We start from the raw sequence: 72,089 nt of genomic DNA, 5'->3' as shown, positions 1-72,089 counted from the left end.
ACCGAATCCATGGATACTGACACACATCCTGTTTTCACCCAAATGTTTCTGCCCATTAAGCCATAACCGACTGTACTTACGTGAGATACTCCACACCATGGACATTTTGACAACTATGTGTGCATGACCATTCAGGCACGAGGAGAACTGATCACGCGCTGTCTGAGAGAACTAGGATCGCACGCAAGAAAGAGAGAGAGTGCTTCTGGTCTGTCATTCAGCGCAATTCTGCCTATCCCGCCTTCACTAATCGATAACGAATTGTGATTGAAAGCATGCAGTTCACAATGTGTGTGTTGTCATCATTAATTTTGACGTAATTCCACACCTCTGTGGCTGACATTGTTTCTGCTGTCTCTGTGCACGGAAAGTTACGTCACGTGACGTATAGGTCTTTGGTATCGGGGGTATTTTTTTACGAGTACGAGTACAAGTACATGAGCTTGGTATCGGGCCCGATACTGGTACTGATATCGGTGCATCCCTAATGTATAGTGCACAAGTTGCATTAACTAAATCACGAACACATAGCTAACTAACTAACAAACACAAACATACATACACACAAGTCACAAATAAACGGGTAAAATGATAAATGATAAAGTGAAAACGGAAGTGGGAACCAATAGGAGCTATGAAGAAACCAAAAACCAGGGGAATTATCATCAGTATTCCTCATAAAATCTCCCTTGTAACAAGGGAGGTTTACAAACTAGCAGCAATTAACTAACTAGCAGCAATTGAATATATCGTACGATACTTGCATTAGGCCTTTGCCTTTTTGAAGAGTGTCTGGATATATTGCTGCCATAGGAAGTCCTGAGAATTCAATCCGATGGTACTGAAGTTGAAATCGATGTCTTCTGCGTTGGATGAAGAAATATGAAACAACTTAAAGGTGCCCTAGAACCAGTTTTAACAAGATGTAATATAAGTCTAAGGTGTCCCCTGAACGTCTCTGTGAAGTTTCAGCTCAAAATACCCCATAGATTTTTTTTTTAATGAATTTTTTTAACTGCCTATTTTGAGCCATAATTATATATGCACGATTTAGTGTGCGGCCCCTTTAAATCTCGTGCTCCCCCGCCCCCGGGCTCTCAACTGCCTTAACCAGCATAAACAAAGTTCACACAGCTAATATAACCCTCAAAATGGATCTTTACAAAGTGTTCGTCATGCATGCTGCATGCATGCACCGGATCATGTGTATTTATTTGGATGTTTACATTTGATTCTGAATGAGTTTGATAGTATGCTCCGTGGCTAATGGGCTAATGCTACACTATTTGAGAGATTTATAAAGAATTAAGTTGTTTATGAATTATACAGACTGCATGTGTTTAAAATAGCGATGGCTCTCTTGTCTCCGTGAATACAGTAAGAAATGATGGTAATTTTAACCACATTTAACAGTACATTAGCAACATGCTAACGAAACATTTAGAAAGACAATTTAAAAATATCACTAAAAATATCATGATATCATTGATCATGTCAGTTATTATAGGTCCATCTGCCATTTTTCGCTATTGTTCTGCTTGCTTACCTAGTCTGATGATTCAGCTGTGCACAGATCCAGACATTAATACTGGCTGCCCTTGTATAATGCCTTGAACATGGGCTGGCATATGCAAATATTGGGGGTTTACATATTTTTCGGAGGTCTTTTAAACAAATGAGATTTGCATAAGAAGGAGGAAACAATGGTGTTTGAGACTCACTGTATGTCATTTCCATGTACTGAACTCTTGTTATTCAACTCTGCCGAGGTAAATTCAATTTTTCATTCGATGGCACCTTTAAACTGTTGATTTGACTCTTCGTGGGGAAAGAGTTCTTTCTCTCTCACATAGATGAGCACATGGCTGGCCTACAGGCCTTGGCCTGAAGAGGCCTGCAGCAAAAGTGGCCTCTTCAGTCGTCTAAAGAAGCAAGAGAGAAAGAGCGTTGTGCTCTGGCTTTTAACCTCTGGTCAAAGTCACACCTCTTGGGGTTGACCTGACCAATGAAAAGGTTGTATTTCCGGGCAACAACATTCCTCCTGTCAGGGCTTTTATGACTGAGCAAGATTAACTGGCTGAGTTGTTGAAGAAGAACTATTAAAGATTCTTGTAATGATGTTTTATTAACAAAATTCGTGAGGAGCAACGTTCAAATAATCTGACTAATCATCACGTCATCTTGGCCAGCTGTCAGCAATCAGTAATCAACATACCTACCCAATCAGCATGAGTGAAAGCACATATATAAGACACGGTCGACTCACCCATATTCCTCGACAGTTTGACAGCATTTGGTCTACCAAACTGCTGCAATGTCCGAAATCCAACTTTTCCCCTCCAACGATGACTCCTTCACTTCCCAGGAATCTCCACCTCATTCATCTCATGTCAGGAGTACCCGCGCACCACCGGTTGTTATCTCCGAATCTCCGGAGCCACTGCGTGGACGTCAGCCCATTCGGGCTACTTCCCGCTCTCCACGACGCCGAGGATTACCCTCGCCTCCGCCTACAAGACAACAACCAGCATCTCCAGCGTCTTCTTACGCCTCGGCCCATCCAACAATTCCTGCAATTGAAAAATGGACAGTAGTAAGTCTGAGACAAGCACTCATCAGCGCTGACATTCATTTTTCTAGGAGGATGACTAAAGCTCAGTTGTATGATCTGTATGTGTCACTTCAATCCACCTTTCCTTCTCCCAAATCCACTCCTCCCTCCAAAAGCGCTAAAGCGCACAAGGGTCGCAAAGCCCCGACATCGCGTCCACAGGAATCACCGTCTCCTTCGCACACAAGACCAGCGCTTCCTCGCGCTTCAGGCCGCGGCAAGCCTTCAGCAAGTTTGGGCTGCGCCCCAGACTCCGTGGCTGCTAGACCTGATCCTCGTTCTTCCGTTCTGCCCGCAGGCAGTTCTTTTAACGTGAGTATGACTCCGTTAGAAACACAGGCCCAGCCGTCGCAACCTTTTTCTCACACTGTCTCTAATCCTCTTCCCTGTCTGTGGCCCGCAGCCCCATCTTCAGACCCTAGCGCGAGGTTGCCTCCGCTAGCAGCGCAGGCCCAGACGCACAATTTTCCTTTACAGCCTACGTCTTTCCCTAACATCTTCGTTTCCCCACAGGCTCCAGGGACCAACCCGAGCGTGAGGCTGCCTCCGCTAACGGCGCCGGCCCCGACGCCTTATTTTCCTTCCCAGCTTCCTTTTCCCAACACTTTTGCTCCTCCCCAAGCCCCAGGGGCCGAACCGAGCGTGAGGCTGCCTCCGCTAACGGCTCCGGTCCCAGGTTCTCTTCCTCCTAATACTATCCCCCAAACAAAAACTCCATTCACCCTGTCCTCAGCAGTGCCGATGCCCATCCCACCAAATGCAACAGCTCTGGAACCTACTCCAGTTGCCAACAACATCAGGACACAGATACTCTCAGGTGTGGACGTTGATCTTTCTGCTCTACTATCTCTACTTCCTCCATCCATTTCTGACCGCCAAATAGAAGTGGGTGACTTTTCAGTTACCTTCAGTTACTTTCAGTTACCACTAAGAATTCTGCAGTCAATCCATCTCGTCTCCTTTCCTTCACCGAATTCTCTATTGCTTTTAATCGCTATAGCGAAATTATCTGCAGCGTTTTTCCCCACAGGAGACGCGAGCTGAGTGATTATCTCGTGATAATTGCTGAGCTTGCGTTATCTTACGGAGGTTCTCATTTCTACACATACCACAAGCTGTTTTCAGCTAAATGCGCCGTGCGCGTCTCTCAATGGAACCAGTGCCCTTACTGGGGCGCTCTGGACACAGAGCTCCACAACCGAGTTTTCTTGGGCTGCCGTAATATCACTTGTGCAGTCTGCAGATCACTCTCTCACTCAACCATATCATGTCCGCTGATTAATCCTTCAATTCCTCCCTGCCCAGTTCCTTCATCGGAAAGATCAACTAGCTACGTCCCACGATCAGCAAATTTTGACGCTTCTACAAAGGATTTTAAGAAAATTGCGTTCAACTCCCGAGAGCAAGTTTGCATTAACTTCAACTCGGGGGGATGCGCACGACAGCGGTGTCGCTTCCTGCACATCTGCAACTACTGCGGCGGCGCTCATTCCCGCATCATATGCCCTGTAAAAAGATCTCAAAATAAAAATTCAAAAAATTACTTGTCGACTCCTGTGAATATTTCTCGTCTGTCTGCCGAATTATCTAACCACCCTGACACTAACTTTACAGAGTATTTACTGACCGGTCTCGAGCACGGTTTCAAACCCGGAGTGGAAAAGCCTCCCCACTCAAAATATAATTTGCAACAATCTTCAGTCTGCACTCGCTGAACCTGACACAGTAAGCAACTTAATCAAAAAAGAAGTAGAATCAGGCTTCATGATCGGCCCTTTTTCCATGCCTCCTTTCGATCTTTTCCATATCAGCCCTATTGGAGTGGCTACCAGGAAATTTTCAGGCAAAAAACGCTTAATAATCGATCTCTCAGCCCCGCATAATTCGCTTTTTCCAAGCATAAACAGCCTCATCTCTCTCGAAGAATTTTCTCTTCATTACCACAACATCGACCAAGCAATAACATTGATTAAAAATGCCGGCTGCGGCGCCTGGCTGGCAAAAGTCGACATCACTTCTGCATTCAAAGTGATGCCCATCCACCCGGACTCATGGCACTTATTTGGCATACGTTGGCACGAAAAATTTTTATTTCGCCGTGCGCTTAACGTTTGGATGCAAAAGCAGCCCTAAGATTTTCGATATGCTATCTGAAGCTATTTGCTGGATCTTATCTAACAAATATTCTATTCCTTACGTGATCCACCTGCTCGACGATTTCCTAATTATCTCGCCTCCCGAAGCCATTCCAGCCGCTCATCTTTTCACGGTCCAAAAGGCTTTCGCTGAGCTCGGGATTCCAATCGCCCAAGATAAAACCTTGGGTCCAGCCACGTCCATCGAATTCCTGGGCATTAATTTGGACACAGTTAATTTCCAGGCCTCGCTGCCAAAGGAAAAAATTGACAGAATAGTTCTGATTGCATCCGCCCTTCTAGACAGTCCAAACTGTTCTAAACGCGAACTGTTGTCTTTGCTCGGACATTTAAATTTTGCGATGCGCATAATCCCGCAGGGCCGCCCTTTCATATCTCATCTCCTCTCCCTCGCGTCTTCAATTCACGCACTAGAAGATCAAATCTCATTAAATAGTTCGTGTTGCAACGAACTTAGTTTATGGATAACTTTCCTTAAACAGTGGAACGGTCTCTCCTTCTTCTACAATAACTTGCTCTCCCACCCCATCGATATTCAACTGTATACCGACGCAGCTCCCTCTATTGGCTTCGGGGGATTTTATCAAGGCCGCTGGTTCGCGTCTACATGGCCATCTCAGCTTTCGGATGTACAACCGTCAGCAAATTCCTCAGCACTGTTCGAACTATACCCTCTGGTCATAGCAGCCTTCCTGTGGGGGAAAGAGTGGTCTACCAACAGCATTGTAGTTCACTGCGACAATGAACCAACAGTACATTGCATCAATAAGGGACGTTCGCACTCCCCCGCGCTCATGCCTCTCCTAAGGCGCCTTATTTGGATTTCAGCATGCGATCAATTTATCATCACTGCCAAACACGTCCCTGGATCCAAAAATCAAATCGCTGACTCTCTCTCTCGCTTTGCTTTTCAGAAATTCAAGCTGTTGGCACCAGAGGCGGACCCTTTCCCAACCCCAGTACCTCATTATTCAGAGCTGATATTCCCATAAACCATCCACTGAAAACACTCCTCGACACCTCTCTCAATTACATTTTTCAAGCCGTTTCTCCCAGAACCCTACAATCTTACTTGACTGCTTGGAGATGCTTCAAGTCATTTCACCTCACCTACAGCCTAACTTTTCCTGATTTTTCTCTTCTCACAATTACTTCATTCATATCTTATCTAGACAGCATTAAGAACCTCCAAGTCGGCTCCATTAAGGGTTATCTTAGCGGAATCCAGTTCTTTCATAAACTTATATTTGGCTCACCATCTTCTGAAATAACCAATTCACAAACATCCCTTCTCATCAAAGGCATCTAAAGAACCCAACCCACACGCCAAGACACCAGGAAACCCATCACCCTAGACATCCTCACTAAATGCATCTCCACTCTCCGCCGAGGCTACTGCTCTACCAACACAGCCCGTACTCTTGATGCAATGTTCATACTGGCCTTTTTTGGTTTCCTCAGATGTTCAGAACTTACCATCACGTCCAGCTTCAACCCAAAAATCCACCCCACAATTTCAGACTTATCAGTGTCAGATGACGACACCATATCTTACTTCATCAAACAAAGTAAAACAGACAAATTGAAAAAAGGCCATTTTATCTACATCTTCAATCTCCCTGCACCAATCCAGCCGTACCAAACACTTTCAGCATATTTACACTTCAGAAATGCTTCGGCTAAACTCCCATCTGACCCACTTTTTGTTGACGATTCCAACCGCCCTGTCACACGTTTTTGGTTCCAAAAACACCTTAAAGTAATCCTGATTCAATCCGGCATCCAAGCAGACCACTTCTCCAGTCATTCGTTCCGCATAGGAGCAGCAACTACAGCTGCCCAAAAAGGCCTTTCCCAGCACCAAATCCAAACTTTGGGTCGCTGGTCATCAGAAGCTTTTAAGAATTACATCCGAATCAAATCTCATCCATATTAAAAAAGCTCAACGAACACTCATCAGCTAGACCTCAGCTCTAGCCCCGTTCATCATCACATCCAACTAAACCAATACCATCATTCCATCCCGGGATTTCTTTTCACTGCCGCAGCAGTTGTTGTCACCTCGGCTCCCGCAGGAGCTCAGTTCTTCAGGCCAACTTCTCCACTGCCGCAGCAGTGATGTCGCCTCGGCTCCCGCAGGAGCTCAGTTCTGGCTAATTCCTCCACTGCCGCAGCAGTGGTGTCACCTCGGCTCCCGCAGGAGCTCAGTTCTGTCAGGCCAATCTCTCCACTGCCACAGCAGTGATGTCGCCTCGGCTCCCGCAGGAGCTCAGTTCTGGCTAATTCCTCCACTGCCGCAGCAGTGTCGTCACCTCGGCTCCCGCAGGAGCTCAGTTCTTCAGGCCAATTTCTCCACTGCCGCAGCAGTGATGTCGCCTCGGCTCCCGCAGGAGCTCAGTTCTGGCTAATTCCTCCACTGCCGCAGCAGTGATGTCACCTCGGCTCCCGCAGGAGCCCAGTTCTTCTGGCTATTTCCTCCACTGCCGCAGCAGTGATGTCGCCTCGGCTCCCGCAGGAGCTCAGTTCTTCAGGCCAATTTCTCCACTGCCGCAGCAGTGATGTCGCCTCGGCTCCCGCAGGAGCTCAGTTCTTCTGGCTAATTTCTCCACTGCCGCAGCAGTTGATGTCACCTCTGCTCCCGCAGGAGCTCAGCGCTGTCCAATGTCTTCATCCATATGACGATAACTCTAACGGTCCTTTACTAACCCTCCTAGCAGCACATTCAGCCTAAGCAAGGCAATTTTGGGGGTCATCAGTAATGTTCCGGCTGCTGTCCTGCATTGGTTTGCAATTTTTGGGGGGAGTAATCTGGGTTCGGGCCAAAATACCGAGCTCGGAGCCCTCTCCTCGGACAGCACGCCAAATACGCATACTACTACGCATACTATTTTCTATCTGATTATTTGTAAGTGTGAACTCGTGAAATACTATTTTGTTGCACAGGTATCGACATATCGCATACACAAGCATTTAAATCTTCTCGATACGAACCCATAGACACTAAACATGGCATAACTGAAGTTACCTTAAATGTATCATAAAACGTGAATACAATACTGAGTACAATACAACAAACAGTAATAATGGATACCATTTCCTGGAGATATGCATGTCCATTTATAGAACAGTCTGTCTATAAATGAATGCAGGAAAGTCTGTTTTCTGTGGGAAAGATGCAGGTTTTCTGTGTGTCTCCTTGTCTCTTCTCTTCTTTGCTCTTCCATGTGGCAAGTTCAGGAGGAAGTTCAGGAGGACGCCTTTGTATATTATTATTATTTTATTCTTTTTATTATGTGTCTTGTTGCTGTTACTCTGTTGCACTGTGGAGCTTCTGTCACTAAAACAAATTCCTAGTATGTGTAAACAACATACCTGGCAATAAAGCTCTTTCTGATTCTGATTCTGATTATTGAAAAATATAGGCTACGGTCCCTTTAAGACCGAATCCATGGATACTGACACACATCCTGTTTTCACCCAAATGTTTCCGCCCATTAACCCTCTGGAGTCTGAGGCTGATTTGGGGCCTGAAGAAGTTTTGACATGCTCTGACATTTGTGCTTTTTTCAGTTGTTCATAAACATATAAATGACAAAAGTGTCATTACACTGTATTCAGCACAAACTAGGCTACAATAATATGTGAGGAACATGTATGTACATGTTTGTGTTTTTGAAGGAATAATGTTTATGCGTGGTTACTGAAAAAACAAAAAACTTAAGTCACTGAAATAAGGCCAAAATAAGTATATTAAATCTGTGTTCACAAGACTTTTGGGTATTGGAGGTTGTAGACTAGAGTTTTTGCTTCAAAATTATGTAAAAATTATGCTGCCTACTCCTTCATATAAAACAATATATTGATTTAGTTTTTGTAAGACACTTTTTGCCAAGAAACACAGTATGCATGGAGGCGTGAATCACCACTGAAAAATAGGCCATTCTCACCTGAGAAGACAAAAGAATTGGATAGTAATGAGCTGAAATGACTTGCATATTAATGAGGCATTTCAGTCAGGTAGGCTGTGAAAAAAACCTTCTGTGATGTCTCAAGCTCATCATGATATATGAAACATACAGAAAAATATTATTACAATATAAAGTAATGGTTTTATATTATACTTTAAAATAAATGTATTTCTGTGATGCAAAGAGTCTGAATATAGGCTTTTAGTTTAAAAGCATGCACATTTGGAGAAATATTGTATTCTCATATGCTTATGTCAATTTTCTATACAGAGAAGTTATATTTATTTAATATTCATTGTCATTACTATGAGCGCTGGTGTTTTCAATTCATCCTTGAAGTCGGAGGGCGCTCTCTGTGCATTTTTAGTCCACAAATTCATCTAAAAGAAGAAGAGTCTATTCCATGAATGGAATTTCCAATTCATACTGCAGCCGGAGGGCGCTAAAGAAACAAAAACTCATCTAAAATTCATCTGTAGAAGAAAAGAAAACAGGAACTAACTGCATGTCTTCTAGAGCTCCCTAACCATGACTTTTACATCCAGATAAACACTTTTCAAGACAATAAATACACGATTGAGACGATGAATGCATGTATTGCCTCTGAATTTGCGTCTGAATAGCGCTGGCTCCGTGGGCGTGGCCTCATTAGCAGATAATGAGCTGAATCACGGACTTCTGACATGGCTCTCTTTTCATACAGATTACATAAACACAGAAGGTTTGTTTTCGATTTGACTTAAATGATTTAAAACCTGACATCTTAACGTTTTTTTAGACATAAGTTTAACTTTTCTGTGATTAGTATTCACTAAGTTACAGTTCATTTTCTGAGAACTATCAGATTGGACTTCGTTCAGAGGGAGAGGAGAAATCACGCATCATGTTAGTTTTCTTTATTTTACAAAAAGCACAACATTGTGTTTTTACTCTGAGTGTATACAAATAAAAGAAGATATTCTATAGTTTCAATTGATATATTACTTATGTCTCTATGACAAAAAATGACGGAGTATTTTAAGTCTGTTTTGCTGCAATGTGAAAAAAAACCTGCAAAACGCGCCGGCGCGTTTTCAGACCTCAGAGTGTTAAGCCATAACCGACTGTACTTACGTGAGATACTCCACACCATGGACATTTTGACAACTATGTGTGCATGACCATTCAGGCACGAGGAGAACTGATCACGCGCTGTCTGAGAGAACTAGGATCGCACGCAAGAAAGAGAGAGAGTGCTTCTGGTCTGTCATTCAGCGCAATTCTGCCTATCCCGCCTTCACTAATCGATAACGAATTGTGATTGAAAGCATGCAGTTCACAATGTGTGTGTTGTCATCATTAATTTTGACGTAATTCCACACCTCTGTGGCTGACATCAACAGCCATATCACCCTGTAGCCCAAGACTGGTTGCACACTGAAGCTAAGCAGGGCTGAGCCTGGTTAGTACCTGGATGGGAGACCTCCTGGGAAAACTAGGTTGCTGCTGGAAGAGGTGTTAGTGAGGCCAGCAGGGGGTGCTCACCCTGTAGTCTGTGTGGGTCCTAATGCCCCAGTATAGTGATGGGGACACTATACTGTCAAAAAGCACCGTCCTTCGGATGAGACGTTAAACCGAGGTCCTGACTCTCTGTGGTCATTAAAAATCCCAGGATGTCCTTCGAAAAGAGTAGGGGTGTAACCCCGACATCCTGGCCAAAACTTGCCCATTGGCCTCTGTCCATCATGGCCTCCTAATCATCCCCATACAGTGATTGGCTTCATCACTCTGTCTCCTCTCCACCAATAAGCTGGTGTGTGGTGGGCGCAATATGGCTGCCGTCGCATCATCCAGGTGGATGCTGCACATTGGTGGTGGTTGAGGAGATTCCCCCTTCAATATGTAAAGCGCTTTGAGTGCCCAGAAAAGCGCTATATAAATGTAAGGAATTATTATTATTATTATTGACATTGTTTCTGCTGCTGCCACCCGTGTCTCTGTTCAGGAGGACGCCTGCTCCACACCTTCCATACTCATTCCAGCCAAGATCACCCCTAATCCTCCACTGGACCATGCGGACCCAGAGTCCAGGCAGTCTTCAGCCATGCCCCCCCACAGACTTTATGCCAGAATCCAACACAGACATTTTGAGCCCGTACCCGCCACAAACCTAGAGCCAGAGCTTAGAGCCGGTCCCCACATGTTGGTATGATGATCTGGATTATGTCAAGTCTCCAGTCACAGCTGGTCCTGCCCAGCTCCAAGTCTCGATCGCCACTAGTCATGCTCATCTCCAAGTCTCCTTCATCGCTGATGGTTCTGCCCAGCCTCCCATTCCCTCCTCTGCCAACACCATCCAGTTCCTTGGCTCCACCTCCGCTGGCTCCCTTCAGGCCTTTGGCTCCTCCTTCGTTGGTCACACCATGCAGCTCAGATCTGTCTTGTGCTTCCAGTTTGCAAGCTCCACCTTGCTGTGTTGATCCCATGGCTTCGCCTTGAGCCTCCGTGTCCTGGGCTCGACCTCGCCCTGTCCATCCATCAGCTCCACCTTGGCTCTACGCTTCCTCCACCATAGCTGTGTCGGGCTCCCTCTGGCTCCACCTTGTTTAGTCATCACCCTGGTTGTGCACTGACTGCCATTCCTAGGGCTACGTCTCATCCCACCACCCCTTTGGTCTTCCTTCCCTCAGGCTCCACCATTGTCCTGTGGTCTGCCGAATCCCTGTCTCCACCTTGGTCCCGCGAGCCTGCAGTTCTGCCTCAGCCCTTCAGTACAGTGGTGTCACCCTGGGTTGTTGGCTCTTTGGCTCTGCATGGGTCCTCAACTCCAACAGCTCCACCTCAGTCGGTCGCCTCCCTGGTTCCTCCTGGCCTTATTTGTTTCCATAGCAACCGATTGTGTCCACCTGCCTCTTGTTAACTCACTCATTTAGTCTCTGTATATATACTCCCTGTTTGTGGTAGGTTTACATGACAATGATGTACTAAAAAAGGAAAAACTTTTGCATACAGACAACAACATTTTTAAAAGATCCCCAGTCACACTGATGTAACGATGTAGCGGTTCGTACAGTTATTAATCAATTTATGGGTTAGATATATGAATATGATAAATCATAAATCTTTATGATTTATGATGATGCATATACCGACCCAAGGGGGAATTAAACATATATTGTGAATCAATTACAACGAATTATAATTAATTACATATATGATTAGTTCAGGTTCAATAATTATTTAGAGAAACTACCAGCTTGTCCAGCAAACCGTTGCTTCTCATAGAATATTATGAACTGAGTTATTCTCTGGCCATGAGAATAAATTCATATTATAGCATCAAAGCATAAAACGATCGAAAAACGTTAAAGTGACTTGGTCTTCAGTTGAAAGAACAAACAGAACAATCGAGCATGAATAACGTTTTAATATATGCAAACTACGAATACAGAGGTTATACGTCTAAAGCCGAGTAGACTATTTTCAAAGTAGTCGGGTCACTGTTCTTTTCACACTGAATATCTTGGCCACACAGTTGCTGCTGTGTTCAAACTACGATGTCGGCGACAAGGGTTTCAGTGCATGACTTTACAATAGGAAGAATCGCCGACAACTCTGTCTGGCAGAAACTACGTTTCACAACCAAACACACGAAAGACAGAAGGCAAGTATTATTATTATTAAAAATGGTAGTCCGCAAAACTTAATACAGTTGCCTGTGCGCTGATTTGCAGTGAATATAAGAAAAAGAAAAGAAAATATGGAGGAGGAAATGGTTGGGTAGACTGTGGAGTGTGTTCCAACGAGAGTTGAGGTAAATACATAACTTTTCAATGCCTGTTGTGGAGCACAAATGGTGTTTTGTTTCCGTTTGAAATTGTAATGTTTATGTGAATGAAGCAGTGGCTTGTTGTGGTCATAACTCCTCCCCTATCTGCTGCTCTGTATCTTGCTCTCTCATTGGCTGTCGGTCATCGCCGATGAGTTTTCAGTCAACACTTTTCACACAGGGAGTTTGAATCAGACAGGTATATTTAGCTGCCAAATATCTCTCGCATTCTCTCAGATCGTTGTCATTCACATTGCGTGTTGTCACTCGCGTGAACGAGCACCGATTTCCTGTGATTTCGGGCATTTGTCGGCGATTTCTCAAAACCTGCGCGAGGCAAAATGGGGCTAAAATCGCAGTTGAACGTTTAATATATATACAAGAATATACACACATATGTACAAGAGTGGAAGTAGAGAAGGAAAGACAGAAGGCAAGTAGCAAAACTTACAAAACAGTCCTTGAAGCCAGCACGGAAATCACTTTTATTATCTAAGATTGAGAAACGGCAGTATACTTGCATTGGTTGTGCGTGTCGAATTTCAGTTTAGCGCTGGTGCAGTTCGTTGGCTTCTTCCGCGGGAAGGTTTGAACTGAGGACTTGAGAGTTAGTTTCGCTGGAAGATGGTGGTCCCGAAGATGAAGCGCGATGGCAGCGTGGTCGCCGTGACGTCCGGGAGAGACGTGCGTGAGTGGGCGATGGATGATTCAGGGCCGTCGGGAGAACACACAGAAGAATCCTGGTGCCCCTTTTTATGATAGATAAGCCGACACACCTCCTTGAGGTGGAATAGCCAATGACATTGCTGCAAAGTTGGCGGGCAAGTTATTTCTTTGTCTTGTCTCCAAGCTGAATTTACATACCTAATGACTATCAGATCGGATTTCGAGATGGAGTGCTTTCTTCACAATATCATTAAACATATAGAAAAATGCATTTGTCAGCTATGTGACCTATCTCAGTGAATAGCTCGAGTCCGGAGCTTTACATAGAGATCAAACTCGATAGATCAGAAAGGCATAGAACAGAAGTTATGGTTTACAGACAAAATTCCATCATTAAAATGCACACTAGCACAAATACACTCATTTAAACACTAGGAAACATGCATACGCTCTAAATACATGATGGATATATTTTGGCATAGTTGTATTTTACATATACAGTCAAAAGTGTATGTTTGTGTGTTTCTGTATGTGTTTGTGTGTGGGTGTGTGTGTTGGAATGTGTTCTGGACAGTCTCTGGGGGGTAGTGTTCCTTTGAAGTCACCAAAGTGAGGAAGTTGGAGTTTTCTGTTTACCCTCACGGGTCCACAAACCTGCCGAATGTTACAGCTGGCCGGAGCTGATTTAGTGATTTACAAACACAGTTCATCAGGTTAAAAGCATTCTGAAAACTCCAAAGTTTATTGATTATCCTGATACGTGTGCATATGCTACACTGATCTGCAAAAAATGCTATATTATTCATGCCAGGCCAGTAGTTGGCAATGTCAGTTTGTAAAGAAACAATACTATAGATTGAAGACATAATACACATGCACATGACGTCACCGTTTTCACAAATTGTTTTCAAAAACTGTTTTCAAAAACTTACACTTTGAATCCCATTTTCCGGCCCCCAAAACACTGTTGTTGTGTAAAGGAACGGACAAAAGGCATAAAATGTTTTGGGTTTTTTTGAAAACAATGTTGTGTAAATGTTTAGTTCCTTGTTCAATTCATTTTTTTTGTTTTTTTTTTTGTTGTTGTTGTTGTTGTTGTATAGTACTTTTCACAATGGATATACCTCTGGTTTCACAGACAAGGTTTAAGCTAGTCCTAGACTAAAATGCATGTTTCAGCTGTTTTAACTGAAAGCAAATTGTACTGACATATCTTAAAATATCAGTGATATTGTTTTTTCCCAAGATGCACACCAGTAATTTTTTTTTTCTTTCTTTTTTTCTAGGTTACGTTTATAAAAGCTACTTAAATGTCCTTATTGAACTAAGGCCTAATCCTGGTTTCTGTGAAACTGGGCCATAGTTTCAAAGCATCTTTAAAGAAAATGCATGTGTCACAATTTAGTGTGATCCTTTATCAGAGGTGACTGTGTCCAAGTAATGTATTTCATTCATGTACCTATACAAATCACACAGTTAGCTAACATAGGCCCGGTTTCACAGACAGGGTTTAAATTAAGTCAGGATTAAAGGATTAAACCTTAGTTCAATTAGGACATTTAAGTAGCTTTTATAAACGTAACCTAGAAAAAAAGAAAGAAAAAAAAACATTACTGGTGTGCATCTTGAGACAAAACAATAGCAGTAACATATTTTATGTCGGTGCACTTTACTTTCAATTACTGCTCAAACATGCATTTTATTCTGGGACTAGGCTTAAGCCTTGTCTGTGAAACCAGGGGATAATGTATTAATTTTAGGCAGAATCAATGAGCTCATTGAAGTAATTATTACAAGTTGTGAACATAATGATTACAATATATAGAAAATTTAGCATTGGTGCATGTTGATTCAGAGTTTGTGTCATCTAAAGTCCTCGCAGGAGTTAGGAGTCATCTCTTCACCTCTCCTGGGTGTTTGTTTATTTGAGTTATTTTTTTAATAAAGTTTTACTGCTGCAACTAGATCCTGCTCAGACTCATTCTTGTTGCAACCACTGTGACACAATATCAATAGATACAATAGTTGTGCCATTTATTAAGTGTAGTCATCAATCACTTTATTTTCTTTTTTTGTACAGTTGAAATGAGTTGCTTAAAATTCAGATATTTTAAAGTCAAATTTAATATCAAATTAGTTGCAATATTAACCCTAGAGATGCACCGGTCGACCAGCCATAAAACGGAACCAGACATGATCAGTTTTTAGTCTTATTTTGGCTGATCCTTCTATTCTACACTAAAACGCATTGCAATATTTCCCAAAATGTCATTTGTGTATGAAGTCTGTAAACAGGATGTTAACACAGGCCAGAGATGGACACAAAGAAGAAAACGCAGACACGCCAACAGAGCAAATACTGTACCAGCCACAGCAAGTTCACTGTTTGAGATGCTCAAAATATAGGCAGAAAAAATATACATAATGATTTGGGGGTGGGGATTTATATAAATGTGTATCCAAAGGGAACTGGCTGTCTTCAAAAAAGTTTTTATACAATTTTTCCCTCCTCTTACCTGTGTACAAACTAGTGTTTATAAGGGCAGCTCAAAACGTGGCCTCAAAACGTCAAACAAAAGTCTGGATCTATATGCAGATAGAAAGATGTTTAATAGCTCCAGTCATGAGAAATATCCATAACTTGACAATGAAACACATGACATGAAGTATATACTCAAGGCCTCAACCAGTAACCACATGAAAGGCACATGTATGAATCAATAATGATCCACACAGGGCAAGATAAAGCACATGATTAAATAGGCCTACTTGAGATAAGAAACGCCTGGAACTAATTAACATGGACTGAAAGAACTACAAGGACCATGACAAGAACTGTAAAAGAACATGAACGGCAAATTACAAAATAAAAGACATGACAAAGTACAGAATCCTGACAGCAGCGCTGCTTTGTGTACAGCAGTAGCCAACGAAACTGCTGCTGTTCAGTAAGTGCCACCTACTGTCAGAGAGTGAATTTGCATTTTCATTCAGTCTGTCGTTTTGTTTTGTCCAGGTGTCTTGTGTAGCATAAATTCACAAATCTAAAGTCTAAACCATTTTGTTTTTGCTTTAAATGTTCAAATTATACAATCTATTTAAAAAAAAAAAAAAAAAAAACTGCTCATACTACTCTATCAACTTACACTCTGTGTTTGGATCATGATTAAATTAAGTGGTTGCCTCTAATTTCAAATGGCAACAGAATATTTATTATTATTATTATTAATTATTATAATAATTAATTATTATGGCCAATTTATTTTAACAACTTCTCTTTTTTCTGTGCTTCTAATATGTAAAGCTGCTTTGAACAATTACCAATTGTAAAAGCGCTATATAAATAAATTTGACTTGACTTGACTTGATTGGAGCCTCTGGCCCAAGCGATCAGACAATGCCCTGAAATAGCACCTATAAGCTGTATGAATACGTCCCATAAAATTTCACCAATGACGTTATATTGTATGTATCAAATATCACAGATTCAGTTAATGAATGCTTAAAATTATTTGATACATTCGGTAAGCTGTCTGGTTATAAAATTAACTGGAGCAAATCAGTACTTCTGCCCCTCAATCTAGCTGCCAAATCAGAGATTCAGGCCTTACCTACTATGATTCCCGTTAGTGACCAGTTTAACTATCTTGGAATTAGAGTTTTTCCTTCATTATCTCGCATTTCCAAGTGGAACTATCAGTCTCTCCTTGATAAGATCACAAGTAATCTTCTCTGTTAGTCTCCACTCTGCTTGGCGCTGCATGGTAGGATAGCCACTATTAAGATGAATATACTTCCAAGGGTAAGTTTTTTTTATTCTCAGTGTTACCTCAGGCACCACCTATTGGTTATTTTAAAAAACTTAATACGGCAGTAACAAAATTGTTATGGAATAATGAAAGGCGTAGAATTCGTCTTAAATCTATGCACCAGCTAAAACCTCATGGTGGCTTATCCCTACCAGATTTTTGCTCCTATTATCTAGCATACCAAATGAGGCCGCTTAGGACTTGGATGGATGCTGACTCCCCTGTGCCATGGCGGGCCCTAGAAGCTAATATTATTTACCCATTACATCTACAAGATTTATCCTTTACTAATATATCGAAGAAAGTGCTGGAAAAGTTTGGTACAATTATAAGTAATTCTATTAAAATCTGGAAAGCAGCAGAAAAGATTATGGGAGTTTCAAATCTCTACTGTGAATCTACCCCCATCTGGCATAATAATAATATTTGTACTGGTAACAAACCGTTCATTTCTAAATGCTGGGTTGAATGTTGTATTTACACTTTAAATGATCTATACCATGATTATGGGCTCAAGTCCTCAAGATTCTAAAAGATGAATTCTCTCTCCCAGGATTCTCGTTTTTCTTGTACTTAAGATTGAGATCTGCAATGACAGCATATGGTGTACCCTGGTCGACTAAACTATCTCCTCATCCTATGATAAACTGGATAGATTGTAGTATGGATTCTAGAGGTATTGTGAGTATAATTTATAAATCACTTGTGGTACGACAGTACTCAAATATTCCTATTGAGAGCTTCTGGGAGAGAGAACTTAACACTCTGATTGACTGGGACATTGTCTGGAGAAATTGTTTTGCTACCTCAAGAACCCAGCACATCAAATGATTCATTATAAGTTAATCTATAAGGCGTATGCCACCCCCTGTTTATTATATAAAATGAAAAGAAAGCCTGACCCCTTATGTCACCTATGCAGCAGTGCAAGTCAAGGTTATATATATGTATATGTTCTGGGACTGTTCTAGAATTGAGTTGTTTTGGTCCTCGGTGCAGGACATATTGACAGATCTTCTAAAGACTGGATCCGAAAGGATCCACTGCTTTTTCTTTTGTTGGATAATTCCTTGCTATCACTGTCTGTCAATCAAATGAGGATTTTGTCTGCTGCCCTCACTGCTGCCAAAAAGGTTATCCTGAAACTTTGGTTTGAGCCATCTACCTCAGCTACGTCTACTTGGATGTCCTATTTGCTGGACATTGCTCTTTTGGAGTGTACCACAGCTAAAGTGCATGGCGCCACCTGAAGGACAGTACAGTTTTGGTTGGACCTTATTGAGACTTTATCAGACCTCTTGAAATCTTGAGAAGTACTGGTTATACCTCTAAACAATGATTCCCCTCTCTTTTTTTTTTTCCTCTTATCTCTGTATCTTATGAATGTGGGCGGATCTTGGGCTCTGATGTAAATAGTTATAAATCTAAATTGTTCAAGAAATAAAGAATAAAAAAAAAAAAAATAACGGAAATTGCAGAAATTAAGAAATGGTGTCATTGTAAATAGTGATACAAAGATCAAAGCTGTCTAATCTATAAATCTCAAGATTAAATTAGAAGATTTATTGTAAAAATGTTTCTGTAACAGCTGCCAAAAAAAGAGTATATAGCTCCACTGTGGTTTGTGAAAAAAAACTTTTCAAAACATCCCCCCTCTGCTTTTTTCACAAATCGCATCCATTATTTATTTATTTATTTATTATTGACAGTGTTCATTCATAAAAATATCCCGGAGTGTAAAGAGAAGTATGCACTAGCGGGAGTTTTTTAGCTCCACTCCTGTTGGCTTTATTCTCGAGGGAATAAAAGTCAAATGCAAGGCTCGGATCTTGTGCTTGCCGAGGCAGCGTGTGGATTGAGTCTTCAACAAAAAATATATACGGCTCGGATCTCGCGTTTGCCGAGGCTGCGCATAGATTACGTGTCCGTAATAAATGTGATGTGTGTATATATATATATAATGTATTTATATTTGGAGGGAACTGAGCAGATGGGAGTTTCCCTTTCTCTCTTTCCCTAAAATCCCTTGCGAACTATTACGAGCTATAATTCTTTTTGTATTCTAATATATTCAGCCTGTCATTCAAAAAAAAAAAGAAAAAGCTGGCTGCATTTAATTTGAGGATTAAATGAAATATTGAATACATTAAATTTCGAGGAATTTAAAAGAAAAGAAAGAAGACCAGTCCGCCAACCCTGCCACCTCGTGTGCTTCGGGGTGCAGCGATTTCCAGTGTTCCTCCAAGAAGAGGAGGTTTGTAGAGCGGTCAGTTCAGATGTTCCCTGCCGGTTCACTGTTTCAGGGCTTTGGTCTGACCGTTCATCCAAAGAAAGTGTCGCCACCCGTGCTCCCCCGCAGAAAGCTTGGGGACAGGGACAGGTGACACAGCTAAAGTCTTTGTAGGGTAAGACAGATCTGCGGACTGTAATTATCACCAAGAAGGCTTCGAAGAGGTCCTGACGCCAGTGGCGCGGGACATTGGAGGGCAGCCCCCTCCAGAGAGGGTCGGATATTAAAATACTCAGTACCCACTCCTCTTCGGCGCCCTCAGGGGGCCATTGTGCTAACCCTGCCACCTAGTGTGCTTCAGGGTGCAGCGGTCTCCACCCTTGACCCTCCATGGAGGGCCGGTCATCATTTGATTCGGCTGTTTCTTGCCATTTCGCCGCTTCAGGGCGCTGAGTCAAGTGCTCAAAAAACACCAGAGGCCAGTTTCAAGAGACTGGTTCCCTTAGTAAATTTTCTGGCAGAATGGAAACTTCTCCCAAATATTTCAAAATGGGTGCTGCTCACAATAGAAAAGGGTTACAAAATTCAGGGTCTAACCCGCCCCAATTCAATGGGGTCCTTCCCACGGTGGTGACCCCTGAGCAGTCTCTGGTAATGGAACAGGAGGTTATGACGCTTTTGCAAAAAGGAGCTATAGAAAGGATTTCTCCTCCCAGCAAGCTGTCAGGGTTCTACAGCCATTACTTCATTGTTCCAAAGAAGGATGGAGGACTGCGTCCGATCATAGATTTACGTGTGCTAAATCGATCCGTACAAAAGCTCAAGTTCAAGATGCTAACACTCAAACAGATTATCCCACAGATCAGGTCCGAGGACTGGTTTGTGGCGATAGACCTGAAAGATGCTTACTTTCATGTGTCCATCCATCCTCAGCACAGGAAGTTCCCCACGTTTGCTTTCAGGGGCAAAGCTTACCAATACAGGGTTCTTCCTTTTGGCCTATCTCGATCACCCCACACATTTACAAAGTCCGTGGATGCAGCTCTGGCTCCACTGAGACTCCAGGGCATCCGCGTACTGAATTATAACGATGATTGGTTAATCATAGCTCGATCAGAGCATCTGACAGCTCAACATTGAGATGTTGTTCTGTCTCACATGAAGAGGCTTGGGCTGAGGCTCAATGCCAAGAAAAGTGTGCTGGTTCCGGCTCAAACTATTAACTACTTAGGGGTAGTCTGGGACTCCACCACGATGCAGGCACATCTGTCTCCTGCTCGTGTGAGTTCCATTCTCGATGCCATGAATGGGGTGAAATTAGGCCAGTCACTCACTGTCAAACAGTTTCAAAGATTGTTGGGTCTGATGGCAGCTGCATCCAATGTGATACCTTTTGGCCTTCTGCACATGAGACCCTTGCAGTGGTGGCTCCGGATAAAGGGGTTTTCTCCGAGGGGAAATCCTTTTCGCACGATCAAAGTTACGCGGTGATGCCTTCGTGCTCTGGTCGTGTGGGAAAAGCCTTTGTTCCTGTCCCAGGGACCCGTGCTGGGGGCTCCTTGTTGTCGCGTAATGCTTACAACAGATGCTTCCCTCACGGACTGGGGTGCGATCATGAGTGGTCGCTCAGCTCAGGGTCTATGGAAGGACCATCAGCGTTCCTGGCACATAAATTGGCTGGAAATGATGGTGGTATTTCTTGCAATAAAATACTTCCTCCCAGACCTGAGGGACCATCACGTGTTGGTCCGCACGGACAACATGTCGGTGGTCTCATATACCAACCATCAGGGGGGTCTGCAGTCTCACCAACTTTGCAAATTGGCCCGTCGGATCCTCCTGTTGGCTCATGGGAAGCTCCTCTCACTGAGAGCAGCTTACATCCCAGGGCATTAAAATGTGGGAGCAGACGCCCTGTCGAGGCAGGAGCCAAGGCCCGGGGAATGGAGGCTCCACCCCGAGGTGGTGGAGCTCATTTGGAAAAATTTCGGTCAAGCGGAAGTAGACCTATTTGCTTCGGGAGAGTCAACCCAGTGTCCACTGTGGTTCTCCCTAACGCATCCAGCACCATTGGGTCTGGACGCTATGGTACAGACATGGCCAAGGCTATGTCTGTACGCATTTCCCCCGTTCGCTCTGCTCCCAGGAGTTCTGGAGAAAGCACGCCAGGAAGGGGTCAGTCTAATATTGGTAGCCTCGTACTGGCCAACCAGGATATGGTTCTCAGACCTAGTGTCACTTCTAGATGGCTCCCCGATGGAGCTTCCTCTCAGGCAGGAACTCCTGTCTCAAGCAGGCGGCATGATAATTCATCCACGTCCAGAATTATGGAGACTGTGGGCCTGGCCTCTGAGGGGGCCAGGCTCATAGATGCTGGTCTCCCAACTGAGGTTGTGGAGACCATTCTCCACTCCGGAGCTCCCTCCACGAGGAAGCTGTATGCATACAAATGGAAAGTGTTCTCTACTTGGTGTAGAAAACGCAGTGTGGACCCCGTCCACTCTTCTATTAGCCTTGTGGTTCAATTTCTCCAAGAAAAATTCTTGGATGGTTTATCTCCTTCAACCTTGAAGGTTTATGTTGCAGCCATTTCGGCCTATCATGCTCCTCTGGTGGATTCCTCAGTGGGTCGAGACCCCCTTGTTATACGGTTCCTCGGTGGTACCCTGAGGTTGAGGCCTTCAGTGCGTACAAGGACTCCGGCCTGGGACTTGGCCGTGGTACTAGAAGGGTTAGCTGAGGCTCCCTTCGAATCACTAGAGGAAGTTTCTGAAAAATTCCTCACCTTAAAAAACATTTTTCTATTGGCTATTTCATCTCTTAAAAGAATAAGAAATCTTCAAGCACTTTCAGTTGCTCCTTCGTGTTTGGAATTTGGCCCTGGAATGGTCAAAGCATTCCTGCACACTAGACCAGGCTATGTGCCTAAGGTCCCCACCAATGTCCCGGGTCCCATTGTACTCCAGGCCTTCTGTCCTCCTCCATTTACAAGTCCGGATCAGGAGAAACTCAATCTGCTCTGCCCAGTGAGGGCTTTAGATACATACGTCCAACAGACCAATTGTTCATGTGTTATGGGTCTCCTAAGAAGGGAGGCCCAGCATCTAAGCAGAGGATGAGCAAGTGGGTGGGAGAGCTATCTCCATTAGCTGTCTGTGCCCACTTTACCAGGGGTATGGCGGCCTCAGAGGCTCTAATGTCAGGATTATCCATCAATGATATATGTGATGCAGCTGGATGGTCATCCCAGCACACATTTATTAGGTTTTACAACCTGGATGTTGGCTCCACTCTGGGGTCATCAGTTCTGTCTCAAAGATAACAGACAGGTATTTGGTACTACGGCGTAGTTGGGACAGCATTCCCAATGCGTAGTGACGCAGCGTTGACAGTTCCCATGATCGGGTTACTTATGTAATCCCTGAATAGGGAAAGAGACGCTGCGTCGCTTTGCCGTACCTTCAGCATACCTGTGAGCGTCTTGCTTCAGCCATAATCCAGAAGCTAGCGTTCTTTGTTCTGGGTATGCTTTATAGTTTCCTGGTCCGTGATGTCACCCGCTTCTGACGTCTCGTCACATTATTGGTTAGATACACGAGTGCTTCACGACGCTGTAACGCTCAGCCTTACCGGCAGAGGTAACACAATTAAAAGGAGAACTGTTTAAAATATTTGTACGTTGGGTTTAAAATGAAGACAAGAAAACAGCAGATATAAAAGAAACAGATATGTATTTACACCAATCTAAATGACACTGAACTAAAACAACACAAGATATATAAAGAGTCCTTAGACTGGTAAAAGCATACAGTCCATCAGTTCCATACCCTAAAACAGTCCACAGAAACTCTGTGTGTTGATAGTCCAATGTGTCCACCCGTGTATATACAATCCAATGTGCAATAATCCAAAGTGCAAGTGTAAGAATGAAGTCCTGGAATAGCGAGTGTTCAAACAAAGGTACTCCACAAACCAGGCAGCGATTTGACCTAAGTTTTTTGAGACCCCTATCTTAGGCCATACTGCTCTTTTTATAATGAGATGCTATTTCCTACTACCTGTCAGGTGATTGGTCACATGACAGGTGAAGTCTCAGTTCTTAAAGACAAACACACACATTTTTAAGAGGAGTAAAATGGACAATAAAACATGTAAAACCTATTAAAACTCTGATACACAAATATACAGTTATATACAGAGTGGTTAAAACATGTTCATTATGTGGCAGTGTCACATAGACCCTCCCCCCAGCCTACGGCGTGTGAGGGAAAGAAGTCCATACCCGTCCAGAATTTGCCACAGTTATATTCCATTTTGTGGGGTTACCCCTCCCCGTGTGCATAAACTTGTCTTTGAAATAAATTACATAAAACCAGGCCTTCCCACCTAGGCACATGGTATACGGAGGAGGCAGAGGAGACACTGAAGAGAGGAGAGCCACTAAACCAGACTGGGTAACCCGGGACAGGTAGCGCTGATCCTTCCTGGTACACATTAGACCCAGTCGCCCTGGCGTGTGGTCCTTCCTGGCCAAAGTAGGAAGCGTGTTGGTTGTTGAAGAGTGATGATAATGATATAGTGGTTCTGATGTCTGTCGGCCCCTCGCTGTCCTGCGCTTTTCCTTCTTCCGGCAGCGATCACAGTCACCAACGAACTGCCAGACGTCCCTCCGGATGGGCGGCCACCAGGCGACTTCCATAACCCTCAAGAGAGTCTTTACCCTTCCGTGATGTTTTTCGGAGGTGTGAGAATGGAAGTGCTGTAAGAGCTGGGGCACCAATGCTCCAGGTATGACGGGTTGCATCCGAAGGTGTTTCTTTCCTTTCTGGACCCGCCGATACAGTATGCCCTGGTGTAATTGCAGTCCGTGGTGTTGGGGAGTTGTAGAAGTACAGGAAGCCTTTAGTTGAAGAAGGGTGGTGTCATCAGCCTGGGCCTCCAGAAGTTCCTCTTTGGAAAATGGTAAACTGGAGTAGATGGTTCTGATGTCAGGTTCTGTAGATGGTAGGTTACCGTTGTCATTACCGGATGAAGTGGAGTTTGGCTGTGCTGTAGACAGGTTGAGGGCAGGAGTGGCAGGAGCACAATGGAGGGCCTCTGGGCTGGTGATGGGTGCAGGAGTGACACCGAGTATAGCTGGAGATCCTTGTTCTAGTTTTTCCTCCGATTGTTTGTCTCTCCTCAATAAACAATCCTTCACCTCTTTCTCCAGTGTCTCCACCACAGTCCTGACATAATCCTCCATTTCCAGCATTTTCACATTGACAGCCTCTCTAAAACACATTTCCCGGTTCAAATGACTTTCCACAGAATCATTAAAATTTTTCTCCAGTTTTAAAACAATTTCTTTAAGAGCAACGAGTTCTGTTTTTAGTTGTTCACAACAACATTTCTGTCCATCACTAAAACTCTCAGAAGTTTGGTACAGATATTTAGTATAAGGAGCAGTGTTAGAAAGAACATTCTGTTTTTTATATGCCATTTTCTCCTTTTATCACCCAACTAAACAATTCAAGAATAATCGATCCCCGTACGGGCCACCAATATGTAACGCTCAGCCTTACCGGCAGAGGTAACACAATTAAAAGGAGAACTGTTTAAAATATTTGTACGTTGGGTTTAAAATGAAGACAAGAAAACAGCAGATATAAAAGAAACAGATATGTATTTACACCAATCTAAATGACACTGAACTAAAACAACACAAGATATATAAAGAGTCCTTAGACTGGTAAAAGCATACAGTCCATCAGTTCCATACCCTAAAACAGTCCACAGAAACTCTGTGTGTTGATAGTCCAATGTGTCCACCCGTGTATATACAATCCAATGTGCAATAATCCAAAGTGCAAGTGTAAGAATGAAGTCCTGGAATAGCGAGTGTTCAAACAAAGGTACTCCACAAACCAGGCAGCGATTTGACCTAAGTGTTTTGAGACCCCTATCTTAGGCCATACTGCTCTTTTTATAATGAGATGCTATTTCCTACTACCTGTCAGGTGATTGGTCACATGACAGGTGAAGTCTCAGTTCTTAAAGACAAACACACACATTTTTAAGAGGAGTAAAATGGACAATAAAACATGTAAAACCTATTAAAACTCTGATACACAAATATACAGTTATATACAGAGTGGTTAAAACATGTTCATTATGTGGCAGTGTCACAACGCAATCACGCAGAGGCGTTCCCAATGCGTAATGACCTATTCGGGGAACCACGGTTACATAAGTAACCCGAGACGTTTTCGAACCACACCTAATACCACAGAGGGAAAAATACCCAGCAACCCTGGTCACCACAACACCCATGGACACCCAACTTCTCACAGAAACATTAGAACATCTAAGTACCACTTCCAATGAGCACAAACAAATAAAAATAATAGTAAATAACAGACATAAGGGTGAACAATGCCCAACTAATGGACTACGTGACCCAGAGAAAGGCGGCAGAACCAATATCACCACCCACCCACTCCTTTTAACAGATTTTTGCTATTTTGTTGATTGCTAAAAAGAACAGCAATAACATTACCAAATAGGCCAAAAAAGTCAAATATTAAACTTCACACTGACAAGTACCTTGAGAATTCCAGTAGAAACACAAGCATCAAGTACATTGTCTTATTACCCATCATCATTCTCTTGTGCGGCCAAACCACTCAGAAAGTCCTCAACTTCCAAGGGAGACTTAAAGATGTGCTGGGTCGATCCTCGAGTCAGTTTCAGTTGTGCCGGATACAACAAAAAAGTCTGGAAGCCCATTTCCTGAGACTTGTTTGTAACCTCATAGAAAGCGTGGCGACGGTTGATGGTAAACGCACTGTAATCCACAGGGAATCTGATGTCTTTTCCCTCGACTTTGATCAGAAATTCCCTCGACGCCCTGAGGATTCGTTCTTGGTCAGTGTAGCGCAGCAGCTTCATAATCACCGTACGAAGCCTGCCTGTGTTGTTTGAAGGGCCGATGCGATGAGCTCTCATTATTTCGAGTTTTACGCCGATCAATGAAGGAAACCATACTGGTAGAGAATCTGAGATGTAGGACATGAGATTCAAAGCTTCCACGCCTTCAGGTAAGTTTAAAACGCGAATGTTATCCCAGGGGCTCCGTTCTTCCATGTCAGCTAGTTTCTCTGCATAGGTCGACATTTTCGCGGCACATTTGTCATAGTTTTTCTCTGTCTTACGAACCTGGCTGCTCAGGCTGGAATATCTATCATGTAATTCTCTTACTCCACTGGAACAACTGGACAGCTCCGTCTGAATGTTGTCATCTTGAAGAGTTTTAAATTGTGCTTCAATAAACAACTGTTGCTTCTCCATCGCTGATGCAATCATGGCGGCAAAAGAGTCCTCCATCTTATCCGTTTCGTGTGTTTGTTCACGATTCGCTTGCCTGCCGGCCGATTTCGTATGCCGTAAGGGACATATCATTGTTGCCAGGTACAAAGTCATAAAATAATGGCCAAACAATTAGTTAGAAGCATGTAAATATAAATGAATATGAGTGGGGTTGGCGGAGCCACAAAACTAAGCTGCCATCGTATTCTCAGCTCACGTGACACTCCCCACTTTAACCTGTTTCCTGAGTGTTTGTTATTAAAGCCTGTTTCCTTGAAATCTTCCTCTTCGTGAGAGTTTTATACTAGGCCTACACTACACGTCACATAACAACGTTGAGTTGACTCGCTCCCTTCTGTCAAAATCAAGGGTTTGAGAGCCTGTCTAAATACACTTCCCTCGTCCACTTGACGAAGTTAAACATGCCAAAAGAAGTGCTTAGTGAAGTTTGCGAGTGTATTTGTTTGACTCCATCTGAAAACTGGAAAATGCTGCCTCTTTAGAGGACACATTCCAAGGTAGGAAGGCATCAAGGCACGTCCAAATCCAAAGTTAGCATCATATCCTGTCTAATAAGATTCCTTCATCTGACTGATTTTTGAAGGCAGCATAGATGTGTATCTTTCGCTGCCTTTGATATCATGATAAAATGATTTTAACATTCATGTTGACAATACAAATGATGCATTAGGAGCTGCGTTTAAAGATTTACTAAACTCCTTTTGGGTCAAACAAAATGTCACTGGACCCACTCATCGTTTTAATCATACACTAGATTTAATTATATCACATGGAATCAATCCAACTGATATAGAAATTCTACCGCAAAGTGATGATGTCACTGACCACTACCTTGTAACTTGTGTACTGCATACTGATGATATCTGTCAAATTGCGCCGCGATATCGACTAGGTCTGCCTCTCTGCTCAGTGTTTTGCCTGCCTGCTGTCTGACCTACGCTCGAAGCTTCGTGGAGTTTATCCTAAATCCTTCTCTTCATTCCTATTCACATAATATAACTTTCTTATTTTTCACTAGATTACTTAACCTATTGCATAGTATTACTAAACGGAACGATTTATTACTAGTAATCTACCAGCGTAATCACCTAGTGTCAGCCATAGCCCGCTAGCCTGCTAGCTACCGTCTACTTTCTTTTTTTCCCCCTCTAAACTAACCTTCCTTGTCGATCTAATGGCGGATTTATCCGATGTATGTTATTCTGATCTGTCCTTGCCAGATCGGGAAGCTGTGGAGACTTTGCTGCCCGGCATTCACAGATCCACCGTGAGGTACAGCGTCCCGCACATCACCCTTGCCCCAGGCACCGGCAAGCGACCGAGACATCCAGCTAGCGAGTCCCGTGTGCGATGCAGCTTTTCGGACGGCGACGGACAGACTACTCTACAAAAACACGGTCAGTCATGTCCGACGATTATCATGTGTATTAAATGCAACATGTACAGCTTAGCTCTTTCTGTCAGCAGTGAGACTTACACATGTGATAAATGCAGGGATATTGTCAGGCTGACAGAGAGAATCTCAGAATTAGAGACACGCATCCAAACTTTAATTGAGGATAGTGAGAATGAAAGGGCCTTAGATACTGCTTTGGATGCGACTAGCCTAGTAAACACTGCACATTCGGTTCCGGTTGTAGAAGCCACGCAGCAGGCTAACTGGGTGACTGTGAGGCGGCATAATGGCAAGAACAAACACCACTCTTCCGTTCCGATTAGAACATCAAACAGGTTCTCCCCACTCAGTGACGCACCCACTGAGAATCCTGTTGAAAGTGCCCTAGTTATTGGCGATTCTATTACACGGAACGTTAAAATAGAGACACCAGCCACCATAGTCACATGTTTGCCGGGGGCCAGAGCACCTGACATCAAAGCAAATTTAAAAGTGCTGGCTAATGCTAATCGTAAATACTCTAAAATCATTATCCACGTCGGCACAAATGATGTTCGACTTCGCCAGTCGGAGATCACTAAAATTAACATTAAAGAGGTGTGTGAACTCGCAAATTCAATGTCAGCAGAAGTAATTTGTTCTGGCCCTCTTCCTGTTCGTCGGAGTGATGAGATAGTTAGCAGGTTATCATCACTCAATGGCTGGCTGTCTAAGTGGTGTCCGCAGAATAATATAGGTTTCATAGACAATTGGAAAAGCTTTTGGGGCAGACCTGATCTGTTGAAAAGAGATGGTATTCATCCCTCCCGGGATGGTGCTGCTCTTCTATCTAGAAATTTGGCAAATAGTCTTAGAGCTAAACCATGACAAACCAGGGCCCAGATCAGGACGCAGACAAACTGGCTAAACCGACCGTCTGCTAGCTGCCTCACGTCACAGAACTCAGATAATTCACAGCACATAGAAACTCGTTCACCTAGATATTATCACATAGAGACTGTGTCTGTACCTCGAACTAGTAAATACAAAAAACTTCCGAAACCTTTTAAGGGTAAAAATTTAATTGATGTTCAAAAAATGAAAATCACAGATAAATTAGATAAACAAATGATAAAGCTTGGGCTACTGAATATTAGATCTATTTCTTCAAAAGCACTTATTGTAAATGAAATTATCACAGAAAATAAACTAGACTTGCTGTGTTTGACAGAAACCTGGCTAAAACCAGACGATTACATTACTTTAAATGAGTCTAGTCCTCAAGGTTATGACTATCGACACAATCCTCGACAGAAAGGCAAAGGGGGAGGTGTTGCCGTAATTTATAGTAATATATTCAGAACAATTCAAAAGAATTTCAAATATAATTCCTTTGAAGTGATGGTGCTTTATGTAACATTATGTAAGCTGACATTTGTGCTGGCTACTGTATACAGGCCACCAGGGCACCATACTGACTTTATCAAAGAATTTGCTGATTTTCTATCAGAGTTAGTACTAGCTGCGGATAAAGTCCTTGTTGTTGGTGATTTTAATATCCATGTAGATAATAAAAAAGACTCATTAGGATTGGCATTTACAGACATTCTAAACTCTATTGGAGTTAGACAACACGTGTCAGGACCCACTCATTGTCGTAATCATACCTTAGATCTAATACTGTCGCATGGAATTGATATTGATGCTGTTGAAATTCTACAGCAGAGCGATGATATATCAGATCATTATTTAGTGTCGTGTATAATACAGTTAGCCAAGGGTACAAAACCACCACCCAGCCATAAATATTGTAGAACCATCACTTCTACCACTAAAGATTGCTTTATAAATAATCTCCCCGAGCAGTTTCATCGCCTTAGTATACCTGACAACTTAGAAGAACTCGATGCTGCAACAGAAACTATTGGCTCTCTCTTTTCCAGCACATTAGATGCAGTCGCTCCTTTAAGTCTAAAGAAGATTAAGGAAACTAATCCAACGCCGTGGTATGATGAGCACACTCGGGCTCTAAAACGAGCTGTTAGAAAAGCTGAACGTAGTTGGAAGAAACCAAAACTAGAAGTTTTTCGCCTTTCGTGGAAAGAAAAAATGATTGAGTACAGAACGGCTATAAGAAATGCTAGATCTACTTATTTTTCAAATCTCTTAATAGAAAACAAACATAATCCTAGGTATTTATTTGACCCAGTGGCTAAATTAACTAGAAACAGAGATTCAACTGCTGACGTTTCCATAGAGCACAGCAGTAATGACTTTATGAACTTCTTTACTTGCAAGATTGAAAATATTAGAGAGAAAATTATAAACATGCAACCGTCTACAGTTTCGCTTCAGACAGTGCACTGTAGTGTCCCTGAGGTAAAACTAGAATCATTCGCCGCTATAGGAGAGGAAGAATTATCTAAACTTATCAAATCATCAAAATCAACAACATGTATGTTAGACCCAATGCCGACTAAACTACTGAAAGAAATGCTTCCAGAGGTCATAGGTCCACTTCTTGATATAATTAATTCATCGTTAACACTAGGATACGTGCCAAAAACTTTTAAGCAGGCTATTATTAAACCTCTTATTAAAAAACCTCAACTAGATCCGAGAGATTTAGTAAATTACAGGCCAATCTCGAATCTACCTTTTCTGTCAAAGATACTAGAAAAGGCAGTTTCAACACAACTGTGCTCCTTTTTAGAAAGAAATGGAATCTGTGAGGATTTCCAGTCAGGATTTAGACCGTACCATAGTACTGAGACTGCTCTCGTTAGAGTTACAAACGATCTACTCCTATCATCTGATCGTGGCTGTATTTCTCTATTAGTGTTATTAGATCTCAGTGCTGCTTTTGACACTATCGATCACAACATTCTTTTAAAAAGACTTGAAAACTATATTGGCATTAGTGGAATTGCTTTGGCATGGTTCAAATCATACTTATCTGACCGTTATCAGTCTGTAGTAGTTAATGAAGAGATGTCGTATCGATCACAGGTTCAATATGGAGTACCACAAGGCTCAGTACTAGGACCGTTGCTTTTCACTCTGTACATGCTGCCCTTAGGAGAGATAATTAGGAAGCATGGTGTTAGTTTTCACTGCTACGCTGACGATACTCAGCTCTATATTTCCTCGCGCCCTGACGAAACCTACAAATTCACAAAACTAACAGAATGCATAGCTGACATTAAAAACTGGATGACAAGCAATTTCTTATTATTAAATTAAAAAAAAACTGATATCCTAATCTTTGGACCAAAAACTTCCTCACGAAAAAACCTTGAATACTCTCTAACACTTGACGGGTGCTCCATTAAATCTTCGTCCTCAGTTAGGAACCTGGGTGTGCTCTTTGATACCAATCTTTCATTTGAAAGTCATGTTTCTAGTATCTGTAAAACCGCCTTCTTCCATCTAAAAAATATATCTAAATTACGACATATGCTCTCAATGACGAATGCGGAACAGTTGGTTCATGCATTCATGACCTCAAGACTAGATTACTGTAACGCTCTACTGGGTGGTTGTTCTGCTCGGCTTTTAAACAGAGTACAGTTGGTCCAAAATGCGGCAGCTAGAGTTCTTACTAGAACCAGAAAGTATGACCATATTAGCCCAGTTCTGTCAACATTACATTGGCTCCCTATTAAACATCGTATAGATTTTAAAATCTTGCTACTTACTTATAAAGCTCTAAATGGTTTAGCTCCCCAATATCTAAGCGAGCTCTTGGTGCATTATAGTCCTTCACGTCTATTGCGATCTCAGAATTCAGGCCAGTTGATAATACCCAGAATATCAAAATCAACTGAAGGCGGCAGATCCTTTTCCTATTTAGCACCTAAACTCTGGAACAATCTTCCTAGCATTGTTCGGGAAGCAGACACACTCTGTCAGTTTAAATCTAGACTAAAAACACATCTCTTTGCTCTTGCATACACATAACACATTATCAATACATTAACATTTTTCAAATCCGTTAAAGGATTGTTACGCTGCAATAATTAGGTCGGCCGGAACCGAGAACATTTCCTATAACACTAGATATACCTGTACATCAGAATAAGAATGGCATCTACGCTAATATCAGTCTCTCTGCTTATCCTGAGGTTTGCCGGGTGCTGGATCCAGGCCGTATCCAGATCAGATGGAGAACCTGTGTCTGGACCTGACTACAACGTAGCCCAGGAGACAATGGGCCTACAGATCCAGTTCTGGCTGCATCTATAATTCAGATTTTTAAATCTCCGTATCCGCTTACATATATTTATATATAATCTATTTTTAATCTCTATAATAAAAATGTATAATTCAGATTTTGATCTCCATATCCATTTACATATATTATATATATCTTCCAAGGGGTTTTTTCCCTCCTAGGACTTTTTTCCCAGTGTTAGCATGCTGGGTTTTTCTCCTAGGGGGTTTTTTCCACCCCTGGGAGTCAGCCGACATTGGCTTAATGTAGCACCATCTTGTATATGTTACATATTACCACGCTTGCTTGTACATCTTATTTTTAACCATTTCTCTTTTTTCTGTGCTCCTAATATGTAAAGCTGCTTTGAAACAATTACAAATTGTAAAAGGCGCTATATAAATAAATTTGACTTGACTAGGCAGAACAATTCTCCCGACAACTATAGATAAATTCACAAATAACCTGCCTGATCTGTCTCAGCTGCTCATCGTACCCAAACACGCAAATGATCTTGAGGAAATGACTAGCAGTATGTGCACCATTTTCACTAGTACATTAGATACTGTTGCACCGATGAGATTAAAAAAGGTTAGAGAGAAAAATACTGTACCTTGGTACAACAGTATTACTTGCTCTATCAAAAGAGAAACTCATAATCTAGAACGCAAATGGAGACAAACTCGTTTAGAAGTCTTCAGAATCGCGTGGAAAGACAGCTCGTCCCGTTATAGAAAGACTCTAAAAGCAGCCAGAGCCGAGCATCTCCGCAAACTCATAGAAAATAACCAAAACAATCCACGGTTCTTGTTTAGTACAGTGGCTAGATTAACAAATAAACAGACATCACCAGAACAAAACATTACTGAGAAAAGTATCAGAAATACAATTGTAAATGTACAACCTTTAACAGAGTTTTATGATTCAGCCTCAGTTATCACCTCTCAAGAACAGTTGCAGTGCTTTACAACTATAGGACAGGAAGAGCTAAATAAACTTATCACTGCGTCTAAACCAACAACATGTTTACTAGATCCAATACCCACTAAACTACTGAAAGAACTGTTACCTGTAGCAGAAGAACCTCTTCTCAATATTATCAACTCGTCTTTATCTCTAGGTCACGTCCCACGACCGTTCAAGCTAGCAGTTATTCAGCCTCTCATTAAGAAACCACAATTAGATCCAAATGTATTAGCAAATTACAGACCCATTTCAAATCTTCCATTTATGTCTAAAATACTAGAAAAAGTGGTGTCGGTCCAATTGTGCTCCTTCTTGCAAAAACACGCTATCTATGAAAAATTTCAGTCAGGATTCAGATCTCATCATAGCACAGAAACTGCGCTCGTTAAAATTACAAACGACTTACTTCTAGCTTCTGACCAGGGCTGTGTCTCAATACTAGTGTTACTTGATCTCAGTGCTGCGTTCGACACTATAGATCATAAAATACTCCTAGATCGACTACAAAATTACACTGGTATTCAGGGACAGGCATTACGGTGGTTTAGGTCGTACCTATCAGACCGACACAATTTTGTCTATTTAAACAGGTAAAAATCTAAGATCACGATAGTAAACTATGGAGTGCCGCAAGGATCAGTGTTAGGCCCTCTGCTATTTTCAATATACATGCTGCCACTCGGCAATGTTATAAGAAAACATGGAATTAGTTTCCACTGCTATGCCGATGATACTCAGTTATATATTTCAACACAACCAGATGAAATCTCTAAATTATCCAATCTGACAGAATGTATTAAAGAAGTAAAACATTGGATGACTAGTAATTTTCTTCTATTAAATTCAGATAAGACTGAAGTATTACTTATTGGGCCAAAAACCTGTACACAGAATCTCTCAGACTACAATCTGCATTTAGAAGGATGTTCTGTTACTCCATCCTCGACAGTTAAAGACCTGGTGTTATATTAGACAGCAACTTGTCCTTTGAAAATCATATTTCATATGTTACAAAAACAGCCTTCTTCCACCTCAGAAACATTGCTAAGATACGGAATATGTTATCTATTTCTGATGCAGAAAAGTTAGTTCCTGCTTTCATGACGTCTCGACTAGATTACTGTAATGCATTATTAGCTGGTTGTCCTGCTTCCTCAATAAACAAGCTACAATTAGTACAAAATGCAGCTGCTAGAGTTCTTACCAGGTCAAGAAAATATGATCATATAACACCAATTTTATCATCTCTACACTGGTTACCCATTAAGGTCCGTATCGATTATAAAGTATTGCTAATGACCTATAAGGCTCTAAATGGTTTAGCTCCTGTGTACTTAACCGATCTTCTATCGCCCTACAATCCTTCATGCTCCTTAAGATCACAAAACTCTGGACTTCTGGTTGTACCTAGGATATCTAAGTCCACTAAAGGAGGGAGAGCATTTTCACATTTGGCTCCGATACTCTGGAATAGCCTTCCTGATAATGTTCGGGGCTCAGACTCGCTCACCCAGTTTAAATCTAGATTAAAGACACATCTCTTTAGCCAAGCATTCACGTAATGCATCTCATGTCAAATCACTTGCACATGACTATCTTTGCTTAATGTTATGAACAGCAGCTACGCTAATTATTCTCTATTTGCTTTTCTGTTTTATCTCGGGACGGGTGTCCCGAGGTGACTAGAGAGTACATCAGCTTCAGTTTGGATCCAGCCTCTTAAGAAGACCTCAGATGACCAACACCTATAAAGAGACGGCGCCAACTCCTGCGAGGACTTCAGAAGACGCAATCATCTGGATCATCATGCACATTCCTAAATTCTATATATCCTAATTATTGTTAATATGTAATTCATTTTTCCAGGAGCTCATTGCTTCTATGTTCAGTTAAACTGCTAACAGTGATTGTAAATTAATTGCCTAAATTATTACATTATTTGCTAACTGCATTCTTTAAATTGTGATGTTGACATACATTCTCTGTGAAGCTGCTTTGAAACGATATGTATTGTAAAAAGTGCTATACAAATAAATGTGAATTGAATTGAATTGATATCCCACAATCCTGTGCTTTCCGTTATGTGACTGTTGAGCTAGAAAATAAAGATGGTGTCTTAAAGTTGCAGTTGGTGGTCAGTTTGAGTATAAATGTATGTTCTGACCATTGTTTTACACTTTTGATGTCATTTCTGGTGAGAAATTAATATTGTATGTAAGTATTCACTTATGGGGCGCTCACACCAGATGTGACTTGTGCGAATAAATTGTGCTATTCACGCATACTTGGACGCTTGAACATTTTGAGTTTACGCGCTTCATTAGCCCTGAAATTCACTTCACAACAGATGCAAAATAGCTGACATGGATTTTGTTGAGAGGCTAGCTGCACTTTATGGGCTATGGAAGGCCGAAAAACAGCGTAGACTCATTTGGAGCCATGTCTGGGTTCAGATCCTTCAGAGGCACACCCAGCTTGGTGAGTTTCACCAAGTCCTCCAGGAGCTGCGCCTGGATGATGGCTGCATTCAGCTGTACTTCTGACTGAGCCGGTCCCAGTTTTGTGACCTGTTGTCTCATGTCGGTGGGAGGATTTCCCTCCAGGACACCAAATACAGGCACTCTATTCCACCTACAGAGCGCCTGTCCATCTGTCTCCGGTCACTAAATAATTTAATATTCTGTGTGATTACAAGTAATTAATGACTGAGAACCTCCACAGACATATAGTCTTGGCAATTAACTTTCATCTACAACAGTCAAAGTGGGGTTTGAATTGTGCAGGTAACTGCTATATTATAATATTGAATAATAGTCTGTTTTTGCAATGTAGCTAGCAAATCAGAGCAAATGCTAAATAAAGGTAAAGTATTAAGGGCATTTTATCAAGCGTGTTGTTGTTTAACTGTAAAAAACTAAAGAGAAATGAAGATAAAACATCAGTACTATAAATGTATATTTACTAATATGGAATTGCAATCAGCATTTATAACAATGTTTATTTTATTTTTTATTTTCTCTCTTCTCTTTCAGATATCTTGCCACTGAAGACTCCTTCCGGACCAAGACTCCTTCCGGAGCTTCCGTGTTGGTGTCTCCACAGTCTACAAGGTTGTCCCAGACGTGATGACTGCAATCTGGGACTGCTTAGTGGAGGAGTTCATGACTGTGCCCTCCACAGATGAATTGAGATGAATCACAGATGAATCTCCATGCAGAGATTGCTGCCTCTTTTTTAAAGGATTAGTCCACTTTTAAATACACTTTTCGGTAGCACTTTATTTTGCAGTACGTGTACTTTCCTGGTACATATGTAGTAATTATGTTGTACATACAGGTAAAAGAGTGGTAAAACAAGGTACTTACCTGACATGTATGTATATGGAAACTAATAAGAAACACTGCTGTATTTTCCAATGGTACATACATGGTACTTACATTGTACCTATAGACAAGTGTTGGGTAATAACAGGCACTTACTTATAGTGTCCGTATAACTAACAGACACATTACTGTACTTACTAATGGTATGTACATGGTAACTATGTAGTACTTACAGACAATTGTGGGTAATAACAGGACCCTCCCCAACCTAAGTAATGTATAACTTAGACATTAAATAACTGGCATATTCACTAGTACATTCATAGTAAGTACATGGAAATAGGACTGTAAAATAAAGTGCATTCTTGTACATAAACATTACATAGGAATTACCAGCTCTTACAGTGGCCAGTTGCATAAACTACTTAGACTAGTCTTAAAATTAAAGTCATCTATTTTTTCTTCAAGACTGGTACTAACTTTGTAAATTCAGTTACATAAAAGGTAGATCAGTCTAATCAGAAAACTAAGACTGATTAGCCCTAACTAAGTGCTAGTTGGTCAAACTAGATCTTAAGTCACAGTCTTAATTTAGAGGCTAAGTTTATGCAACCGGCCACAGGTGTAACTTACACATTAACTATTTGGTATATTCACTAGTACATTCATAGTAAATACATGGAAATAGGACTGTAAAATAAAGTGCATCCTTGTACATAAACATTACATAGGAATTACCAGATCTTTAACGTTTGTAATAATAAGCTTAAGCATATTAACTAGTAAGGACTGCAAAGTAAGATGCACTATTGTGGAGAGCAATTTATTATTAACAGTGCATAAAACACTAAATAAAGTACATAAATAGTGCAGCAAAACAATTACTTTATTTCTTGAGAATTTTGTTTTTTAAAATGACATCAGTAAGAAAACACTATTTGGTAAGCCTCTGTTTTGTACTGTTGTTAACATGCACACACTGTAAGTAAGTGTCTGCTATGTGTGTCCACACTAGTCTGTGAGTACAACATAGTTACCATGTATATACCACTACTAAGTACATTAATGTGTCTTACTAGTTGCCAAACATAAGTGCCTGTTATTACCCACACTTGTCTGTAAGTACTACATAGTTACCATGTAAATACCATTAGTAAGTACAGTAATGTGTCTGTTAGTTACCATATACGGACACTATAAGTAAGCACCTGTTATTACCCAGCACTTGTCTATAGGTACAAAGTAATTGCCATGTATGTACCATTGTAAAGTACAGCAGTGTTTCTTATTAGTTTCCATATACATACATGTCAGGTAAGTACCTTGTGTTACCACTCTTTTACCTGTATGTACAACATAATTACTATATATGTACCAGGAAAGTACACGTACTGTAAAATAAAGTGCTACCCACTTTTCCTGATAAATTTACTCACCCCCATGTCATCCAAGATGTTCATGTCTTTCTTTCGTCAGTCGAAAAGAAATGAAGGTTTTTGAGGAGAACATTCCAGGATTATTCTCCTTACAGTGGATTTCAATGGCTACCAACAGATTGAAGGTTAAAATTACAGTTTCAGTGCAGCTTCAAGGGCTTTAAATGATACCAAATGAGGAATAAGGGTCTTATCTAGTGAATCGATCGATCATTTTCGAAATCGATCATTATCATCCGCTTCCGCATTCTTCATAACGCTTACGCTGAATGTCCTACGCCTTGCCTATTCAACTTACGGAAAAAAACGAAACTGGCGGCGCGTTCTTTCCGTAAGTTGAATACTGACGAAAGAAAGACATGAACATCTTGGATGACATGGGGGTGAGTACATTTATCAGGAAAAGTGTATTTAAGAGTGGACTATTCCTTTAAAACTACTCAGTAGGCTCCACTTGTTCCAAATTAAGCACAACTGTGCTGCTTTCATAAATTAATTTGTGTATTTGAAATTTGACGAATTCTTTCGTCTGAGGTGGCAACCTCTGCAGGGAAGGGACCAGACTCAAGAGGAAAAGCTCATCCTCTGAGCGTGGAGGCGGCGCTGGAGCTACAGGACGGGTCCGGAGTGCTTCTATGAGCTGCCGCTCCACCTCTGATGGCTGCTCGCTTACCCTTCTCTGAACTCTTCTTCCTGGTGGTGCTGTTTCAAATGATAACACATTTTGTACAATGAGATGGCAGAAAAGGATAAAACTCAAAAACCGTCAGTGTTGTGTGAGGCTTTGAGTGCTTACTGTAAATATAATATGCATGTAAACATGGTCATTATTGCATGTACACACCTGTGAGTACAGCAGCAGATGTTGAAGGACCGGCAGCAGGTTCCGGCAGAGGTGACACAGGCTCACTGCCTTCAAAAGAATCAGTCTCTGTCATTAAAATATTAAATATTAATACAATATTACACACATTGCACATTACACCAGTCAGAGAGAAATTAATTTATACATTTCATCATAAGAAAAACAACAAAATATATGCCCTGCTGTGTTGCTTCACTTGTCATTACACCTCCTGTCTCTGAGTGCCCTGCTGCTGCTGCTTCTGTCTCACCCTGGTCCTCGGGAAGGTCACACCCTGTGGTCTGATTCTCCTCATCCCTCTCTCCATATTCCCGCTTGTCTCCCGTGGGGAGACGAAGGGGTCGAAGAAAGACAGGACCGCAGAGTACTTCAACTTTTACCCTGACCCTGAAATTGATTTTGTCCTCCATTGTTGTTTCGGATTTCTGCCTCCGCTTGCTACGTCGTAATCACGTCACTACTAGAGCAAGCTCCTGATTAGTTAATGCGGCGCGAATATTCGCCAAAGTTCAGATTTTTCAACTCGCGTGATTCGCATTGCGCCCTGAAATGCTCAATTTGCGTCACATAATTTGCACTGCAGGATGTCTATCGCGTCTTTGCATTTGCAACATAACATGTAAATCACTCACACTTAACGTTTTAGTCACATCTGGTGTGAACTCGCCATTAGACATCACCAAAGCTTGTGCTATTTTGCTGTAGTAGATCATTTAAACCGCTACGCTGCTTCAGAAGTCTGTCCGAAATCAGTTTCGTGAGGTGCCTTTGTGCACAAACACTGCCTGCAGAGTCATTGCCTGACAGGGCAGTGGGGAACAAGTCACTGCCTAAGTGTGGCCTTGGCCTCGGCCTCAAAGGCTCAGTGAGTGAGCACGGCTGCGATTAATCATGTTGCGATTACCAAAAACACTTCTGCCCGGTGTAGAGTGCAGGACTGACGAATGACCGCCGGGTTTGTTGTATGATGATTTTAATTACGGCTCTGTGAAATGGGCCGATTGTAGATGATTTATAAGTTATAACTTAAGCCAGACTTCCAAGCCAGAGCTGCTAGTAGGAGTTCCAAGAAAGCAAGATGGAGTTCTAAGTCGGATTTCCCAGTTGGAGTTCCAATAAACCAAGCCAGCAAGTTCAACTTGGATCTCTTATTTGGAAGTACAATTTCCAATTTCCCAGTTGGAGTTCCAAGAAACCAAGTTAGATTTCCCAGTCAGATTCCCCAGTCAGACTTGCCAGACTTCCAAGTTAGAGTTCCCAGTCGGACTTGCAAGACGTACTTGCCGGGCTTTCTAGACAGACTTCCCAGTCAGACTTTCCAGTTGGACTTGCCGGACATCCAAGTTGGAGTTCCCATTTGGATTCCCCTCTCAGGCTTGCCAGACTTTCAAGTTGGAGTTCCCAGTCGGACTTCCAAGTCGTACTTGCCGGGCCTCCCAGTCGGACTTCCCAGTTGGACTTGCCGGGCTTCCCAGTCGGACTTACCATTTGGACATGCCAGACTTCCAAGTCAGAGTTCCCAGCCGGACTTACCGGAGTTCCAAGTTGGAATCCCAAGTCGGACTTTCCCGAAACTAAGCCAGAGATTTTCTAAGAAATCAAGTTGGAGTTCCAAGTCAGATTTATTGATAAACCAAGCCAGAGTTCCAAGTCGGAATTTTCAAGAAACCAAGTCACACTTCTGTGAACTACCTTTTTTTATTTTGTTAAATAAGCTTCCATAAGATTCACCCCAACACAAAACTTGTTACTTCAGTCTGTGATATTTTTGGCTAGACCATTTCCTGAAGATTGTTTGCTTCCATTTTCTTTGCTTAACTAAAATAAATAAATTTTAAATAAATAAAGAACATTTCTAGGGCAGAGGACTAAAGAGGATCCTCCATGTTTATGTTTCTCCTCTTTATTTTATTTTTTTTTAATTCTGTTACCATCAAAATTGTGAATCTACTCACTTTTCTGGTACAAGAGCAAGTAAGCTTCCCCAGACCTACATTAAAAGATTAAAAACTATAATTACTTTCATTCTCAATTGATTAAGAAATTAATAAAGAGTAATTTGACGTAACTGGCACATACCTTTTCAGTTCACTCTCATCAGTCTGAAGGAAATCATAAGAGCACAGTTGAATGATATTAAGCAACAGTAAAAAGTTTAAACATTAAAATATGAAATAATAACACATTACCAGTGTGACACGACTGTCATTAAAATGGTACCACTTGTTATCTGTAAAAGATCGGATGACAGCAGTGTAGTGACCTCTAAAACGTGTACCCGTATGATTGATCACAGCATAGAGCGAATACTTGTGCCCCTGAAACAACATAAAGCAGGGTTTACTACCGTCACTAAACTTATGTTTCTTTGAAATATATTACAGTTGACTGTATTCTCTAATCCAGATAATAAAATACAGCTTGATTTAACTTCATCCTATCATAGCAGAATAAAATAAGAGGGTTTATTGTGTATTGTTTAGTGGGGTTACGTACCTGAAGAGATAAATGAAGCGGCACATCCATGGGGCAATCATTTTTCACAAACCCACGAACTCTATAGTCATACTCGAATCTTTTAAGGTGCAAAGGCAGTATTTCTGGATACTCGTGTATTTCAATACTCTGTGCAGAAAAGTGAGAGTGTTTTGGGATTTGTAAAGCACCTTCATTGCAAACCTGTAAAGCTGCTTCAGAATAACTTGTTTCTTGAAAAGTGCTATACAAATACAATTTAATTTAATTTAAAGGGTTAGTTCACCCAAAAATGAAAATGATGTCATTAATGACTCACCCTCATGTTGTTCCAAACCCGTAAGACCTTCGTTCATCTTCAGAACACAGTTTAAGATATTTTAGATTTAGTCCGAGAGCTTTCTGTCCCTCCATTGAAAATGTGTGTACGGTATACTGTCCATGTCCAGAAAGATAATAAAAACATCATCAAAGTAGTCCATGTGACATCAGTGGGTTAGTTAGAAGTTTTTGAAGCATCGAGAATACATTTTGGTCCAAAAATAACAAAAACTACAACTTTATTCAGCATTGTCTTCTCTTCCGGGTCTGTTGTTCATCCGGGTTCACGACTCCGCAGTGACGCTGCTGACGTAATGTCATCTCATCTGCTGAATGTTCCACATGTTCCAGCTGCGGCATTACTGGGCTCTCAAGTGTCACGCATTGAGTGTGACAGTCACTCATTTAGGTCTTTTGTCACGCACTCCCATCACACATTGTATTTCTCACGCAGAAAAACTATTTATCATATATTTAATATGCCGCAGCGCCTAAAATGTATCTGGCCACGCCGCTCTCTCTATGGAACTGGGCAGGAATCAAGCGCGTCTCCCCTGGAGTTAGCCTGCCACTTATCAGCCAATCAAAAAAAGAAAGAGGCTACACAATAGCCAATCAGAAAATAGCACTATTGTATCTGGGTAAGATTTAACGCATCAATCAATGAAAAAAAAGCATATCCTGGAATTTATAATGCTCGGAGCTCCACTTTGAGCACAGAGTAAGTCATGATCTCCTGTTTTAATGTTACAACTAATTCACAACTTTTAGACATGTTTGCGAAGGTTGTTTTGTTTACAGCGTGCGTCTCCCTCAGACTGTAAACGAAGCTCAGGCGCACCAGATAACACATCATCAGCGTCACTGCGGAGTCGTGAATACGGATTGACAACAGACCCGGAAGAGAAGACAATGCTGAATAAAGTATTTTTTTGTTATTTTTGGACTAAAATGTATTTTAGATGCTTCAAAAACTTCTAACTAACCCATTGATGTAACATGGACTACTTTGATGATGTTTTTATTACCTTTCTGGTGTAGCGATTTGTACAGTTAATCAATTTATGGGTGGAATATGAATATAATAATTCATAAAGCTTTATGAATTATTATGCACATACCGACCCAAGGGGGAATTAACCATATATGGTGAATTAATTACAATGAATTGTAATCAATTATATATATGATTAGTTCTGGTTTAATAATTATTTAGAGAAACTGTTCATTTGTCCGGCAAACTATAGCTCCTCAGAATGTTATTAAAAGGAAGGTCTGTTCTCTGGCCACGAGAAAGACTTCCTATTCTAGCATCCAAACATAAAGCAAGGATATAGGATCGAAACGTTAAAGTGACCTGGTCTTTGTTGAATGAGCAAGAGAACAAAGAGCATGGATATAATGTATTTAATATATGCAAACTACGACTACAGAGGTTATACGTCTAAATAGCTACAGAATATACAAATATATACAAAAGGGAACATAGAGACAGGAAAGTAAGGATGGTCAAAGAATGGCAAATTACGGCAGTTAACCCTTTGAGAGAGAGCCAGCACAGAAATCAGTTTAAACAAATTTCAGAGAGATTTATACTTGCATATGGTTCAAGTCGGTGTGCAGCAGAGTTTCAGTGCGCTTGGCTTGGTTGGTCCTTTCCGAGAGGGTTTCTCCGGCTGGGTTTTCAAACGAGGTTTAACTGACGCGTAAGATACCAGAGGAGAAAGAAGAGAGAGAGAGAGTCCAAGGAGATGGTCGTCCCGGAAGGAGAGTGCGTGATGACAGCGCTGTCGCCTGAGGCAGTTCAGGGTAGTCGAGAGACAATCAGGAGACAAAGGAGAAGGTGTGTGTCATTGTTTTTATGGAAAACCAAGCTAACACACCTCCTGAATTGTAGCGGCCAATAGATGCGCAGCACTATTTGGCGGGCAAAGTTCCTTTGTTTGGTCTCCTAGCTGAATTTGCATACTTTATGACTATCAGGTCGGATTTCGAGATGGAGTGCTTTCTTCACAGTATCATTAAACACATAGAAAAATGCATTTGTCAGCTATGTGACATATCTCAGTGAATAGCTTGAGTCCGGAGCTTTACGGAGAGACCAAACTCGATAGATCAGAAAGGCATATAAAAGAGGTTATGGTTTACAGACAAAATTCCCTTATTACAACTAACACTAGCACCAATTACACTCATTTAAACTAAATCTAAACACTAGGAAACATGCATATGCTCAAAATACATGATGGGTATATTTTGGCATGACTGTATTTTACATATACTGTATTTTACATATACAGTCAAAAATGTATGTTTGTGTGTTTTTGTATGTGTCTGTGTGTGTGTGTGGTGTGTGTGGTGTGTGTTGGAATGTGATCTGGTCCGTAGTCCACATGAGGGACCCTTTGATGTCCCAAGAGCTGGAAGTGGACATCTCTGTTTAGTTTCGAAGGGTAACAAAGGTGTCAGAGGGCTCATCTTTTGCAGACCGGTCGGAGCCGAAATGAGATTTTACAACCCAGTCCAGCATGCTAAAAGCATTCTGAACATTCCAAAGTTTATTGATTAGCCTGATACGTGTGCATATGCTACACTGGACATGGACAGTATACCGTACATACATTTTCAATGTCGGACTAAATCTAAAATATCTTAAACTGTGTTCCGAAGATGAACGGGTCTTACGGGTTTGGAATGACATGAGGGTGAGTCATTAATAACATAATTTTCATTTTTGGACGAACTAACCCTTTAATGCCCAAAGAAAATGGAGTACCAATGTCATTTAAACACTATTCAGCAGTATACTAGCTTTGGAAAAATGTGGCTTTTAAACACATTGAACTTTATATAGAAATGCATCAGCAGCAAAAATCCACTTTACCAGTGTCGTATCCCTCTTCTCGTCACAATCATTACAGTACATCTGGGCATCTTCATCTAATATAGTAGACTCAAAATATTTATTAAGTCCATCTTCCTGAAATCAGAATAAAATGTTTTATTATGATCTGCATCTCCTTTAACATATAATCATGAATACAGAAAGCCACTGAATTTTCCCTCACAAGTTTGAACTGTCCATCTCTTGTGATAACAGGAATCTGTAGTGACTTGAATGGGCTGTCATCATGGGACACGTGATGATGTGAACACTTTCTGATGTTCCTCAGAGTTCCACTAAAGTCCTGTTTCAGTTAATCACAGAGAATCACTGTGAGTTATTACCAGAAGTTCTGGTTAGTTTTTCTGCATTGTTACATATTGAATGAACAGGAACAGGAATAGGTTACCTCGGCCAAAGTAGAATCTACTTTCTCTAGGATATCTTGGAAGTACTCCACAGCATCCTGCTGCTCATTTACTAAAATTAAAGAGAAAATACAACACACTTCATACACACAAACCAAAAACAGTACAGTTTCAACAAATTATTATATTATTCCCATGATAAACTTACCATTCTGTATACCAAGAGAAGTGATTATTCCACGAGTCGAGACACTCGGAGCACCACTGTACTGATTGCTGAGCTCTTGGAATATTTTCTTTAATGCTGACACTAAATTCTCATTTGTGTCACTGGAAGCTCTAAAAAATTAAACAACTGTTTTTCATTTCAGCACAATGAATCATTTTAGCCACTAACAATTCAGACAAATAAATAAAAGACCAACCCCATCACTCTCTCTCTGAATGATCTGGTCATGAAGAGCACCTGTAAGATTGCATTCAAATAGGAGGTTGCTCCTTGACTGTTCAAACCTCTGTATGAACCTGAGGAGAAGCAGCAGATGCTGAATACAATGTTTACAAAACAGTAAGTAAGCAAGCAAGTAAAGTTTATTTATATAGCACATTTATCACAGCAAAGCTGACCAAAGTGCTGAACAAAGTCAAAGATAAGCATAAAATAAAACAAAACAGATGATACAATAAAACAATGGAACATAGATAAAATCCCATTTAAAATGCCTGGGAATAAAGATATATTTTCAACTTCATTTTAAAAGTTGTAACAGAAGGTGCAAGGTGAATGTCCAGTGGAAGTTCCAGAGACGGGGGCCGCAATAGAAAAAGCACTATCACCCTTCGTTTTTAAGCGTGAACGAGGGACAACTAAGACAGCTCTATCAGAAGATCTTAGAGATCTGGAGGATGAAAAAGGAATAAGATGGTCTGAGAGATAAGATGGGGCTTGACCATTAAGAGCTTTGAAAACAAACACTAAAATTTTAAATTGAATTCTAAAATAGACAGGAAGCCAATGAAGAGAGGCTAAAATTGGTGTAATGTGATCTGTTTTCTTTGCCCCGGTCAACAGTCTTGCAGCAGCATTATGTACCATCTGTAAGCGTGCAATGGATGACTGAGGAAGACCCAGATATAATGAATTACTGTCAGGGTTCAACTAAATAGAAGACTCAAATGCAGTGAACAAAGTGAAACGTTTATTTAGGAAATCTTGATGACAACGTGAAACGTGAACATGAAGAAACTGTATGGTGATTCCCGTGTTCTCCGCACATCAAAAGCGGATACACAGACTTGGGAGATCACCGATGAAACAGGACGCCAGCAGGAGATAAAGTCCCGCTACAGACTCCTCGTCTTAGGGTCCTGAGCACAACAGCAAAATAGCAGGTAAGTCACGAGAGCACAAACACAAGACAGAGAGCACAGACAGAGAACACAGACAGAGAACACAGACAAAAACACATCCTCGCGACACAACATAGTGATCAACTGACAACAAAAGGAAGACACAGCTGGGAATAAATAGGGAAAGGGAAACGAGTGACAGGTGAGGGAGATCAGCTCGTGATTGTGCACAAAGTGCTAAGGCAACGCTGATTGCCCGAATCATGAGCTGCAGAAAATGACAGGACACTAATAAACAACAGAGACGAACTGGCGACACACCCTGACCCGTGACAATTACAGTAGTCCAGGCAGGAGGTAATAAAAGCATGAATGACTTTCTCCAGGTCATTAAAAGTTAAAAATGATTTCAGTCTCGAGATGATCCGTAACTGATAAAAACTGTTCTTGACAACTGTATTAATTTGCTTAGTTAAGCAAAGTTCAGAGTCCAGAATGACACCAAGATTCCTAACCTGGGAGGAGACTGAGGGGAAATGCTTGCCAAGCTCATTTAGGAGACCACTTCTCAACTTAGGGGGACCAAAGACGATTACTTCCGTTTTATTTTCATTTAGTCGAAGAAAACTATTGGACAGCCATTTCTTGATGTCCCCAAGGCAGGCCAATAAGGGTTGAATGGAATCGTCAGCTTTCAATGGTATGTACAACTGGGTATCATCAGCATATAGATGAAATGAAACATTGTGTCTCTTAATAATGTCTCCCAAAGGTCGCATATATAAATTAAAAAGAAGTGGCCCTAAAATGGATCATTGAGGCACTCAACAGATAATCGAAGCAACAGATGAAGAAAACTTACCTAACTCAATAGAAAAAGACCTGTCTCTAAGATATGAGTTGAACCACTGCAAAGCAATACCTCCAATACCAAACAGATTTTCTAACCGGCAGAGCAGAATATCACGATCAACTGTATCAAAAGCAGCTGTAAGATCAAGAAGGAGGAGAACTGAATTTTTACCACTATCCACTGCAAGCAAAATGTCATTGAATACTTTAAGCAAAGCAGACTCAGTGCTATGATGAGCAGAGAAACCAGATTGGAGAGGTTCTGTTAATTTAGCTGCATTCAAAAAGGAAATCAATTGTGAATATACAACTTTTTCTTAAAGTTTAGATAGAAATGAAAGCTTAGAGACAGGCCGATAATTACCAAGGCAATTTTCCTCCAAACCCTGTTTCTTAAGCAAAGGTTGAATTACAGCATGCTTGAAACATTTCGGGACAACCCCAGCAGTTAGAGACGAGTTAATCAATGACTGAATGGAAGTACCGATTTCAGAAAAAGAGGCCTTAATAATCTCAGAAGGAATGACATCAAGTGAAGAGGCCGTTTTCTTCATCTTATTGACCAAATCACAGCGTTCCCTCAAAGAAACATTTTGAAAACAAGAAAAGGAAGCTGGACTTGCCAGCAAAAACAGTGACAGATCTGATGACTGCAAGGTAAAAGAGGAGCGAATCCATGGGTTTCAAAGACGTCACTTCCGCTATGCCCGCCGCCATATTTGTGTCCGGTCACAGCTGCGCGCTCTGTTTAAGTCTATGGTGACAGCAGCTACAACAACCAGAGGAAGGCCAATGAAACACTCTCAGAAGGTTCACAACAAATTTACAATATGTCTGGGATATGTGGTGCTGTTAGCCGTTTCAACAGTCGTCAGAACTACATATTTATTTGATCCCAAAGGAGTTAGATCGGCAGAATTATTGGCTTCATTCAGAAAGGACCACACCACTGGCAGCCAAACAGCAACGCACAACATTAATAACTGCTGGGACTGTCATTTACATAAGATTATAATTGTATACAATATTGTATTAAAATATTGTGAATTCTAGTTGCTGTGTTTCGGCGTGTTATTACAGGATGAACAAATTCACGACACGAGCTGACTACATTACTTAGTTCAAGTACACGCGTGCATGATTTTGTGCAAATATAAGTTGTAATTTTATGTCTATCTTGTATAAATATATATGAATTACCCTATATAGGATGTGTTCCGTTGAGTTAATTAACTTAAAGCGCTTCATTTTACGGGTGTTCATTCAGCGCGCGCAGCTCAAATAATAGGCTACTATCAAAATGAGATGATTTGAGAAAAAAATCTGTTATTGGTCGTGATCCTTATTAATCAAACCATGTGTTGCTGAATATAATACAAGAACAATATAAGAGCTAGTTATTAAAAATAATGCATTCATTTTTTTAAAAAAAATATGAAAGTTTTAATATTACTGTAAACATTTTAATGACTTAATCATTGCTGTTTGAGCTGCGCACGCTGAAGCTGAAGAGAATAAAAACCCGTAAACAAAGTTAATTAACTCAACGGAACACATCCTATATAAGGTAATTCATATATATTTATACAAGATAGACATAAAATTACAACTTATATTTGCACAAAATCATGCACGCATGTACTTGAACTAAGTAATGTAGTCAGCTCGTGTCGTGAATTTGTTCATCCTGTAATAACACGCCGAAACACAGCAACTAGAATTCACAATATTTTAATACAATATTGTATACAATTATAATCTTATGTAAATGACAGTCCCAGCAGTTATTAATGTTGTGCGTTGCTGTTTGGCTGCCAGTGGTGTCGTCCTTTCTGAATGAAGCCAATAATTCCGCCGATCTAACTCCTTTGGGATCAAATAAATGTGTAGTTCTGACGACTGTTGAAACGGCTAACAGCACCACATATCCCAGATATATTATAAACTTGTTGTGAACCTTCTGAGAGTGTTTCATTGGCCTTCCTCTGGTAGTTGTAGCTGCTGTCACCATAGACTTAAACAGAGCGCGCAGCTGTGACCGGACACAAATATGGCGGCGATAGAATACAGTGACGTCACATGAAACCCATGGATAGCTAACACTTTATCTGAAAAAAACTAGAAATTTTTCACAGAGTTCGGTTGAGGGTTCCACATGAAACTAACAACCTGGATTAATTATTGAATTAATCGTGGAAAACAGAATTCTAGGTCTATGAGAGTGTGTAGTAATCAAACCTGAAAAATACTTAGACCTAGCTGATTTTGCAGCTTTCTGAAAGTTAAGCAAACATTCTTTGAAAAACTCAAGAGACACAGTTAACGAATCCTGTTTCCATTTCCTCTCCGCTTGACGACATGCCCGCCTGAGAGAGCGAGCATTATCGTCGAGCCAGTAATAAGATTTCTGCCTGGGTGACTTTAACTTAAAAGGTGCAATAGCATCTAAAATATTAGAACAAGATGTATAGAGAAGAGAAGTCAGTTCATCAGGTCCAATGGAAGACTCAACAGCATTCAGAATAGATCCTTCAACAGCGTTATCATGATAGATTTCACTAAACTGAGGAGGAATAGATGAATTTATACAACGAGAGTAATGGCCCAGATGTTTTTCCATAACTGCAGAATTCTCAGCATGGACATTAAAAACAATAGGGCTGTGATCAGAGAAGGAGACATCCTCTATGTTTACATCTTCTACAGCAACACCATTTGACAAAATAAGGTCCAGCATGTGACCATGGATATGAATTGCTCCATTTATATGTTGCATAAAACCAAAAGATTCCAAAATATTACCAAATTCACTGACCAAGGGTCGACCTGGGCAGCACACATGTATATTAAAATCCCCCAATAATAACAGCTGATCATATGATGGCATGATATGAGTTACAAATTCACAAAACTCTCGTATAAAAGCACTGTCAACATTAGGTGGCCTATAAATAAGCGCACAGAACACTGCAGTGGAATCAAACTCAAGCACAATACATTGTAACTCAAATGATGCATAACTCCCGACAGAAACGGGACATACGTTAAGGGTTTGTTTCAAAAACATGGCAACCCCACCGCCTTTGCCAGTACATCGTGGTGTACTAATAAAACAACAGCCTGGCAGACACAGTTCTTCAAAAACTGACGACTCACCGCCAGAGGCCCACGTCTCCGTCAGGAAAAGGATATCCAAGTTGCGTCCAGTATAAAAGTCATTTAAAATAAAGGTCTTGTTGCACACGGACCTAGCATTGACTAGGGCCATGTTGAGATGAGACTGTAGTTCCGGGTTCCGATCCAGTCGAACAAAATCCAGTTGCCGAAGATTTAAACGTTCCACTCCTCTCTGGCTAATGGTGCGTTCACACCAGACGCGAATGAACGCGGCAAAGCGTTTAAGGTAGAAGAATCACCGAAAACTGGAAGATGAAAAGCATATATAATCCAAAGAGCATCGCGCCAGATTATGCCCCTCCAAATATGTTGTATCAGAATCAGAATCAGAAAGAGCTTTATTGCCAGGTATGTTGTTTACACATACTAGGAATTTGTTTTAGTGACAGAAGCTCCACAGTGCAACAGAGTGACAGCGACAAGACAAGACACATAAAATAAAAAGAATAAAATAATAATATACAAATTTACAAGATAGACAAAGTGCAAAAAAAAAAATATATAAACAATATCCACAAGTTTCCTACGCCCCATGAGGCCTTGCGTCAAACGTGGGAGCGTCTTCCGGTTCGAAGTAAACAAGCTGGACGTGACACTCATTCATTCAACATTTGACAGTCATTCAAGATTTAACGATCCAAACTTGCGAACGTTTGTTTTTTACTTAAAGATTTAAGATTCCAGCATAAATATTTGAACAATGTTTTACAATAAAAAATGTTACATTAATATTAATTTATGTCAGGAGTGCAGATCAATCATGCTAAATCTAACAGACCTATTCAGTTGCGCCTGCTTCCATTTATTTACGATCACGAGAATGCACAAAACAACTCCACTAAGGCTTTTAAATCCAAAGGCTACACATTTAGAAATATATTGATAACTAGGGCTGCACGATTAATCGCATGCTATTCTCACGCGCATTTCGTCAGTAAAGCCGGTTCCCTGATTACCGCTAAATCGCCATCACCTGTTTTTAAACGGAGCGCCTTTTAATAGACGGAGCCGTAGTTCACGGACAAGCCACGCAATATCGCGTTCATTATCGCAGGCGATTCATCTGCGATATGAACGCGATATTGCGTGGCTTTTCAGTGACCTACGGCTCCGTCTATTAAATGCCGCTTCATTTGAAAGCAGGTGATGGTGATTTAGCGGTAATCAGGGAACCGGCTTTACTGACGAAATGCGCGTGAGAATAGCATGCGATTAATCGTGCAGCCCTATTGATAACATACCCTATGTTTACGTCACTTTTCTGAGCATTTCTATTTATTTTCCTCTAAATTATGCGATGATTGCAATGCGAGGATGTTTGCACGATCTCTTGTCTATCTATCCTGATCCTTTCAGCCAGAGCAACAGAGGGAGCTCATGAGAAGGCAACAGGAGTTATGAGTTATACGAGTTAACCGGAGTGTGTGAATCTGTGAAAGATATGCATTTGTCAGGAATCAACAGGCACAGGGAAGAGACGGATAAAACATTAAACTAAATAAATACACGATCATAATCATATACGAATTGTCTTCGTCCCTCAAGCAGTCTCTGATATTTTCCATAAACGTGTGTATTTATCGCAATGGTTAACATCAGTAGCCTTTAGCATCGCATACAGTGGAAACGCGACTGGCTCTGGCACGCACGATACGTTAGGAGTAAAATATAACATCATAAGGCTTTGGTGCATCAGAGACAGGTGAAGTACAGACAGCGGGTTGTTCATGTATTTCAGGGTCAGGATGCTCTAGTCATGCAGTAGCACTGTTGTGGAAGGTCAGTAAAGTAAAGAGCAATTAAGGGCACGAAAACTGTTTATTGTATTGTGATATTATTAACTAATAAATGTACTAAACTGAAATGTTGTCCCTGAGCGCCGTAACGACATCTCTCATAAAGATTTGCAACTTTGCAAAGTAAACAATGATCCAAAAAACACTTAGCCTCTTCGCTAATTAGCACACTAAATACCATTGGTATGCTACTTCCGCCGCCTCACCGGAAGTTGTACCCACGTTCTCTTTTACAGTAGCGGCCCGCGGAAACAGGTGGATATAATATAAACAATTTGTATGTATCCAGGGAAAACTGGGTTGAGAATTTTAAGGCGGAAGCAATCGCCCGTCTAATTCTCACTCGAACACTGCCACGACAACCTCTCTTTCTGAGGCGTTTCCGCAGAGGATGAACACAGCAGGATAGCTGGTAAACGCACTCTGGTTGATTGGAAGAGGATTGAGAGCGAGAGTAGAGAACTGGGCAGTTTCTCAGGTAACCAGCTTCCATTACAACATTTGATGTTAAATAGGGCTTGGCGATCGTAGGTCAGCACTGAGTCTACATGATATCAATGCAACACCACACAGAGAACAAACAGAACAGGTAACGTTACTACAGACTGAAACACACAAGAGAGACGGCATGCCGAGTGCACTGGCGCCATCTTGGAAAAAAACAAAAATAAGATCAGTAGCGGTCATACTGGGAACAACAGTAATTTTAGTTTATGACATCCGTAACTTCAGTTTCTTCAAATCAAACACAAGACACCTGATAATGAGTCATTTAACAGTCATTATGTTGTCAGTCACTGATTAACCCTTTAAGTCCTGAAGACATGTTGTAGGGACCTTAGGTCATTTATTAGCTCAATTTAATTGTTACAGGGAATAAGAATTGAATCAACTGTAAATGATTCACTGTAAATGATTCAGAATTAATATTTAACACTTCATCAATTATTTGTCCAGCGAAAACTGAGGTTAAAGTATTTTACCAATTCTGGATAAAATATTATTCTGCGGCCAACAGTAACAATATTTTACTATGATTATTATGATTATAATTATTATATTATTATAAGCAAGAGGTAACTTGATCTTTTAAGTTTAAGGCAGTAATTTGACACACAGCACAAGAAACTCGTATATGTGAAAATCAAAACAAGCTTTATTGACTACTTCTAATGATTACAGGAAACTAAGGCTAAACACACACACACATTCATACGCACACACACACACATTCACGGAGTTGATATGAGTTATGAAGAAAGTCCCAAATACTAACTAAACATCGCAACCTGAGGAAAATCACAAAAGCAGAGCTTTGGCTTGATTCTTTAGGTTTAAAGGAGTTTCACCAGTTTCCAGCAAGAGAGAGAAGTTTGCTTGTACCTGCGTTTGCTCTGACAGCTGAGGTAATCGGGTTGTTCTGCGACTCGTGTGCAGCGGAGCCTCGTTCTGGATTGGCTGTCTTTCAGGTGACGTCTTCTCGGGAAAGCCCTTCGTGGGTTGCGCGGAAGCTTTAAAGTTGTTGCGCTGTTCTGAGCAGTTTTCTTCTTTGGAGACTTTGGTCAGATGTTTCACAGAGTGTTTTGGAGTCTGGATGTGACGGCTGTTGAATGGTCAGCTGCGCGGCTCGTGGATGAAGTCGGCGACTGTTAGATGGAAAATCAGCCCCAGTAAGGATCAGTTCTCAATGACCCATGCGACTTTTCCGCCGTGGTCAAAGTAGCGGTGCTTCGGCTACTGGGCTTCAACGACTGTGCTTCAGTCCGACTTCTGACCGATTTCTGACTCATTTCTGACAACTAGCTATTGGGAAAGCATAGTTTTAAAGGAGGAAGTTAGCTCCGTCCTTCAGATGTGATCCTCCAATGAGACGTTGCTACGGAGATTAGACGCGCCTCGTCTATTGTCTATTGATCACATCGCGTGATATCTGTGGAACATTCTCCTGTTTTATTAACAACTTTATAAAGTTTCTTAATATTTTCCTGATACTGAATTTCAATGTTTCATTCACACAGAATTACAGAGAATTATAAATTCTGCATTTTGAACTCAAACATGACACTTCTTACACACATATTACTAGACTGACCTAATTAAAACAATGATTACAAGAGAAAGAAAATGCATACAGGAATACAAACATATACTGCATTGACTCCAACATGTTAGTAATCACATCAAAGCAAGTGTTATTCTGGATATAGTTAATACTTTAAATGATTGTCCCTTTTGAGATTCAAGATTGAGTCCTTAAGCATAGAGTTTAAACTTTGACCGGAGTCACGAGTGACCGGGTCAAAAAGGGATTCCTAATCAGGGTAGGTCTGTGAGGATCCTGGTGCATTTAGGTCCGTTAATTAATGTTTCCTGTTCTGTTCGTTTGATACAAAAGGGTTTTGTGAGCGTCTATAAATTTAATGTGATCAGGAAGGCCTCAGAACAGATATTCTCTGTTCTTAAGTCACGTTACCACTTCTCTTAATGCTGACTAGCTGAAATTAGGAGCTATCCAGTGCCCCTGGGGATTCTGGGGTCAGCGAATGAATCCTTTGTCAAATGAAGCTTTGTTCGATCAGTTGTTCATTGATAAAGTCATTGGTAAGTTCTGTCGAGCGAGGCCCTACAATGTTCAGAGTTTCTTTTTCTGAGTGACACAAAGTAAAGACTTGTAACTCCAAAATTCAAGAGAGTCAAAAGGTTGGTATCGTTTGAAAGGAAACTTTTTAAATTTTTAAATAAAAAAAAGAAACAATTTAAATTTGTTTAATCCAGGTGAGATGGAGGACCTGCGCCTAGACACGATGACAACGCAGCCCTGAAGTGTCAGTAGAGATTGACACAACAGCCAGTGGCACAGTTCCTCAACAAACCGTCCATACCAGCATGATGAATACGTTCCTCAACTGGATGGAACTGGAATAAATACTTTGACTGTTGCGATCCCAATCAGTCTTGGGCATTAGGTTCACCAGACCCTCTCTCCTCTTCCATTTAGTAACCCATGTCCTTAGTCTGCTTGTCTTCAGCAAACTGTTTGCGGGCTTTCCTGTGCATCATCTTTAGAAGAGGCTTCCTTCTGGGACGACAGCCATGCAAACCAGTTTGATGCAGTGTGCGGTGTATGGTCTGAGCACTGACAGGCTGACCCCCGACCCCTTCAACCTCTGCAGCAGTGCTGGCAGCACTCATACGTCTATTTCCTAAACACAACCTCTGGATATGACGCTGAGCACGTGCACTCAACTTCTTTGGTCGACCATGGCGAGGCCTGTTCTGAGTGGAACCTGTCCTGTTAAACCGCTGTATGGTCTTGGCCACCGTGCTGCAGCTCAGTTTCAGGCTCTTGGCAATCTTCTTATAGCTACGCCATCTTTATGTAGAGCAGCAATTCTTTTTTTCAGATCCTCAGAGGGTTCTTTGCCATGAGGTGCCATGTTGAACTTCCAGTGACCAGTATGAGAGAGTGAGAGCGATAACACCAAATTTAACACACCTGCTCCCCATTCACACCTGAGACCTTGTAACACTAACGAGTCACATGACACTGGGGAGACTAATTTGGTTAATTAGGCCCAATTTGCCATTTTCACTTAGGGGTGTACTCACTTTTGTGGCCAGCGGTTTAGACATTAATGGCTGTGTGTTGAGTTATTTTGAGGGAACAGCAAAGTTACACTGTTATACAAGCTGTACACTCACTACTTTACATTGTAGCAAAGTGTCATTTCTTCAGTGTTGTCACATGACAAGATATAATAAAATATTTACAAAAATGTGAGGGGCATACTCACTTCTGTGAGATACTGTAGATAAATTAACTAAATTAATACTATTGATTCTTAGAACAGAATGAATCACTACTGAATTAACTTAAGCTGGACATTGACACCATTTTCTTTAAAGTCCCTGTAAAGTCATTTTAAAGTATGTGTTCTGAGTTTGTCACACCGCAGAAAAATGTGTTATTAACCACCCAGCCAAATTTGAATGATTAAAAAAAATCTGTAAGTAAATGAAATAAGTTATCAAAATCTCGAAAAAAATAAGCAGCCCTCTCTGTTCTTAAACGCTGGGGGCGTGTCCGCTGTCGGCGCTGAAACCACACCCACTCGCGAGAGCTGCCGTCTCAACTGACTTGAGTCTAATGAGTCAAGCATACTGATGCATATAAAAGAATCACGTTAGAGGGTTGCAAATTTTAGTAGTTACTGTGGCCTACCTACTAATTATAACATAAGCACACGGAAACTTACACTCATTGGTGGGCACATATTGCAGACTGTTGTCGAGTCGACAAATGACGGCGCCACGAGACGGGAGGATGAAGGCCGGATGGGAGAGACTCTGTCCGGGTCCATATCATATCATCGGTTATCGGTGGGACGGTAAGAAGGCCGAGGCGGGAGGGGGGCCGAGGTCTGTTCAGTCACATTCACCAAAAACAGCGCATTATCAGTGAATCCCAGCTGTCTGATGAAAGTTTGTAAAACTATCCGGTGTAGAACAATCACTTTAGAATCCTTCATATCATCGTTTTAGGAAATTTAAATAAGGAGACCGAGCATATTGTATATTATAACAACTGTAAGTGGCCACTAGAGACCGCTATAGGTAATTAATTCACGGTCATATAGGTCATTCATGTGACAGGGTTTGAGGCTTTGAGCCCAGGAATCTGTATAGCTGATCAACAGACACACTGATTAGATTTCTCTCTTCTCGTCTATGTAAGTTAACTCAGTTTGTGTAATCCTGGTGCTGTTCTCTCTGCTCTCTGTAACTTTAAGTAGTTATATCCATTTTTTTACATTTTGTTAAGTTGCTTTGTCTTATGTTCACTTTGTGTACTGTTTAGCCCAGAGATCATAAAGCTAGTAACTAAACCAAGAAGCAGCAAGCCTAAGTTTGCACCCTTGGTGAGCGGAGCGAGGTGTGTATTCTTAGTTAATGTTGTTAATGTGTAGAAAATGTTTAAGGATGTAAATGTCTACATTGACTGTTACTGGAAAATGTTTTAAGTTTCACATGTTAATTGAGCTAATTATTGTTTATGTGTTATACTGCTAACCAGCTATTTGCATGTTTACTTTTAGTTTTCACGGTGCTTATGCTGGTTCTATAAGAATAAAAACAATTGCACCCGTTAGGGACTCTCTGCCTCGTATTCAAGAAGCCAAGGGCTGCTACAACAACCTTGTAATACATTTGCGTGAGGATGGCATTACTAGCTAAATGTGCAAAGGGCTGTATAACTGTAATGATACTCGAGATTGAGCGAGTAAACCGCGCTGTAGCGTTAGGGAGGGCGCCACGCTCAGTGCGTCATCGACAGTTATATAGTGTTAGGGGAGGGTCTATGCTCGGGGGACGATGTGCGTCATCAGACCCCCGTTTTAGCTCCGCCCAAAAAATCCTGAACAGAGACTTGGTGAAAAACTGTTTAAACTTCACAATTAAGCATTACACAATTCACAGTCTTTGTAATGTGTTTCAGCAATACATTTGTAACATTTATGAAGTGTTTAGAAAGAATTCTCAGAATTGACTTTACAGGGACTTTAAAGGGATAGTTCACCCAAAAATGAAAATGTGATGTTTATCTGCTTACCCCCAGGGCATCCAAGATGTAGGTGTCTTTGTTTCTTCAGTAGAACACAAATGATGATTTTTAACTCCAACCGTTGCTGTCTGTCAGTCAAATAATGCTAGTGGATGGGAACTTCTACAATAACAGTAAATAAAACTTGCTTAGACAAGTCCAAATTAAACCCTGCAGCTCGTGACGACACATTGATGTCCTAAGACAAGAAACGATCGGTTTGTGCGAGAAACCGAACAGTATTTATATCATTTTTTTACCTCTAATACACCACTATGTCCAACCGCATGCAGCACTCGTTAGTAAGGTCTGATCGCTCTCTGACAGCGGCAGTGATGTCTAGCACTCATTGAAGTAAATGCGCGAGACATCACTGCCGCTGTCAGAGCGCGATCAGACCAAACGAATCGAGTGATGAATGCAGTTGGAGGTAAAAAATGATATAAATACTGTTCGGTTTCTCACACAAACTGATCGTTTCGTGTCTAAAGACATCAATGTGTCGTGACGAGCCACAGAGTTTAATTTGGATTTGTCTGTCGTGTTTTATTTACTCTTATAGTCCAAGTTCCCGCTGACTTGCATAATACCACTGACAGACGGCAGCGGTTGCAGTTAAAAATCATCATTTGTGTTCTACTGAAGAAACAAAGACACCTACATCTTGGATGCGCTGGGGGTAAGCAGATAAACATCACATTTTCATTTTTGGGTGAACTATCCCTTTAAGAGCTGCTATCACTGTAAAGCTGCTTTGACACAATCTGCATTGTAAAAAGTGCTATATAAATAAAAATGACTTGACTTGACCTTCAATTTAGCCATACCTGGAGGATTAATATGAGAAAGAAAAGTTAGAATCACGTAATCTTAAAGCTATTTTATGCAAATGAACTAAATGTATATATGGAAGTAAATTAATGCCAAATGTTTTTGAAATAAAAAGCTTGTTGAATTGCACTAATTAAAAAATAAATGCATTACATTAGCTGTACTTGCATCAAGGTTATTATAGTTTTGCATTTTTCATTAGTTTTTATTTTTATTTCGTTTGACTTTTTGTTTTCAAATTCAGTTTAGTTTTAATTAGTTTTTAAAGTGGGTTTGCTAGTTTAGTTTAGTTTTTATTTTTTGAAAATGCTTAGTTTTAGTTTAGTTTTTATTAGTTTTAGTGTTAGTTTTAGTCTTTTTTTGTAATTTGGGTTATTTGTCAGGGGCAAGATTCAAAAAGGTCAGAAAAAGTATTGCGTAATAATAACTCGACAAAAACATCATACAATTTTAGAAAATATTTATTCAAAAATAAAACCAGTACATAAAATGTACATATGGGCAGTAAGTGCAAAATGTGTAAGTGACGTGTGCCAGTAAAAACCTAAAGAGCCAACAGACTAAAGAAGACATACATGAACCGCATGTAGCCTTTTCAACCCATTTTTAAGCCACAACAAGACATTTCTGTCAGATTGTCAGGGAGCTCAATCTGAGAAAAGAACATGTCAAATAACAAAAAAAAAAAAAAAAAAAACTTTAAATACAGCTTTTCAGTTTTTTAGTGTGTGTGACACCTTCACAAAATTGCCAAAAAATCTACCAAAAATCTACACATCTTCTATACAGAATTCACACCCTATACAAATACCACAGCTGTACAATTTTCACACCCTATACTAAATTTACAATAGCCTACTCGTCTGGATTGAAGCAGCAACCATTCAGTGTAAAGGCCAATTCACACCGCACCGACAAACGCCAACAAACTCGTCTGTTGGAGTTTGATCGGATCGGTGCGATACACCTGTTGGCGTTGGTTTGAGTCGGTTTTCACCGGACTGAACATGTTTAATTGGCGTTAGTTTGGTAGTCTGAGCATCCAACAAACTGCAACCAACTCTGACGTAATCTGACCTGACTACGAACCGTTGCCATGACGATGAGGCAAGTCCCCTGCAAAGACAGCTGTTTGATCGCGCCCGCGCCTCACGCACACACAACAAAGCAGCGGAAATGTGACATCGCAGCTTGTTCGTTATAAAAAATAAAATACAGTAAAAAAAAAATAAAAAATGAAAACATACAAAAGGTACAATAGTCCATAGTGCAATCCTTGCCATTCAGCAAGAGCACGTTAAGAGAGGTAATGTTAACCACCATGAGCAACGCAGGTTTACTCTGTAAACTTGATTTTTTTTCTCACAGTAATTTTCATTTTGGGTGAACTATGCAAACACATTTGGATTGAAGCAGCAAATATTCAGTGTAAGAGTAAACAAATGACATTATTTAATATTTGAATCACAGCTTATATAGTGTTTTGACATCGACAACCCAAGTGCATTTTACCTCAAACTTGCGTCTAGTTAACGTTCTGCAGTAGCAATCGCTTCTCGCGTCGACATTAACACGCTGACAAAGTTATATTCAGAATTAAAAATATTTTTATACCACTTTTTAATGTGTGTTTGTGTAAAGGTGTTCACGAGATACCAACCTTTGGCGAACTTGCTTTCAAAGTGGAACACTCGTTCTCATGGAGACGCGGCGTGCACTGACGGGAGGGGCTGTAATTTTTCTATAATTTTATTTTATTTTAGTTAGTTTTGCCAAACACACATTACAGTTTTAGTTAGTTATCGTTTTTTTGTAATGCCTCGTTTTTATTTTATTTCAGTTAACGACAATGTTTTTTCCCACCTAGTTTTCGGTTTTTCGTTCGTTTTCGTTAACGATTATAACCTTGACTTGCATTAGATACATTGTATTTTTAAGGCTTGCATTTTTATGGGCTGAAATTCAACATGGTCGTATATTTAAGCTGTGAATATTTCAATTAAAAATATTTCACACACATTTTCATTATTAAAAATTCAATAATTTATATTCACCTTTCAGATTTCACTTCCAAAATATTCATTCTGTTTACAAATACAACCTATAAAATTCGACCAGCAATTTTCAGTCCATTTTATTTCACTTTACAAATTCGCTTCCACAAATTCAGTGGTTCAAATTCGGCAGAAAATTCATCATTTCACATCCGGGAACTGCAGGAAAAGCAGTAGAGTGCCGATGCATGATCTCTATCTGCTGTTAGTCTTCTTCACCAGCAGGTGCCGCTAGCGGCTGTTTACGTAAGTCATCATTCATTCATAAAAACGGACTTACAGAAATAGAGCAAGCGGTAAGTGAGTGTGTGATGATTATCAGGGCCAGTATCAATGCAGAAAAGCTGATAAAGTCACAAAAGCTGCATTTATGTTTAATTCAGTGTCTTTACTGTTACTTTCCCTGTGTAGGCTACAGCTTTCTCTACAGTGAAAGAGATTATAACATTATTGCCCGGTGCTGGTGTACAGATCAAACGTTAAATCTGAGGTAGACATATATGTCTCTCTATTGTTTAGCTTCCTTAACTTTGTGTTGTAATACTAGGGTTTCCCTCATCCGTCACAGGATTCCCCTGCCATCAGGACATATAAAACACTTAACACATCTTAATGGACTCGTACAGTGATATAAAAGACCAAACTCGCATCTCATGTGTGATGTAGGTTATACTATATAGGCTCCAAGAAAGCAGATACTGGCATAAAGTTTGTTTGATGCTGAACGTTTGATATTCACAAATTTAGGGACCATCTCTAAAGTTACGACACTGGTATTCACGTTTCTACCTTCAATAGCGTTTAAAGAGAATGATTTACAGTCACAAACCTGTAAAGTGTTCATCTAGGTGTCAGGTATGATGCAAACCTTTTAGATTTTTGATGTTTATTAAAATATAAGGTAACACTTTATATTAACTATTTAATATGAACTAACAATGAACTGCACTTCTACAGCACTTATTAATCTTTGTTAATGTTTATTCCAGCATTTACTAATACATTATTAAAATCAAGAGTTGTAGTTGTTAACATTAGTTATTGCACTGTGAACTAACATGAACAAGTTAAAGCTGCTTATGTAGCCTACACAGGGAAAGTAACAGTAAAGACACTGAATTAAACATAAATGCAGCTTTTGTGACTTTATCAGCTTTTCTGCATTTATACTGGCCCTGATAATCATCACACATTCACTTAGCCTACCGCTTGCTCTATTTCTGCAAATCCGTTTTTATGAATGAATTAGGGATGGGCAGATCGATATTAAATATCGATATATCGATACTGACGTTGAGTACTGAAAGTATCGATACTCAAATTAAAATATCGATACTAAGGTGTTTTTTTTTTAAACCAGTGTTTTTGTTTATTTAACAATAAATTGAATGCATAAAATATGCATTGGATTGGACAAATAATCTATTTAAGCGAATAATTTGTAGTAAAAGTATTTTCCTGCTCATCTGAACACGCAAATGCTGCAAGTCAAAACCAATCGATCACAGAACGTTCGCTCACTGCCGACACTACATTCAAACAGCTGTAGGGCTTCGTTTAGGATGCTTTTGCGAAACGCAGCCCAGAACAATGTTTAACAGAACACAGAGAAATATAATATTATTATTAGTTATTTCACAATAAACAAAATGAAATAGCCTACATAGTTTGTGCAATTAGCCTACATTTATTTAAAATGAACGTTAAAAGTTCATATTGATGTTCTTTCAGAATACAAATGTTTCATTTAATGGGTGCAACATCCTGTCAGTGGCAGTCCCTTATGAAAATGAACCATTACTACAGTGACCATAGTTCAGCTAGGCATATAAAAGGCATATTTGTAGATTTTCCATACCAAGTAAACATTTTAACCATGTGTAAACAAGTGTTAAGTACTAATCTTCAATATAATGTTAAGTGGGTATCATAACCCATTTTACTCTTAGTAATTCAATAATTGAATAAATGTTAAAATCTTTAAGTTCATATTAGAGGTATCGTATCGGTATCGATATCGGCGATATTGGCCTTGAAAGTATCGGTATCGTATCGAAAACAAAATAAGTGGTATCGCCCATCCCTAGAATGAATGATGACCTAATAGCAGTTGCTTTGGTCTTCGTAAACAGCCGCTAGCGGCACCTGCTGGTGAAGAAGACTAACAGCAGATAGAGATCATGCATCGGTACTCTACTGCTTTTCCTGCAGTTCCCGGATGTGAAATGTTGAATTTTCTGCCGAATTTGAACCACTGAATTTGTGGAAGCGAATTTGTAAAGTGAAATAAAATGGACTGAAAATTGCTGGTCGAATTTTATAGGTTGTATTTTTAAACAAATTAATATTTTGGAAGTGAAATCTGAAAGGTGAATATAAATTATTGAATTTTTAATAATGAAAATGTGTGTGAAATATATTTAATTGAAATATTCACAGCTTAAATATACGACCATGTTGAATTTCAGCCCATAAAAATGCAAGCCTTAAAAATACAATGTATCTAATGCAAGTACAGCTAATGTAATGCATATATTTTTCAATTAGTGCAATTCAACAAGCTTTTTATTTCAAAAACATTTGGCATTACCGGTAATTTACTTCCATATGTATAGCTTTGAACAATGTTTATAAATTGGAGTCACTGGCGTTACTGATCTTTACTGGTGTTACCCATCATTTAAAGTTTATTTGTATAGTATTTCATACACATTGCTAATTCAAAGTACTTTACATGGAAAGGAAACAAATACATAAGAATAAAAATGTAATGAACAGGAAACAAATATATAGAGCCCTAATTTCCTGAATGACTAATTTTGGGGTACCTAGCTGATGCGGAAGAGACAGAATCTGACCTTATCCAGTGCTTTACACTCCCTGTAGGGATATCTCTACAGATAAGCCACTTTCGTGTCCCTGTATTGCAGTGTTAGCGGCTCCCAGCGAAGCCTCATAAAGCTAGTATAATTAATGTCCCTTCCCGGCCACCTGCCAGTCCCGCGGTACTGTTCATTCACGTCTGAATGAAGCTCAAAAAAAAAAAGAAAAAAAAAAGAAACAAAGATAGACTACTAATAAAGAGCAGCCTAATGCATTTCAATAAGGTTCAGACCATTTGACCGTGTAACACGCTATTAATCAACAGATCATCAACATGCAAATCGAAACTACAGTTGGTCCTTTAACTTAGAAATACACTAAATAGTTACAGTTATGGAAATAGTTCCCACCGTCAGCTGGTGTTTGAACTATGTGCTTACCTTTTACATCGCGTGGCTTGTCCTTAGTGCAGAACATTTTGTTAGATAAATGAAAGCAAAAATGGAGCTTTAGGCTTAAACCAATGAAGAGTTCAAAACATGAATCTAGCTTTCGCTTTCACAAAAACGCGTTGCTTAAGCAGGGGCGCGGAAAGTGGTTTTCACAGGATTGTAAATGCAAACGGAAACATTTGTTCATTTACAATTATTCTTTTTAAGCATGTAGTAATTTATTTGTAATAAACACTTTAAGTGGGCTATTAAAACGTGTTATTTATATGATAAATTATGTTTTTTAACACATACAAGCAAAGTGTGACGTCATTTTGTGATCGTTGCAGTGTGCATAGAAAGAATACATGGGTTTCCTGTATGCGAACATGGATGCAGGCACATTCAGGGGGCAAACCGTGTCTTACGTTTAAAGGGTTAGTTCACCCAAAAATGAAAATAATGTCATTAATTACTCACCCTCATGTCGTTCCACACCCGTAAGACCTTCGTTCATCTTCAGAACACAAATTACGATATTTTTGTTGAAATCCGATGGCTCAGTGAGGCCTGCATAGCCAGCAATGACATTTCCTCTCTCAAGATTCATTAATGTACTAAAAACATATTTAAATCAGTTCATGTGAGTACAGTGGTTCAATATTATTATTATAAAGCCACGAGAATATTTTTGTGTGCCAAACAAAATAAAAAAAATAACGACTTATATAGTTATGGCCGATTTCAGAACACAGAGTGACAGTGATATTAACAGACCAAACTCAGTAAACATCATACTAATAAACCATACTATGTACAGAAAAGCAGTTGAGCCCAGAATATGAATGTAGTGTGTTTAATTTCATGTTAAACGTTTTCCTCCCATAGAAAATGTTTAACATGGCTTAATGTACTAAACAGTGATATTAAATAGGTGATATTAACTCAGTAAACATCATACTAGTAAACCATACTATGTACAGATGAGCACAGAATATGAACACAATTCATAATTAAAAAATGATTAAACAATGATCTTGTGTTTGAAACAGTGATTATGTAGAATGAAAATTTGTAAAACTAGAATGAAAACATGAGATCAAGTTTTGAAAGAATGAGCGGGTACACACCTCATGTACCGGATGCCGTGCGCGCTCAAGGTAGTTGGACATAGTGTTGTATTAGAGGTAAAAAATGATATAAATACTGTTCGGTTTCTCGCACAAACCGATCGTTTCGTGTCTTAGGACATCAATGTGTCGTCACGAGCCACAGAGTTTAAAGGTCCCGTTCTTCGTGATCCCATGTTTCAAACTTTAGTTAGTGTGTAATGTTGTTGTTAGAGTATAAATAAAATCTGTAAAATTTTAAAGCTCAAAGTTCAATGCCAAGCGAGATATTTTATTTAACAGAAGTCGCCTACATCGAACGGCCAGTTTGGACTACATCCCTCTACTTCCTTCTTTAATGACGTCACTAAAACAGTTTTTTGACTAACCTCCGCCCACAGGAATACACAAGAGTTGCGTTTGTAGAGTGTGTTTGTCGCCATGTCGTCGAAACGCTGTTATTTTCATCCCGCAGTCCAATCACCGGGTCTGATTCCGGCTCAAATTGATAGGGTAAAATTAAAGACATGTTTACAATAACACTGAGCGCGTGCATCTCCACGTTATGGTAAGAGGCGTGACCTTTCCGGGCAAGGAGCGCTAAACTGCTGTCGAATCACAACACAGGAACCGCTGGCACAATCAGAACTCGTTACGTATTTCTGAAGGAGGGACTTCATAGAACAAGGAAGTCATCAGCCCGTTTTTATGACAGTGGAAACAGCGGTATACAGATAAGTAAATTATGTGAAAAATACTGTGTTTTTTTACACGCGAAACATGAACACATGTTATATTGCACACTATAAACACAATCAAAGCTTCAAAAAACCACGAAAAACGGGACCTTTAATATGGATTTGTCTGTGCATGTTTATTTGACTCTTATGTTCCCATTGCCGTGCATAATACCACTGACAGACGGCAGCGGTTGCAGTTAAAAATCATCATTTGTGTTCTACTGAAGAAACAAAGACACCTACATCTTGGATGCTCTGGGGGTAAGCAGATAAACATCAAATTTTCATTTTTGGGTGAACTATCCCTTTAATTCTTTGGAATTCTCTTGTTTATCAAGGAAACAAAAGTATTCATCAGTAGTTTCCATTAAATGGTAGTTAAACAAATGCTCTGGTCACATGACAAATGTTATGCTTGAAATGGAATTTCCCTTGACATTTCAGTTGGGGAACAGAAACCAAAACTGCTAGCTGAGCAATATTAGTTGGGAAATGCTAAGTCATGGAATTAATTTAAACCAAATTGAATTTATTTAAAAAGGAAAAAACATTGAATGTCTAAAGTAAAAAAACTGATAGAAACACAACATTTTTTAAAAACTATTATTTCTCATAAACACATAAGCATATTCTTGGAAAACAGTAAGGCATTTCTTAACCCTTATGCTGATATTTGTACACTCAGGATGTTGGGGTCTCCAGAGACGTTGGATGAAAAAATTAGATTTTGTACCATAATGTTTTTTGTTGTTGTTGTTTTTGTTGGGTTTTTATATATATATATACTTTTAAAATAGATTTTTATATATATATATATATATAAAAAAAAAACAACTTTAAACTTTCACTTTAAAAAAGATCCACATTTCTCATTCTCATTCGTGGAGATAACATGGACAGTGTGCCATGGTTTAATGGAAGAGTGCTGCCATCAACTGGAGAACAAACACTTAATTCTATGGAATTCTCTTATCAAGGAAACAAAACAGTAAATTCATTTGGTTTGATCTGTTTGATGTGTTTGGAGGTTTTTCATCACTGATGTGTGTGTGTGTGTGTGTGTGTGTGTGTGTGTGTGTGTGTGTGTGTGTTTCAGGGTCTGAGCTCCATGACCAAAGACACGTATGATTCTCTGCACATGCAGCAGATTCACCCGCCGCCCCGTTAGAGTCGCTCGTCTGACCCTCGTCAGGACACAGTCCACTCCACAGTCCCTTCTTTCTTTCCTAAAGGCTCCAGTCATGTGATTATTGTGTTTTTACAGTTTCTCACTTTCATAATGAGCTCAGAGTTCACAGGTCACACACGTCCAGCAGAGAATCGCTCATTTACTAACATTAGTCAACATGAACTAACAATGAACAACTTCCACAGCATTTATTAACATTAATGAATGTTCATCTCAGCATTTACTAATACATCATGAAAATAAAAGGTTTATTTGTTCATATTATTTAATGGAGCTGAGCTGATGATTCTTTATTAACATTAATAAATGCTTTAAAAAGTGTATTTTTCATTGTTATTTGATGCATTAACTAGAATTGATAAACGAGTCCTTAAAAAAATCCCTATAACAGCGTTTGACAGTAAACTGAGTGAAGAACAAACGCTTGAACGAACATCATGTGATTCAGTTGATTCACTCGACACTCGTTTGTTCTTCTGGACGAATCTCATTAGTGTAATATCACTCTCTTCTTACTAAATGATTTTATTCAGTGATTTCATAAAACAATATTTGGTTTCTCAAAGAATCTTTCAGTGATCCGTTCTTAAAAGAACCACTTTAATCATCTAGAGAACCGTTAGTGGAATGAAAGATTCACGGATGTTAAAGATTCTTCATGGAACATCAACATTCATTTTTAATATTGTTTTCAGTTCTAAAAACACCGTTTCATAGTGTCTTATTTTCTTGTGATTTTGTGGTGAAATATGAGCAGATTTTATGAGATTCACTGAGTTTTAATGATGTTTAGTTTTTCACACACTGTCTTTTAGGAATATAATTTTGCATTTACTCTTAAAAACTGAGAATTTCACTATTTCATTTATTTTTTGTCTGTAATTTTGTCATTAGCTTGTTAATAAAATGATTTTTTTTCCATCACACTTGTCAGTAATGATCAGTTTTGAAGCTTGATTTGACTGATTGTCACTCAGAAGAACAGATCGAACAGAGAAACAGTCTGAGAAAAACATTTAATGAATCTACAGCAACATGACAAACTCAACAACAGCAAAGAAACAAACTCCAGAGGAGCTCATGAGTACAGTAAACCATGAAACAGCAACACCTGGAGCCGCTGGAGTCCAGAAGACCTGCGGAGGAACACAAGTGTGTGTGTGTGTGTGTGTGTGTGTGTGTGTGTGTGTGTGTGTGTGTGAGAGTGTGTGTGTGTGTGTGTGTGTGTGTGTGTGTGTGTGTGTGTGTGTGTGTGTGTGTGTGTGTGTGTGTGTGTGTGTGTGTGTGTGTGTGTGTGAGAGTGTGTGAGAGTGTGTGTGTGTGTGTGTGTGTGTGTGTGTGTGTGTGTGAGAGTGTGTGAGTGTGTGTGTGTGTGTGTGTGTGTGTGTGTGTGTGTGTGTGTGTGTGTGTGTAGCCCTTCTGTAAGATATTAAACATTCAGCAGAGAAAGTCGACACACATCGTCTGAATCAAGAGAACGACAGAAGAAACTCGGAGACGCTGCTGTTTCATCTCATGCAGAGAAAATGATTCATATTCCACCATAAAATCAATAACTTGATTACTGGATCATAAAGATTAGAATACAACTACGATTTCCAATGAATTATACATGAAAAAAATAAAAAATCAAGGGAAAGGCAAAGAGAAAGTGAATAATCTTTGGTTTTCATCCTCAAGAGGACTTTTGCTTTGGGAACCACAAAATAAACTTTTTTTCACATATTTATATATTTACTGTATATATAATCCTGGAATATATTGTGGGTGTTCGAATAAAGATGACAAAGAAACGGATGAATCTTTGGTTTTCATCTGCTTTTTCATTCCTGCAGAAAACAATGAAGACTGAAATATTTCATATATTAAACTTCACCGGCGTCAGACAAAAGCAGAATGGAAACGAACGATATTAATAGATCAGTGTCGCCGCCTTCTGTTTGAACAGTTTCATGTGTATAAATAACATCAGAACGGATCTATGCAGATATTGTCATGTTGAAGTTTCACCACAGACTGCTGGAAGCAGATAAAAACAACGAGACGCCGTCGATTCAACAGAACGTGTTCGTGAGAGTAAAAAAAGACACAAATGAAGTAAAAATGAGTTAAAAGAGACTGTACACAGTAGTATTCTTGGATCTAACATCAGTGCTGGAGGTATTTATACAAAAACACGCGCTGACCTCTGACCTCTGACCTCACCTGTGCGCTACACGTCTCTGTTCGCTGACGGCAGAACGAACTCAAACAGAGACTAGCTTTGGCTGCAGCTTCTTTTGTGATTCTGTTTCAGCACAGAAACGCTGCGATTCTCAAATGATTCTCAAAAGACAGAAAAACGCTCGTGTCTGAAAATACAAACGGAATCCAAAGAAATCTCTGCAGCATCACAGACTGAAGGAGCAGTTTTGTGTCGAGTCGATCTTATGGAAGCTTGTTAACAGAATAAAAAATAAAAAAGGTACTTCACAGAATTATGACTTGGTTTATCTGAACTCTGACTTGGTTTCTTGGGAAATCCGACTTGGAACTCAGGCAAGTCCGACTAGGAAATCCAACTGGAATTAGGAATAAGATAGCTACTTGTAGCTATCTTAAGCTGACTGTTATAGTTTACTATATTGTTATTTTCTATATTGTAATTTTAAATATTTTATATTTAATATAAATAAATTCATATATTCATATTTAATATTTAAGTTTTTTTTTTCACATTATAGACATGTTTTTTTTTGTCTCCAAAAATATTTTGCAGTTCGTCTCCTAAATTAATCGTTTTGGGGGGAGATTGGGAATGCTTCCTGAATATACAGTATGTGTTCTCCATGTATTAATATTGTTATTCCGCATTGTGCCTGCAGGTGGCACTGTCACTTTGTAATTATTAGTGTTCTTTAAAGGTGCTCTAAGTTATGTCATGCGTTTTTAGGCCAAAACATTTTTTGTCACATACAGCAAACATCTCGTCACTATCCGCTAGCAAAAAACGCGGTCTCTGTAGTCGCCACAAGCTCCAAAAACGGCAACAAAAACAAACTGGTGCAGCCTGGACCACTTAACCACAGGGGTCTCAAACTCAAATTGGCGGGGGGCCGTTTCTGTGATTGACACCTCATAGGAGGGCCATTTAACATTCAAGCGCAAGAAAGCGCAACATTTCAGAAAATTTACTTTCCTTTGCATTATTTCTCATTTACTTCAAATTTCATTAGGCCTACTAAAATATTTTTATACCTATACTATAAATATCTTATTTAACATACTAAATGTAAACAGCAGTGTCTCTCTCATTGTTACAGAGTGCAATATAATTATATAATAGGCTACTATTACTAATATAATACTACTAATATATCGGGCTGGACAATAATTCAATATCAATATATATCGCGATATAATTTTTTTCGATAACGGTGATATGATTTTTAAACAAATTTCCGGTATTTCGATATTACAGCATTTCTCACTGACTTGAGGCGCAGCGGTTAGAAAGAGCAGAACGCGATTGGCTATTTGCGTGATGACGTACACCACAGAGACACGCAGCCATCAGCCAGTGCTCAGCGTGTCTATTGGTTAATATGGTTTGTTTAAAATAGCAACGTGGAAAACAGACAGACAGAGTTCAGATAATGTATGTTTCAGTCGATGGATGCGCAAAACGTTACAACAACGATAATCAAAAAGTGTGGACAAAACAGTCACTCTTTGTAAACTGTTAACAGCTAGTGCCGTCTGCTCTAATGTCGTCATTTACGCCGTTATCACCCGGGTGTTGATAGCGCGCGAGCGCAGGTGAGACCTGGGGGTATTCCAGAAAGCAGGTTATGTGACATACCTGGGTATGTTTAAGAGTAAGTAAGCGGATAACCTCAACTTTCGGTTCCAAAAACGGAGGTGACTTTTAGGGTATGTAAGTAACCATAGCAACTTGCTCTCTGAACATAACCTGCTCCGGAGCAGGTTATGTTCAAGGGTTAGTTAGCTTAAGAGGAATTTAGATGTGTGTTATATTATCAATATGGTTATATTAATGTATCTAAATTTGTTATATAGTTACAGTTATATACACAATGTTATATTATACAATATATAAATGTTTATTCAATTCTAATATATGAATTTTATTGTCATAGCACACATGGATCTACTTCTTAATCTTTATAACAGGACATTTTCTATGCTATAATTTCTATAATAAAATACATATCATATATGTGATATTTTATTAAATAATTAGCATCAAACAAACAATATTAAGATTAAAAATTATTGCACAACCACCCAATAGGTGGTGATGTGCACCAAGTAGGTTATGTAAATCGCCATTAAACAAAAGAAGAAGAATGAAGTAGAATGGCGCGCTTTTTCTTAGCGTCTGTTTCCATGGTGAATCATCGATTCGTCGCTCTGTTGAGAATGTCTTGTGTGTTAACCGGGAACATACTCTGGGTTGGCTGAACTTATTCCCGGATGCATTTTTGGAACCAGCATACCTCGAGTAAGCAAGGTTTGGGTTAATCAACCGAGAGTTCAGGGTATATGTGACAGTAAGTTAACCCTGCTTTCTGGAATACACCCCTGAACGGCACACGATGCTATCTGTGTTTAAACTAAACTCATTTAAGCCTTGCTGATTTAAACTTTCAAGAACAAGACGCGAAAGAGAACAAGACGCGAAAGAGAACTCGCGCGCGCTGTGAGAAGATTTGTGTGCGCTCATCCGAAGCGCGCACACGCTTATTTCAGTCAGCGCGCAAATACTGAGTTCTCTTTCAAGTCTTGCGCTTCGGCGGACAAATTCATACAAAAATTATGTCAACATGCCCGTCTTGTCGAGTATCCTAGCAAACATAGTCAGTTATGTCTTAAGTGAACGTATAACAGTCGAGAAAGAAAGCGCATGTGTAACAGTATATGTACTGGACCGTGCATGTCTTAAAGGGGGGAAAAAAACTATTCCTGCTGCCTGTTTTTAATGTTAAATCAAACAACAAATAACAAAGAAATCACTCACTGCTCTTGACTGAATAGTTTTTGTAACTTCAATAATGATTCATCTTTATTTATTTTATACAGTAAAGATAATATGCAGTGTTATTTTATATTTGATTACTTTATCCATTTTCTGTACCTGAAAACTACTGTTAGATACCTGAAAAACCTAAAAAGCACTGTTTATTTTATTTGAATATTTGCTTTATTGTACTTATTTGTGATGTTGCTTGTAGTTTGATTGTTTGTTCTTATTTTCTTTATTTTTATTTGACAGTAGTCCTATTTTTAGGGT

General features: G+C 40.1%; 1 protein-coding gene across 2 annotated transcripts; it reads right to left on the bottom strand.

Moving 5' to 3' along the window:
- Positions 1-38,315: 38,315 nt before the first annotated feature.
- LOC125273062 (ubiquitin carboxyl-terminal hydrolase 47-like) lies at positions 38,316-63,883 on the bottom strand. Of its 2 annotated transcripts, none has more exons than XM_048198319.1 (12): positions 63,768-63,883; positions 45,268-45,367; positions 45,051-45,181; positions 44,884-44,954; positions 44,659-44,778; positions 44,475-44,570; positions 41,291-41,419; positions 40,984-41,112; positions 40,874-40,896; positions 40,750-40,784; positions 38,774-38,860; positions 38,316-38,631 (listed from the first exon to the last, which is right to left on the bottom strand). In XM_048198319.1, exons 1-12 carry the CDS (start codon positions 63,802-63,804, stop codon positions 38,366-38,368), a joined length of 1,224 nt encoding a protein of 407 aa, XP_048054276.1. In that variant the 5' UTR covers positions 63,805-63,883; the 3' UTR covers positions 38,316-38,365. The 2 variants fall into 2 exon arrangements, with proteins under 2 accessions (XP_048054276.1, XP_048054278.1); XM_048198321.1 differs by having other exon boundaries at positions 38,774-38,842.
- Positions 63,884-72,089: the final 8,206 nt, after the last annotated feature.

Source organism: Megalobrama amblycephala, linkage group LG7 (genome assembly GCF_018812025.1).
Source record: "Megalobrama amblycephala isolate DHTTF-2021 linkage group LG7, ASM1881202v1, whole genome shotgun sequence".
Classification (NCBI taxonomy): Eukaryota; Metazoa; Chordata; class Actinopteri; order Cypriniformes; family Xenocyprididae; genus Megalobrama; species Megalobrama amblycephala.
This window is presented reverse-complemented; position numbering and strand designations above follow the sequence as displayed.

Bases quoted from the DNA above. Each gene is read 5' to 3' on its own strand.
- LOC125273062 (XM_048198319.1), bottom strand. From the start codon at position 63,804: ATGTTCTGCACTAAGGACAAGCCACGCGATGTAAAAG. The intron at 45,182-45,267 runs GTTGGTCTTTTA...TTAATTTTTTAG, and splicing joins TTCAGAGAGAGAGTGATGGG to AGCTTCCAGTGACACAAATG. The intron at 41,420-44,474 runs GTAAAGTGGATT...TTTTCTGCACAG, and splicing joins AGAAGAGGGATACGACACTG to AGTATTGAAATACACGAGTA.